The sequence below is a fragment of the Haemorhous mexicanus genome, chromosome 4, assembly GCF_027477595.1.
Source record: "Haemorhous mexicanus isolate bHaeMex1 chromosome 4, bHaeMex1.pri, whole genome shotgun sequence".
Taxonomy (NCBI): domain Eukaryota; kingdom Metazoa; phylum Chordata; class Aves; order Passeriformes; family Fringillidae; genus Haemorhous; species Haemorhous mexicanus.
In genome coordinates, this window is record NC_082344.1 from 34,489,116 (window position 1) to 34,560,681 (window position 71,566).

Below are 71,566 nucleotides of genomic sequence, written 5' to 3' on the forward strand. Positions count from 1 at the left end.
GCATGATTATCTCCTATCTTCTCTCAACTGCATTATTTCTAATCACAATTTGAAAATAGTCCAACTAGAAGTCTCATTTATTTATTTACCCATGAGTACTTATTTATTTTTAACATGGCTACTTTTTACATCAGTAAAACCCCCTCTCATCATCACCACATACTTCGCATTGTCAGTGTTACACCAAACGTTGTATTTTCCATCAGTCTTGCAAAGACTCCCAGTTTTATTATTGTATCATTCGCAAGATCCAATTCAAACCACTTGGATTAGAAGTGTACTTGCTAAGGAAGGCCAAGCTGTTGCTGTGCCAGGGCAGCACGTAAGACTGGTTCAGGCACAGCCTCGTTGATGCCAGACACGGAGGGTCGGCTCTGGGCACCTGCCCCCTGTGGAGATACCCAGAGACAGCGCTCCAGCTCAGACACCAGGAAATCGCTCCTCTTTATACACGAGGGAATTTCCTTGCTTGGTGACGCTTTCCTCACGTCCACAGAGTAGAAATTCAGTCTAGGACCCGAGAAACGCTTTATATCAGAACGGAGATGTGCACTCCCACACAGGAAGTCTTACTCTTTAATAAACATTTTGTATTTAGGCGAGGAGGGAAAAGTTTTGTAAGGACTCCATAACCGGACTATCTGACACGCTTCTGATACTATCCCGAGCCTCATGAAACCCTCACGGGGTTTCCATTGTCGAGGCTTTTCCCCGACACACCGCCACACGCTTCGGAGTGACACGGCTGCTCTCGCCAAGCCCGCAGCTCCTCGGGGATGCGACAGCCCCGCCACCGACCCGTGCCCAGCATGGGGCTGGGCACAGCCCAAGCCGGAGAGAGGCCCCGTTCAGACACGCCTCGGGCCGGACCCATCACTGCCCTACAGCTGCCACAGGCAATACCTACAGCGCGCTGCGGCTACCACTTTCCCCCGCGCTCCCGGGTTTTATAGACTTTCTCCCGCCCCTTTTCCCAATCGCCTCCGCAGGCCCCAGCTCCTCCCCAGCCCCGTGTTTGGCAGTCTCAGCCGGGGCGGTGCCCGCGCTCCCGCTGCCGCTGCCCCCACCATGAGCTGCGCCGCGCTGCTGGCGCTGAGGGGCCCGCGGCTCCTGGGGGCCGCCGCCCGCCCGCCCCGCTGGAGCCGCCGGCGCAGCGCGGGCTGCGAGCCCCCGGCGGGCGCCGCCGTGCGCATCGGCTGCGCCTCGGGCTTCTGGGGGGACACGGCGGTCGCAGGTGGGCGGTGGGGCGGCAGCGGCTGCTCGGGGGGCGGCCGGGAGACGCGGCGGGGCGGCGGGGTTCGGGCGAGCCCGGCGGGCGGCGGCCCCAGCGCCGTAGAGAGCCCTGTTGTGCAAGCGGCCGGGCCGGGGCTGCCGCCGCACGCCCGGGCGGGGCCGGCACCGGGGCTAGGGGCGGGGGTGCCCCGAGCTGATGGTGCCTTCTTGCCTGCCTCGCCAGTGCCGCAGCTGCTGTACGGAGGGAAGCTGGATTTCCTCGTCTTCGATTACCTCTCCGAGATCACCATGTCGCTGCTGACGGCCGCCAAGGCCCGGTCTCCCGTAAGTCGAGCCGGTGTCCGGCCCCAGCGTGCTGGGCTTGGGCCGGGCGGGTGCGCTTCGGTTCTTTGCGACCTCCCGAGCTCTCCTTCAGCCCAGATCGCGCCCGAAACCTGTTTAAGACGTACCTGGTTACGGGGACACGCTTCCTTAAGTGTACTTTTTATTCGCATGTATTTATTTGCATCTGTTCAGTTTCATCTGGTGAAAGTGTTCATGTCGTTTCCCGTCGCATTACCCAAACGATGGTGTTATCTGAGAGGTAGTTGTTCTTCACTGTTTTCTGTGTTAACCAAGGAGAGGGGTTGGGTTGACCTACTGTAAGAAATTGTTACAGCTCTTTATTATTTCAGGTTTTAGGTTACACTCCGGATTTTGTCTCCACTGCCATGGCTCCCTATATAAACGATATTCACAGGAAAGGTATTGCATGAGTTTGTATGTTAATTCAGTACACCTGCTTATGAAAGCAGGCTGACAGAGTTGGGGCTGTTCAGTCTGGAGAAGAGAAGGCTCTGGGAAGATCTTACAGCACCTTGCAGTACCTAAAGGGGTCTTGCAAGAGAATTGGACTTTTTAGTGATAGAAGAAGGGGAATGGCCATAAGCTGGGGTAGATTTAGATTGGATGCTAGGAAGAAGCTCTTTACTGTGAGGGTGGTGAGGCACTGGAACAGGTTGTCCAGAGAAGTTGTGAGTGCCCCATCCCTGGAAGTGTTCAAGGCCCCGATGGATGGAGCCCTGAATAACCTTGCCCATAGCAGGGGACTTGGACCTAGGTCATCTTAATCCAAACTATTCTAGAATTCTATGAAAATTCCCATTGTAATTGATGTGGGGTACAGGTCTGATGGTGAAATTGAGTTGATTTCAGGTATTTGTTACAACTGTAAATACATTCGTATATTTCCATGTATTTCTTACTAAAGCTTCAATCTGTGAATGGTAGATTGCTTTACGGATCTTTTTTTTAAATGTGAGAGCTAGGTGTTTTCAAGGTAACTTAAGTTTTTCAAAATTCCCACATAGTTCTACAATATGATTATATAGTTCTACAATATGATTTTCCACTGGGTTTTTTTTGTTTGTTTGTTTGTTTACATTAGTAAAGCTTCGCTCTATTACTGTTCCTGTTGGAGGTGTTTGATGGTGTCTGTCTGCCTCATTATGTGTGTCTTTCTGGTCAGTTTCTCCTTCCATTTATAAAAAATTTGTACTGGCTTATTCTGATCCTTTCACAGGTTAAATGTGGTTCATATTTTAATGTGGTTTTCTTATTTTGCTTGATTGAATGTCTGTTACCTTGGGAAGGTGATACCTTGCTTGTGCTCCAGCGCACTTTTTAAAGTACAGGCAATTGATTATTGATGCTCCTGAACTTTATTTGCCTTTTTTTTTTTTTTTTTTTCTGTTAGGTGTTCGTGTCATCAGTAATGCTGGTGGAATTAATCCACTTGCTTGTGCAGCTGCCCTTCAGGAGGTGGCAAAGAAAGCGGATGTTGATTTGAAAATAGCTGTTGTTGCTGGAGATGATCTGATGAGTGAGGTATTTCACTTTGTTTTAAGCCTTAGTAGCTCAAGTGTGTAGCATGCAGGTGGCACTTACTGTCCCGTAGGAACCTTCTGTGTCTCAGTGCAGTAGTCTTCTACTGTCAGAAGCATTGTTCTTCATTACCTTTTAGGTTTTTTTATTTTAATTCTTGGCACATCTGCTGTTTGGTATATAGTGGGGGTGAATTTTATAAGCTTCTGGATCTTCTGTTTAGCTTTGTGAAGCGAAATGTGACTCTGCTGTAAGGTCTGCCTGCTCTTCAGGAGAAGCTATTACATGCTGTCATTTACTGCTTCTGTCTAAACTAGATAATCATGCCAGTTAATTCTTCTGAATATGGTGTAGGTACCACACATTCAAAAGTTTATCTTATCTACCTTTTTTTGTGGTTTACAGGCATTTCCTGATGGTACTTTGTTTATAGATAGTTGGTTTTCTGGTTTTAAGTAATTAGTTTACAGACAGTAAGGTAATGGTTAGTGAGAGGATTGAAGTTTAAATATAAAATAAAAATTGAAAGATTAAATACATGGGATTTTTTTTACTTAGAGAATTGCACTTTATCTATGAAATCTGCAAAAAAATGTTGTCCACACCTGAAAAGCTACTAGGAAAAGAGTTTGTACACAAATGTAGTTAAGAGAAGAGAGGTTTGCACTGTGGTTAAATCTCTGCCTGTAACTTGGAAAATTATTTATCTGCATAGGATCTGTTACCTCTTGCATGCTCTTGAATGTGGAAGATTGTCCAGTAAGATCCTTTATTTGCAAGTTATGTGTGGTGCTTGGATTTCCTTTTAAGAGACTTCTGCTCTGCTGAAATTACTGTCTGTGGGCCAGAATTTCATTACTGGTACAACAGTGGTTGTTATTTGAGCTTGTTATGGACATGTCTGATCTGAAATGCATTGTTTTCTATGCTGTTGCCAGTACATAACCTACAGGAACAAAAAGACACAGCTTTTATGGTCTACAGACAACTTCTACTGTTGATACATGAAACATGGTAAATGTTACTTGTGGTTTGGAGGATTTCAGTCATTAATTTAGAATACCAAATTAGTTCAGAGTGGAAGTTTGGTTTTTTTTCCCCACACTACAGAACCCACCTGTAAATTAGTATTTAGAGTTTACATGGATGTTGTGTCTATGCATTCGCTGTCCACTCAATCCACTGGATTGCCAAGCTAATGCCTAATTCATGGTCACAACCACACCCTCCCCTCGCCCCTTCTTTTCTGGAAATGCAGTTTATTCTAAGTACCATATGAAGCTGCAGGATTAACCTTGTTTTCTGGCCATGACACCATTGCAGATGTGGCAGATAGATTTCTGTTTCCAGGGTTTGATTTTAGTCCTACAGCAATTAAAGACTGTTTAAAGCCTAGAAAATACACCAGTTCATTGTTGTTGGTCATATATAAATGAACATTACATTCTTTAAAGGACTACCTTAATTTTCTGCATGCTGGAAAAGTTGTGGTTAAAAGTCTAAGGCTTTTAGCCATTCAACTCATTGGTATTGTTACTTCTTTTAATAATTATACTTGGCTTAGAGTTGCTATGAAGTGGGTCTATTGTTTGATACTAATGAGAGGCTTACAGTAGAAACTTCAAAATACTCATAGCTTATGTCTTCTGCTTGTTTTCTAACAGAAAGAGAACTTAAAAGGAGCTGGTATCACTGGTTTAGAGAGTGGCAGACAATTTCCAGAGAATATTCACAGCATGAATGTGTATCTTGGGTGAGTTATTTTAGCAAGGTGTATTTATTATGAACAACTAATTTTAACACATTGAATACAGGAATTTGTTTTGCTTTGCAGTTAGAACCACTTAGTAGATGAGGTTCACATTTGCATATTTCAGGCAATCAGAAAAAAAATTGTTTATAACTTGTAAGTAAGTTTTAGTTATAACCATGAAAGTTATGACTTCTTAGCAGTACATCATCTGTGAATCATCAGGTTTTAGTTGAAGCCAGAACAGTGTTAGTTCAATTACAACAATTGCAAAAATGCTTTTTCATACGCTGAATATTCTGTTGCAGAATGGAGTAGTTTACTGTGTTGTCACTAGAGAAGTGCAAACAAGGAATTCAAGTACTGGGATGTAGTCAGTGCTGTAGGTTCTGTCACATTGTGCTGAACTCTGTGTCAGGCTTTGTACTCTTGAAATTTTGGAAACCAGTTTTTCAGGATGGTCACTTGTTTGAAAGATCTCCCTTCCCTCCTTTATGATGTTTAAGGTTTCCATAAGTCTGTGAATGCAGGTGTTCTAGCTACCTCTTTGTGAAGTTGCATTTTCATTGCCACCATCCACTTCAGATGAATCAATGTGAATCAGGTCTAGTAAAGGGAGAGGACCGAGAAATGAGACAGTGGTCACGTACATCTCTTCCAGTTGATGATCCTGGTGATCCTATTCTTGCAGAGTGCTCTTGAAGTTGGACAGTATTGTGAGATCTTAAATCACTTAGGTAATTGACCTAAAAGGTTTAAAATTGGAGGGTTAAGTCACCAGGAATTTGTCCCTGAAGAATGTTCATCTTTATACACTCATCTAAAAATTAAATGGTTAATGAAGCTCTGAAAAACACGCTTTTCTGTAATTGATGATGGAAATGTCCCTCTCTGTGCTTTTTTAAGAAGGTTTCTACAGACATTAAGAGAAATGTTCCAGTTATGTTATTTAGGTACCTGAATTTGCTAGTGCCCTGATGACTGCTCTTTGAAATACTCTTGATGTACGTACCTAACGACAAGTTGGTTGTTCAAGTAGATTTTATTGATTTCCCGTGCAGTTTTTAAGTGATTTTTAACCTGTGTGTGTCAGGGAACTTTTTTTTAAATGATGCTTTAAAAGATGAAAGTACTTACTACTATGTTTTGTCATTTTTAGAGCAAGACCAATAAGCAGAGCTCTAGACCTTGGAGCTGATATTGTTGTGACGGGCAGATGTGTTGACAGCGGGATGGTATTGGGACCACTCATTCATTCTGTAAGTACAAGTTAATTTCCAAATGATAATGAATATATGTGAGTGAATATTCAACAGTCATTGTCAGACAATATTTGTCCCTTATGAAAATGTAGATACTAAAATTAAAAATTTCTTACATGCACGAAAAGTGTCAGCTTCCACTTCTCCTAAATTGATAGTAGGCATATTTGTTAACTTGTATACCGTTGAGCTAGAAAGCACGGGTGAAATTTAGGAAGTCTTAGCCTCTTTCACCAGAATTTCACTCTTACCATTTGTTTTGGGTTTTTTTCCCTTGCCTTTTTGCAAAGTTTGGCGTGCAAGTATATTTTTTTTACCACAAAGTGTCGATAATAGAGCTCACTCTGGTTGGGGGGTAGCGTGTGAGGTGGTTTAAAACACTGGGGTTTTTTGTTCAGTGAGTAAGCAGTTTTGTTTAAAATAGTCAAGTTTCAATGCTGCATTTCTGAAATTCCTTGAAATTCAAAAATTATACAGGCATAGTATGTAGCTTAGTTTTCTGAAGTATTTTTAATAGATTTTCATGAATTTTTCTGAAGGATCACACATGGTCAAAAATGGAAGCTTTCTTTTGGTGCATATTTTAAAAAATAGGGTATGTGTCTAATTAAAAACATACTTTCTAAGATGTCATACTCTTTTGACTTCATGCTTGTCAAACATTGCCTAATTAACTTTTCATTTATAATTTCCATTATGACTTCTTATTTTATTCCTATTTGTTTACATTCTCAAAATAACAACTGTCAGTATGTATTACCTACTCCAGAAAGACCTTATTTAATTTATTTAGGAAAGGTTTTAGGAAGATTTCTGCAAAATGCTAAATAAGAAACAATTACTGTGCATGCAGGTTGTAGTCAGGGAAAAGATTCTAGCTAAAATTTCCAATTAAACTGAAAGCATACCTCCAGTTTTTGAGGGTGACTGGTAATACTCTAGGAACTACTGATGATTTTCAGAAGTTGAGGACACATAGTGGTTTGTCCAGGTGACACAAGAGAGGTACTATACTTTTAAACCTGTAGGTTGTGCAGTTTTAAGTAATGTGGATGTTGCACTTCCAGTTTTCTTGAAGAGAGTATGACTTCCAGAGTTTAATTTTTTGGGGGTGTATGAATAGGAGGAAAACTGAAAAGTGTCAGAGATTTTTTGCTGATTTGCTGTATAGGAACTCAGATCCATGTACAGTGCCTGCCAGTTATTGTTATTTAGATTTAAAATATATCCAGTGCATTGTTATTCAAAGCAATGAACATACTGTGTGCAGTTTTTTGTACTGTATGAAAATTCTGTGCATTTAAAATATTTGTGTTTTTTCTTCTAGTTTGGCTGGAATAGGGATGACTATGACTTGCTAGCTGCAGGAAGGTAAATGATATTAGAAGAAATGGAGTAAATCTGTATTTCATATCATAATGTCAAGATACCAACTTTTTCAGCACATACTAATTTTTCATAATATCATTGCATTAATTTATTTGCATGTTTTTGTTAGGTTTTGAGGGTTTTTTTCAAGGCTCACTTACTACTCTCACTTGGAATTGAAATTATAGAAACTTCATTCTGGAACCAGCTTAAAACAAGAAAAGAAAGAAAGGGTTGAAAGATTTTTATTTAACAGCTTAACTTTCTCTTGCTGTTAATTTTGTGTCGAGAGATGAAATCTTATAGTACATGCCCCTGATTCCCAGGTTTTTGTTTGGCTGCCACTGCTGGCAGTTGGGTTGGTCACAGGGCTTACTCTGAAAGATGCACAAAAGCAGGTTGGGTCAGAAGGCAGCATCCTGGTATGGTTTTGTTGAAGCTCAGTGTCAGTGCTCCCATTTACAAATCCTTGTAGTCCTAAGGTCAGGAATCTGATTCAGAAAGGAGTAGAATTATGCCACTTAATTTAATGTTGTGCATAATTTATTTGACTTGAAGTCCTCATTACAGAGTGATTACTTAGCCTGAGTGAACTCTAATGTTAGTGTTCTTGAACCTCTGCATGAGAAAAAAACATGGAGAGAAACTCATTCAGGCTCCACTGAGTTGGGGATGATAGAGATGAAGATTTTCCCCATAATTCTGTTGAATATTTATGGACTATCACAATCAAAAATTGAAAATAGTAATAGGCAGTCATAGTACATTGTGGTGAATACATAATACATGGAGGTTTGATTTTCTGTCTCTTCATTTAAAAATGGTCTTTGTCTAGTTACACAGTGCAGACTACTAAGATACTGAATTTAGATCAAGATTTGAAACGACTAGGAGAACTTGGTTTTAAGTGTGAGGTAATCTTCTAGGTATTCATTTCTTGTAGGAAAATTCTTGCAAAAATTTGTCCTTTAAACACTGTATTAATCTTTCAGGATCCCTTGTAATGTTTAATGTATAATTCATAATTGTATTAGATACTTGTGGAGGAAAATAGCATGTTTTGTTATTTAGCTCTATTTTCATTGTATTTTAGAGCTGGATTTGTAAAAATTGATTTTGCATTTTACTTAGTTACTTTAATGCCATTTTCCCAGTCTTGCAGGTCATCTCATTGAATGTGGTGCTCAGTGTACGGGTGGAATATTCACTGATTGGCACACAGTACCAGACTGGTAGGTAAACTTGATATCAGCATGCATGTTTGTAGTGGACCAAAGATGAGGTTTTCTCCTTATATCCATGTTGTAAAAACTGCTTCTACCTTTCTCTTTTTGGGGACACAATATGGGCCTCTTGATATTTTGCCACCTCAATGTTACTTTTCTACAAGTTCTGTTTTCCCTTTTGAAGTTTTCCTTTTTGGTCAGACAGGGTCTTTCTTTTGTTAACTTCAGCAGATTTTAAAAAACAAATTAGCCCTTTGATTATTTTTTCCCCTTTAAAACTATTTTTCCTGTTTTCTTCAGTATACTCTGCTTTTTGAAAAGATACATTCTTACTTTCATGTATGCTTGTATTGGAAAAGACAATATTGATGTTTTGGATGGTGTTACAATAGTCTTCAATAGTTAGATCAGAGATGCTTCCTGGTCAGTCAAAAATTTCACATAATTTGCTTTGGTAGGTATGAATATATGCTGTAGTTCTGTCCTGCTGAATAACCTGATGAACACAAATGTGTTGGAAGGTCAGTCCTTGGAAAAAGTTCTCTTGTGTATCTTGTGTCCAGAGCTGTTGAATTAGAGTTACACATAGATGTGTCATTCTGCCTGCTGAGGGAGCCTGCTTTCTACCAACCTGTTTTTGAGAGTAGTTTAAAAGTAGTTGGGGAACACATTTTCTGTGTAGTTCTGGCTGCAGTTACTTCTGTATTTATTGGGATGAGAGGGTGGAATCTTGTCCTATTCTGTATCAGGAGAAAGGCAGCTCTTCTTTTATGTGATGGAGGAAAGGGCTGAAGAGCAGCAGGAAGGTGCAGGAGAGAAGAGTGCTTTAATACAGTGTATTCCTGCTCCCAGGCTGACTCTGGTTCAGGTGGGTGACCCAGCAGGACTGTGCCCTGCTGTCTGAAGAGCCATAGGGCCCCTGGATTTTTTCTTCTCCCTGTAGTGATTGCTTCTGATTCAGAGTGTGATCCTAAAAGATGTGTGCTGCTTTTCTGAGTTCCTGAGCTCTGCTGATTAAAGGTGAATGCATGTGTGGCATTGAAACAAACAGGATTGGACATTTCTTCTCACCTACTGGAAGGCTGCTTCTCACTCTTCACTGTTGCATTCTATGGGAAATCAAAGGAGAGAGTTTGGTTTGGAGATTTGTAATTCCTATGCTGATGTCTCTCCCAGTCATTTAATTGTGCTGCATCATGAAACTTCTTAAAATCTTCTGTAACTGTGACTCCAGAAGACCTTGCTTTATAAAAGGTCTATAATTCTTTATAAAAAATTAAAGTGAAAAAAGAGAATAGTAATTTTCTTATTAAAATGTTTGATAGGTCTTTATTTTTAAGGATTTTTCAGTGAGGAGTGTCCATCTGGCTTTAAAAAAGAAAGGAACCTTGAATATATGAAGCTATTGTGAGCTATTGGAGTGGGAATAGCTCATTTTACAAAAGAGTTTTAAGTACATGAATATGCATAGCTAATAGTTCTGTGTCTGTAAAATCACAGAACTTTGTCTAAAATCTTAGTAGACTTGTGGCTTAGAGCTGACTGGTGCTGAATTGAATCTCTGTTAAAGAACATAGAGGTTTAACACCTGATACTGCTGTTACCTTGTCCCCATTGATATGTGTACATACCCTGAAACCATACATGACTGTATTTGTGCTAATATAACAGTTATTTATTTACCTTCAGTTAAGTCTGCTAAAGAATTGGTCATGGTGCCTTAAAACTAGTCAGTTTGTTGGCAGTTTTTGAGTCTTAGACATGTAATTGATGAAATTCTTGAAATAAAATAATGTGGCACATCAGCCTGTATGATAAGCTGCTAAAACCAGTCAAAACCAGAATAATGTGTGAGCTTTGATTTTTAAGTTTTGAGATGTAGAGTAGAGATCCGCATCACTAAATGAAGTGGAACTGTGATCCAGCACATCCACTTAGAATATGGGGAGAAGGAAGGTAGGGAGAAGATTATTTGGATAAATTTTGGCTTCATTATAAATAGTAGTTTGCTGAATTTAGGCCCAAAAGCATGGAGGGCAGATATTATGAACGCTCTTGGGATGCAGAAAAATGTGTTTCCCATTTAACAGTCTAGTAGTAACCTGTTCTCTCCTTATTTTAAAGAAATTGATGGCTTGGGCTTTTCATTGTTTAGACAGTCTGAATCCTGTTTTCAGATAATGCATTCAAAATAATGTACAATAATAATATGGTGTCTCTGTAGTAGTGACCAAAATATGCCATTCCTGCAGCCACTAACTAGCTATATTGCAGATAGGTCACCAGAGCTCTGACAGAGTTTGCAAAGTTACATGACTGTGTCTATTAATGATTTCTCCATCCTTTAGAAAAAATGACATTTTTAACAGTCTCCTGAAAATAAGTGAAAATAATTTAGATCTCAAGAAATCATTGTGTCTTTGGTACCTAATGTTAAATCCAAACCAGCCCAGTTAAATCAGTAAAAAGGAGGGGGAAGAAGCCAAGTTAAATCTGTGTTTATCATTAATGTGCCTTTCACATAGGAGCTTCCCACACCATGAGTGCATTTGTGCAGCCCAAGTAGAAAGCCCATCCCTTGCCCTTACTGGTGTGTGGTGACTGAACACTGGAGGGCAGCCTCTCTCCTCCTCACGCCTTACTGCTCAGGGTGAGCTTCATTAGCCTCCAACCGGGGTCATTTTTTGACTGTCTTTGGGGTTTTTTTCTCTCCAAGAACAGTAATCCACGTGGCTCTTCTGTCTTAAGAAGGACTGATGGGTATGGTTTTCTCTAACTTGCAAACAAAACCCAAAGAATTTGCTGCACTTCAGGTTTATGAATCTTATCTGTCTGTTGTTTATGCATAAGCAGAAATAATTACTCTGTAAACAAGAGTACTTTAGTTAATCTAAATGAAGCCAGGCATGTTAGAGCTTACAATCTGTGCATTTACTATCATGCCTCAGTGAGTATTCAGGCACTGGATTGAATCCACTTCATTCATCCAACATAGTTTAGTTGGCGGGTTTTTGATGTGTATGTGTGTGTGTGGGGGGGGGTTGTTTGTTTTTAATTTTCTTGAAATGTTTGATGCAGATACTTCTGGGAACTCAATTCCACTGCAGAAGGGTGCTTTGAATCTCAGGAATATTTCTGTGGGCATTTAATGGTTAATTATTAAAACATAAGCTGTTCTTTCATTTTCTTTGTTGTCTCCTTAAAGTAAGTTTTTAATGTAAAACAAGTGAAGTGCATGTTCCAGTTTGTGACTCTCCAAGTTACTTTAGTTGATAGAAGCCAAACTTACTTGCTTTCTTTGTGTTCACCTAAGGCACTGGGATTTGTGCTGTGTGTATCTCCTTAGTGCATTTGACTTGAAGGTGGGAATCTTGAAGCTGTCAGGTTTTGTCCAGTTTTCATGAAGACAGATAGACACGTAGAGGGGATAGGTGCTGTTAAGGTGGGTGCTTCACTCTTCTCTTCTGTGGATTCTCTGATGTTTAGCAGAGAAAGTGCAAGAAACCATTAGTTCATAGTCTATAGAAAGAGTAATGTGCATTCTTAAATTCTGATTTTAAGTTAGTGTTATCGAAAATGGCACTTGGCTCCATTTCTGTTATTTGTGTAGTAGTACACATCAGCAGAGGGTCAGCAGAAGTGATAATACATCACTACATCGCTGCTCCCTATTTAATGTCTGTTAGCAGACAGTACATTACATGTCTACAGCTCCCAACAGGGAATTCATGCCATGTGTGAAAATGAACTGTACTGCCAGAACTACATTGATAGTCCACAGAACTCTATTTAATTTCATTTGTCCCCAGACATTGCTGTCTCTTGCTATTATTTAGTGCCAGTGGGTGATTAGTACATTGTTTTGTTTTGTTTTGAAATGCAGGAGAGAATAAACTAAGGCTGATCAGTAGATAATCATTTTGAGGAGATGATAAACACTGACATTTTGCCCTAAGCCAAGAGTGTACATTGGTTGAGACTGCATAATCCTCTGGCCTGGGATGACCAAAAGGGTAAGTCAATAGCTGTAGACTCTTAAGGGCTGGATCCAGATTTCTTAATTTGGGACTAGAACAAAATCCAGCATGCAAGTCCCATTCAGCAGTGTGGAATGTTTTTTTCTCTGTAGCACCATCTATTCCAGGCAGGTGAGAATACCAGGCAGCTGGTCTGTTTAGCCTGAAATTGTCTGGCCATTAGAAATGGAGGTACAAGACATAGTCAGAAATGCCCTAGTCAGAGAGGATAAGTGATGCAATCAGTAAGTCTTGCCTAAAGCAGAATTGCGTGTTAGGAAACATTTTGGTACCTACACGTGAAGAGATGCTTACACCTTTACTCTGTAAGTTTGTGCTGATCTTGCCTGATGTATTATCAATTTTGAACCTGTTGTCAAAACACTGCTAGAAGTGGTAGAAGCTTCTGCTTTTTGCCTAGTAGCATTCTGGTTAAAATACATAGCTAAGGAGTTTGGAAGCTTGGCTCAGAGCTCTCCTTGGTGTGACATTCACTGAGTCACATCCCAGGCAGCTGCATTAGCTGTAAAGCTAAAAGTTCACACCACAGCTTACTTGGATCCTGGTTCACTTCCACCATGCATTGCTGTGGGGTTTTGTTTTCATTCTTGCAGCAGCTTCCCCTGCAAGTAAATGTACTACACTCCCTGTCCCATCTTCTGTTGCCAGTAATCTCCATTGAGCAATAGTGGCTGGAATGAGGTACTTGAGGGATTTGACACTTTTGGGAGGAGAAATACGTGTTCTGTCTCAAGTAATGTCTCTCTCCCTGAGCCAAAGTACTGGTCATGGATTTTACTTTGCTTGTAATGCAAATGGTGTAAGAAGAATGGCAAAACAAGGAGGAAGTTTATCTTGATGGCTCCTCAGAGGCTTCTGAGTAGTGTCCCAGAGTAGACAGGGATCCTTGCTTAGGCAGCTTAATTTATCACCTGTGACATGCCCATAAACTGTAACATTTCTGAGAGCCAAAGCTGAATAAAAAAAAAAAACATTTTACATGGAAAAAATTAATCCAAGAGTAAGTTGTTGGCAGGCAGAGAACTTGACAGAAAATTCAGATTTTTGATTGCTATAAAAGTAGTTTGATGAGATGGAGGCTTCAGCAGCAAAACCAGTTTTATAACTTGGTTATTCCTGTGCTGTAGGTCTTTACTAAGACCTGCTTTAACTGTGAACTCCTATCTAGGCCCAGGTTGGAGGGTTTTCTGAGGTGTAATCTTATTTGGGTCTCATTCAGTGCTCTGGTTTATTAATGTCTATATTATATATACATTTATATACAATATATTTACTTGCTAAGTGGTAAACATGCAACTTGAAATGGACCTTTTGGATTAAAGAATGGTAGTGGTCATCTCCACTCACAAACTGATATGGATTACTTGTGTATATTGACCCTGTGCTAAAAGAACTGCTTAAATATTTTTAAAATATTACTTGATATTTATCTCTAGTACTGTATTTTATTAGTTTATTTAATTTAATTAGAATGAATTGTATTAGTTCCCTTTTGGAATTGTTTCCATTGCTTGCTACTGCCCCATCCTACACAGGGATTTTGTCACTAAACTGATGCAATTCTTTCATTGATGAAGGATGCCACTTTGCCAAGGTACCTTAGGATTCTTTGACCGTAGTTGCTGCCAAAGTTCATAGTTCTGTGGTTACTCCCCTGTTACACTATACAAAAGTACAGCTTGGCTATGGGTTATGGACAGCCTAAAGGTGGCATGTTCCCCACAGAGCAGATGTCATATGGTGTGTAGTCATTCAGCAAAAACTAGTTAATCAGGCAAAGAGTCCCTGTTTTAAAAGTGGTGGTCAGGGTGATGGTGTGACTATACAGCCTGTGGTACACCTGAGCCAGGCAGCTGCTGCTGCTAAAGAGCTTTTTATGCCTGATTTAAGTAGCTGTCATTTGACTGTATCTTAGGAGTGACAGACCAGTTTGTTTACAAAGTGAAAATTAATTTTAAGTAATGTCTTTTAGCAATTTACAAAATACATTTTTGTCTTAAGCATGTGTATGTGGGTTATTAGTGCCATCTGCTAGAAGACAATACTGGGTATTTGTGTTTTCCCAGTCATGCAGTTACAATACAAGTAGAATCCAGGTGCTTCTTACCCAGGTCATTGCATCTCTATGTTGTGAATTGTTAAAAAAGTGAGGGAAGCTTTCAGGTCTGGCATAACCTCGGGGAACACACATCTTCTGCAACTAGCTGGGCATACAGAAAAGTTCCTTGGGTGGTGGTGTGCCCTGAAGGGGGGAACAATATCTGCTGTATTTTGATTATATTAGGGGGTGAAATTTCTCACTTTGTCTCACTATTACATTTGGGTTTTGTTTTTTAATGATTTGGGGGTTTTGAGAGTGCAAGTTGGGCAAAATGAAGTTGAATCAATGTTAGTAGACTTAGTGGTTCAGAGTAGAAAGTTGAGTGTCTACAGTTCACTTCCTTCCAAACAGAGATGGCTGGAGAGTACTGTAAGAGTTGCCTGTGCTGATGACTGAGATCACAGTGGGCTGTCAGTGCAGGGAGGTGGACTGCTCTGGGTGATCTGTCTTCACGTGAGTGGTGTCTCTTCTGGGTACCTGATCTGATCAAGCTGCATTGAGCCTGCTAGCAGGGCACTGGGAGCTGTTGCATTGAGACAGGACAGATAGGTGGTAGGGTCAAGCACACGAACATAGAACTGAGAGGGCAAAAGCTTCTTAATTCTAGTCTTGTTCAGTCACTGATCCTGCTTTGTTACCCTGGCCAAATCGTGATGCTTCCTCTGCGTGTCTCCTTGCATCTAAAATGGGGATAATTACGCATTAGTCTGTTACCATATGTTAATGTTCCATTCCAGAATTGAGGGCTTTTTTGGGTGTTGTTTTTTTTCTATGTCACACTTGAAAATTTTAAATTGTACATACTTCTACTGCCATCTTTTCTCTCTCCTTTTCCCCTCAAAACTCCCCCACCCCACCAGAATAGCCTGTATATGAAATTGTTGATTCCATTAAATTCTTTGCATTCACCAGGACAGGCTTTTTTTGTTTCCTGTATCTTTTTAGTGGTGTAAATAGTTTCAAAGACCAGTCAAATGAAGTATTATTTTAACTGATTTGATGTGTCCACCAGCTACCATACTTTTCAAATTTGTCTGCTATAAGTGTTAAAAGTTGCTGATCTCTGGTAACAGATCTTGTGTCTTAATCCTTTTTTAAAATAATGGAGTTATGTTTGAATATTCTTGATGATAAGAATCTGCTCAAACTCCCATGAACTTTTACAAATGTCCCTTAAGAGTTCGCTGGTACTTTTGCTTACTTTCTTTCAGACTTTGTGGATTTATGTTATACAAACTGTGTTCATGTAACCTTTGCTGATAACCAATTCAGTTGTGTGTTCAGCACATTGTTACCACTACCACCCAATAATAATTAAATTGAGTGATAGGCTGGTTTTAAGTTTGTGTGAAAGACCTGAAGGTCATTGGCTTTAATGAGCTTGGTAAAGTTCACCACCTTTCATTATTAGGACCTTTTTAAGAATGGTTTAGCTTTTGCAAGGGGCTGTATCTCCTTAACTCCTCTTTTTGTATTTATTTTATGTTGTGGGACACTTGTACAAATTTCAGGCTTCCTGTGAGAGGGAAGGGAGCCAGGTAGACTTTCCAGAAGAATCTTTGCACTCTTAATTTTAATTCTCAGGTATTTCTAAAAAATTTGAAGTTCTTAATTTTGCTCAAATTCTCTGTAAATAAATGAAAACCTTTTAGCTAGAAAAGCAGATGTCTGGATCTTGTCCGCATAATCCTGAAAACTCTGCCCTGCTGCTGTAATGACCAGTTTGTGCCTCTTATTATGAGTTATTTGATCACTTTTTTAATATTTTGCTTGTGAGAATATGAGGAGGAAGAAGAATATTTTAATTTATGAACATGTCCATAATTTCACTGCTTTTCTTTTTGCCGTGCCTTGTAATTTTCTGTTAGTTCTGTCTTCTGTGTGCTGAAGATCTTTACTTTCATATGTCTTTCTGTTTTCAGATTATGACTTTCTTGCGTATAATTTTTTATTGACATGTGAAGTTATCCTTTGTAGGTGTGATTATTCCTGTTTCCTGCTTCCCTTCATCTCTGAGGTTCCCAGCACAGTTTGTTCTTCTTGCTTTGGCTGCCTTTTTACGAATCCAGGGTGCAAGGTGTATTTAGATGTCTTCACTGTCATGCTGTGTGTGCTGCTGTAGCCAAATGGGGCTAGAATTAACCATGGTTTATTTAACTGTAAATTTGCATCTTTAATCACAGTCCTCTAATTCTTTCAGCTTCTTTTTACTTGAACTGTTTCTGTTGGTGTCCTCCATTCCTTTCCCTACATCCATGTTTGCAGGTGGGATCTCCTGTTATGTCTATGTTACTTTGCCAGACAGTAGACTGCATCCTCATATTATTTCAGTTGAGCAGTTTGTTCAGGGCTTGTTTTTTAGTGTATATTTCTGTAGAGACAACCAGATAAATTGTAACTCTTGACAGGTTTTACTTGATTGGCCATTTCTGTGAAATTCTGGTGTGTTGTTAATATTTCTTTTCACTTTCCCTTCGTATTTATAAGACTTTTTTCTAAATGTTTTTCATATTCTAGGCACAACATAGGCTTTCCCATTGTAGAATGCTCTTCTGAAGGAGACTTTATTCTTTCCAAACCACCAGACACAGGGGGACTGATCTCTTTTGGCACTGTAGCTGAGCAGCTGGTGTATGAATTGGGCAATCCTCAGCGCTATCTTTTACCAGATGTTACATGTGACTTTTCCCAGGTTTCCATCACTGAAATTCCAGGTTAGTCCTCTTTCATGTAATGATATCTGTGTCAATGAAGTGTGTTATCAAACAGAAGCAGCTACTTTAATTTCCATTTAGTCTCTGCATATTTCTTGTTAAATCAGTTCTTTAGAGTCATGTTTTATTAAACTGATACTTTCAAGGACTTCTGCTAGAAATTCCTTTATAAATTTTGAACGTGATCTTATATATATATTGCTGGCTATTTTATATTTTCAATCACTGCTCCTTTTGCTTTATTTTTTAATGCCTGCCTTGCACCTGTCAAGTCCTTAAACTGTTTATTCAGTGTGAACAACATCAAGACAGCTTCATTATGATTTCAGTATTTTTTTAAACTGCAGCTAAATTTCTTTTCTCAAAAGAAAGTTTTGTACCTGGTTTTACTTAGGGCATTTGAAGTGTTGGTAGCAATGAAAGGCTGTGTATTTCAAAGCACTCCTTGGTAATGGCGTTTTTCTTACACATTAAGGTGGATCATGGTAGAAGAATGTTTAGGTACAGGATCTCCACCAGAGAATCTTGTTCTTAAAAAGTCCATTTGCAATCCTCAAAACACTTAACAGCCAGTAGACTAAAGATGGATATAATGTATGTTCAGAATTTAGCTTCAAAAGGAGAACAAAAAAAAAAACCTCAGGCTTAACAGATTCAAAGAGCTATAATTTGAGTAAGACAGCTTGAAAAAAATTTTATCTGTAGTCATCTAAAGTTTGCCTTCTACTGGATCTGTATTATATTTTTTTCCTTCTAATGAAACTTACTTGTTACAGAATGCCAAGTGTCTTTCTAAAGCTTAGAACAATCGAAATCTCAAAAACTTAGTGCGATAAACCTGAAAATGTGGTAACATTAAAAAAGTTTTGCTTGAGTTAAAAAGAACATAACCTGGTACAGTGAATCTTCTGCTCATGCAACAAATGGCAGTCTGATAAGGCCAGCTTGCTGCTCTTAGCCCCTAGTCTTTCTCTTTTTAAAAAAAGAATCCCTAACCTTCCTATGAACTTTTAGCTTGCAAATGACCTGATATGACATGTTTGAACTTAAAATGAACTTTCACATGAACTTTCAGTTAGTCCTCTTAGAAATATAACAGATGGAAAATGGGCAGATTGCTTAAATATTTTAGTTTGAAGTGCTTTGACACGTACACCAGTAAAAAGAGGCAAGCTATCTAATTTTGCTGTTTATATTGCTAGTTTTATTGTCCTGCTGGATTACTTGCAGGGTTTGAGCTGAGAGGTGCTTGTTTTCTTTTTGTCAATGGATGCTGTGCATTTGGTTTTGTGGTATTTGTTTTCTTGTACTACGCTTTCACCTGGAACATAAAACTCTTCCAGATCTTCACCTTGAAGGGAGGGGGATGTAGCTCTATATTTAGAGAGTTAAATTAACCTCATGTCAGTCTTGAGAGACAGTGATGATGTTGTTTGAGTGGTGTGTAAAATTTGTACTGGTGACATTTACTTTTTTAGATATGTTCTGATCTGATCTTTTCAGAGTATTTGTATAAGGGTATGAACTGCTTCTTAAATATTTGCAAACACAGGTTAGGCACAGGTGAGCTACACTATAATTCTGGCTCTAAAACATGAGGTGCCAATCCTGCACTGCTGATTTTCAAAGAGTAGCACCTACTGATTTTCTCCAGCTCAAGCGTGAACCTGGTGGCATCCCAGCAATTTTCTGCTTTTCTTTTTTTGCATTAATATTCCTAATACTGAACATGGTTGTTGCCCTGGAACATATATTCAGACTGTTTTTGTTATTGATAAGAAAGCTAAAGTTAAGTTACCCTTCACTTACTAAGCTCTCAGCCAATAGCTCTCCCTGGTTTCTCATCTTGCTTTGATTCTTTTCCAAGTGAGGGACTGCAGTCCACTCCAGCCAGCTGCAGTAAATTGTATGCTCTGTGTGTGTGCAATAACTGGATATTAAGACGAATGTAAGTATTGAGTCTAATGTCCTAAGGCTGCTTTCTTTAAGTATTATTTAAGTGTATGGATAAACATTTCAATTGCCCTTTTGAAAGGCTCATGGCAGACATAAATTCAGTCACCAGTTTGCTGCTGTGCTTTCTAAGGACTGTCTTCTAAAGGCTCTCTTCTCTGGCAGTACAGCTATCAATGATTTGCTTTTTAATTAAGTGCATTTGATTAATATGTATCACAAAAGAATGTCTTTGAAGTTATATTGAAGAAGCTGAAATACTGATTTTTAACCACTATAGGTTTTGATGGTGGAGCAGTGAAAGTTTGTGGAGCAAAAGGATTGCCTCCTTCAACATTTTATAAGGTACTACCTCATTTTTTGATGTGAAAGGATTTACAAAATCTTAAATTTTGGAGACACTGCTAAAACTTAGCATTGTCTTCATCTTCTCTGCTCCAAGAGTAAAAGAGGTGGAAAATTTGAAAAGGCCAACCTTATTTTGTATGTAAAAACCTGTTACTTTGTTTAAAAAGTGTGTATTTGTATAGATAATGATTGCCAGAGAGCATTTATAGTCTATCTGTGCTGAATTCCATGTAACTTTATAATTCCTTTATCATTAGGTAAATGCCACTTATCTTGATGGCTTCAGAGCTACTGCTGTCTGTCCAGTGGGAGGCCCAAAGGCAGTACAAAAAGCAAAATGCACTGCAGAAGCTATTCTGCAAAGGTTGGTATTTGAGTCTTGCAAGGGCTTCTGGTTTAATTTTTTTTTCCCCAGATGTGATGAAAATAGAGCAGTGACACATGATGGCAACATTACTAACCTTGTAAGAATCCTAGAAGATGATAGTTTTCTTATTGGGGTGACATTTCAAGACTTAAGTAGCCTTTTCAAGAAACTTGTTTTCAGTATGTAGCTGCACTTCAGTTAGGTTTGGCAGAGTGAGAAAAGTGCCAAAATAGATGGCTGGAGAGAAAACCCAATTTAGTGAGGAGCAAGCTGTGATTGAGATTAAATTTTATTCGATACCAGAGATAAACTCATGGGAAACTAGTTTTCAGCAGCTTCTACAGAACTTATTTATGAAAAGTCTTAGTGATAGGAAATGTAGGAAGTCTACTGAGTTTGTGTTTAAAACACACTTTCTAAAATGTGACTCAGTGATGGTTTTTTGGTTTTTTGCTAGAACAGAGTTACAATTCCAAGACTGAGTGATAAACTTACAATTGTATTGTCATGCCAGTATATTTGGGCAAGGAGGAGTTCCTCTTAAATATAATTTCATATCAGGAATCTCAGCACTTTTTCCAGTACCTCCAGTCTTTTTAATTAAGAGATCTATTTCCTGTGCCATGTTTTGTTTAAAGCTTCCTCCCCATCCTGTTTGTAGACCCATGCAGAAATCCAAGGTTTACTGTGAACTTGGAGTGGTTATTCATGTGCCTCTGTGCAGCACTGTGGTGAAGGAGGAGTTGTCTGATTTCCCTCAAGAGAAATGGCAGACAAGAGCAGGCTGATAGGGGCTGTGAAATTGCAAATGCTGAAAGCTCGTGTCCAAGAGCTATTGAGAAAATCAAATGATAGAAAAACCCATCAGGAAGTGGTAAATACAAAGACTCAGACTCAGAACCTCTGAAAAGCCATCTTTCTGGAACCTAGGTGTTTATTTGAGGAAAAAAATAAAATGGTGTGTTTTCCATTTCATGTTTGCTCTTGGACATTATTTCAGACTGGACTATGTGCGTCTTTGCCTGATTGAAACAGATTGCAGTGCTGCTGCTGTCACTGACATCTAGAAAATTAATTCAGCCTGTATACTGTGCTCACTTGAGTAATCATCAGGAGAGCTGATGTGAGGTACTTGAGGGCTGATTAACTGGTGTGAGAAGTAGCCTCTAGCCCATTAAGCATGCTTGTGTGCTAGTTCTCTGTTTTGAAAATTATGATATACATATTCTGCATCTCAAATGTAGTCTTAAACAGCTTAATATGTATAATTGTTTCTTTGACACATCAAAAGATTGGTAGATGTCAGCCCAGACAGAGAATAAGAATTAAGCTGTTCTGATCCCTCTTAAAGGATGCTCAGCAACTATAACTCTTTCAGAAATGTTGTCATCAGGTTTTTTTACTGATTTCTGTTCATAAAATCATAGAATTGTCAAGATTGGAAGAGACCTTTAAGATCAGCATGTCCAACCAGCAACTCAGCTCCATCATTATAATCCCTAAATCACATCACCCAGTGCCAAATCCAGACATCTCTTAAACACCTCCAGGAGTGGTTACTTCACCACCTCCTTGGGAACCTACTCCAGTGCCTGACAGTTTGAACAGTGGAATTTTTTTTTTCTGATATCTAATATGGATCTCCCCTGTCTCAGCCTAAGGCCATTTCCTCTGGTTCTCTCACTGCAGGCACAGTAGAAGGAGCTGGCCTTGTCCTCAGTATACCCTCCTTTTATGTGTGGCCTTTTTCCAGACGTTTTTCTAGACCTTTCACAAGCCTTATTGCCCTTCTATGGCCATGCTGCAGCCCCTCAACGTTCTTTCTAAAGTGAGGGCCCCGAAACTGGACACGGGATTTGAGGTGTGGCCTCACCAGTGCTGAGTACAGAGGGACAGTCACTGCCCTGGTCCTGCTCTCCACACCATTGCTGATCCAGGCCAGGATGCCACTGGCCTTCTTGGCCACCTGGGCTCACACTGGCTCGTGTTCTTCTGCCTGTCAGCCAGCACCTGAGAGTTTCTGCCAAACAGCTCTCAGGGCACCCTGGCCCAGACTGTGGTGCTGCCTGCGCTTGCTGTGAACCAAGTGCAGAAGCCAGCACTTTGCCTAACTGAGGGAACTTGAGGCACTTGTCTTTAGGCCATTGATCGAGCCTGTCTGGGTCTGTTTCAAGAGAATGTTCTTTCAACTATCCAGCTTCCAGTCTGTTCTAGGTTAAGTTTTGTCCACTAGTCTAGTGGCAGCAAGTGCAGAAAAAGGCACGCAAATTTAATGTGCTTCATTTATACAGGTCCAATTAGTTGTTAGCCTAAGACATTAAACAGCTTTGGCAGCTTGTAAGATGACTTATTTTGCTTCTTTCTTGCGTACTTCTCCTTTACTAGTTTATTCATTATTGAAAGCAGAAGGGATTTAGCAATATGTGTGTGAAGAAGTCTTTTTGAAATAATCTCTGGTGTCCTTTTATTTTCATGATTCTTTGTTACATTACTAACACGTGAAAGGGCTAAAAATGACCTGCAGAATGTATTTTCAACTGTAGAATCTGTAACTGTAATGTTTGTAGATAAATAATTTAAAATAACTTAGTACAGACACAGTTTACAAATTTAGTTACCTTAAATTAGGTTCTGTTTAATTTTTATCTCATAAAAAATAAAGGTGGCTTCATTGGTAATGCATGAACACTTTTGCAGCTCATTTCAGCAACTAAAGAATTGTATTTTGTATTAATGTTCTGTACACTGCTTCACTGTTTCAGGTGCTGTGGTTATATTTATGACAACAATGATACATTAGCAGTGTCTTCCAAATGTCCCACCAAAGCAAAAAATGTTGTTTGTTCTACCAAGCAAAATATATATCCTAACAAAATTCCAGTATTTCAACTGATAAAATCTTTTATACAGCTACTTGACAGAGTTAACTTCTGTGGACCACAGAGGGCTATTTCAGATAATAATTTTGAGACAGTTTACTAATTAAAAAAATAATTTGTTGCAGGACTCGTCTTATTTTCCGTCAGCTTGGGTATGAAGATTACAGTGCAGTTAACATACAGGTTTTAGGGTCTGAAGATACATATGGACCTCATGCTAGAAGGAGTGTAGATGGTGTAAGTATGCAGTGGAGTGTTCTTAAACTTTTACTGACCTCTTTTAATCTTTCCATATTGTTATCTTTTCCACAACTTTAAAGGAAGTCACTATCATCTTGGGAATTTCACCCCTTCATGTTGCAAAGAACTCACTGTCACTACTTAATGTAGAAAATTAACATTGACAAGGTGTTTGCAGTATTGGGTCTTCCAGAAGTGCTGATACAAAATCTTACAAAAATGTTGTTGTACTTTGTTCTGATGGTCTCCGAAAGAAATACCTTATTATAAAAACTTCTGTGGCATAGACTTAAATTGCATTAGATGTAATGCAGAAAGACCACATTATAAAAATTGCAATCAGGAAATCTCAGCATTAACGTTGCCTGCACAACTTCAAAATTATCTGTGAGTACTACTTCAGAAATAATCCTCAACTATGTAATTCTGCACTGTAAGTGCATATGTAAGAATATGAATGATGGCCACAGCCACTGCAGCTGTGATATCCATGGTCTTGTTTTCCTAATCTAGAGAATGAAAGTCCTTTTTAAAGGAAGAAGATTGTAAATCATGTCCTCACTTAGACACAGTTTAAATATTTAGACAGTTCAGTTTGTTCCAAAACAGTAGCATTTAATTCTTCCTTGTCAGTGGCAGTCTTGCAAAACTCTTAAGGTACACGTGGCAAAACTCAACTCTGAGTTTGTTCTTACGAGTGCCGGCATTTTATCCAACAGCTTGTATCTAAAGGAAATGTGAGCATGGTGTAGAGAGGGACAGTGGACTTCTCACTAGTGAAACTGAGTGTTCTTAGAAATTGGTCAAGTTATGTCTACAGCTGTTCATTTCAGTGCTTGAGTTTCAATTTCCTTCAGCAAAGCAGCAAGAGTTGCCTCCTGAAGACTGAGCTTTATAATGTGGTCTCTTTCATTTTAGGACTATAAACCCTGCAATTTTAAGTGTCTTGCTAAGAGTGCAGAATCAAAATTCTGAAACAGAGGAACAGATGTTCCAGATGTTCAACTAGTCTGTGTTCAGTTTGTACCAACTCCTGATCATTACACATTGTAATATATTCTTTAATTGAATTGTTATATAGGAAGTTCTGCAGAAAGTGAGTAATGAGTTGAAGTAGAGCAGTTTCTCCCTCCTGATTGTTCAGTTTCCCTTGCTTATAGTATATTAAAGAAATTTTTTCAATGAAAGAGAGTATTAGTACTTTCTGTATTTCCAGCCTTAGTTCCCAGGTCTTATATTAAAAGTAAACAGAGTGTTATCGCCATTGTATGTGCTTCTCATCCATGCCTGAAACAGGATGTGAGAGCTAAGGCTGAAATACAGGAAATCAGGCTCTATTGCCTTTCATGCTTCCTCCAGCATTTTAGAAGAAACTAGCCAGGGGAGCTTTCATCTGGAAAGCAGCCGTGGTAGTTTGAGAAAAAGGACTGGGGAGTGGAGTTTGCTTTTCCATTTAAAATACAAAGTCATAGAATCCCAAGGAGAACATTTACTCATTGGAGCTTTAGGTAGAGATAGTGTAGTCACTTAAGCACTCTTTCTTATCGTGTCCTATGCAAAATTAGACCTGATTATTTGGGTTACTAATCACAGTACTCAAAACCAGAGCCATACTATGCTAGGCTGTATGTTAACATATAAGAAAAAATAGTTCCTGCTTTGAAAGTTCTACCACCTAAATTTGAAGCAAAGAAGCAAATACGTAACTGACTTTTGCAAGACAGGGTAAGTTGAACAATATTTGGAGCTCGGTGTTGATACGTGGTGTGGCTGGACTACTTCCCATGCACGTCTGTCATACTGGTGCAGTGGTTAACCTTTGCAGCTGTGAAAACACTGTCTCCCAGCCTTAGGTAAGCCTGTAGTCTGAACTGCTGTGTGGACTATTGACTGTTCCTGACAACACAAAATACCCTTGAGAAATAGGAAAGAGTGACAAGCCCTTCTTTTTCTCAGACTTCTCTGCCTGTTGACGTGACTGCTGCCCTCACTCTTGACAGCACTTTGTCAGCACCAGCCCAGCCTGAGCTAGAAGGGGACCTGAATCAGCACTGAGTAATTTTAGTGATGTTTGATTTTTAGTATCCCCTGTTCTGTTGGGGAGGAAGGAGTTATGACAGTGACAATGAGTTTGTGGTTTAGAAATCTGGGATGTGTTTCATGTAAGCTGTTTTTTAATAGTATGTCAGGCATTTAGAGTTTGCTACATAAAAACTGTATATGTTCTGTTAGTTTTTTGCTAACCCTTTATTAATTGCTTTCCAAGACATTGTTCAGACTTTGTTTTTCTGTTTTTTTGTTTTAATTCTGATACTGTAAGAATAATTGTTTCAGCCTATATATATATATACCAGTTTTAATACTAGGTTCATCCACTCCAAAAGGATTCGGCTGATTTTCATAGACCGTTGTACCTTGCATTTGCAGGCAGGGAGGTAAACATGGAACTTTAAATGGAATGTTGATTATATGGTACAGTCTAGAACCAGAAAGCAGATGTGAATGCATGAGGATGTTTTTTTGCAAGAATGATTCCAGTTGATTATTATTTGTAGTAATTTAATGAATCTTGTGATTGCTTTAGGAGTACTGAATGTTAAAATAGTGCATCCATCGGCTGTGTATTTTGTATGGCTGTATAGTTTTGCATGGCTGTGTATTTTTTGTGTATTGATTCCAATGGTAGATCCTTCAGTGGCTGAAAACAGAATTTTTGGAGAAGTAAAATTTGAAATGAGAGACAGTGCTTATCTGCGAGGACAGGTGTTTTGACTAGAGTAGGGAGTACATTTGGTTTATCTTTAGAGGGAGCATCTGCTCTTCTCTCTAAAAACATGGTGTTTTTTAAAAGTTCTGTTCTCACATTTATCTCCCAAGGATTAGGTTTGAATTCTTTTCTGTGGACTGATCTGCTTCCTTATTGATGCTAAGAGACGTGAACCTGGCTCTCTAACTTGGCCCCAGAGTACTCTCAGTGCTCTTAGAATAAGAGCAAAGTTTGTTTGCCCATTCCACTGGCAGTGAAGCCAAGTATTTGGTATTGTTAGTTGCAGTACTTGATTCTTGGAGAATGCTGGAGAACAGGCACAGTGCCCTAGTGACTTGAAATACCCAATAGTTGATTCCATGGTATTCCAAAATAAAGATAATGAAAAGCTAACAACAAATGATGGTGGATAAAAAGTCGTTGAATGATTTAACTCAAATACTCAGCTACAGTTAGTTTTCAGTTTTGTAAGTTTGACCAATGTTCTGCATCTAAGCTAATCTAATTTTAACCTTTTTGAAGCAGGGACCTCGAGAAGCTGTTATTTGGCTTGCTGTACACCATAAACAAAGAGAAGCTGTAGAAATCTTCTCCAAAGAGATTGCACCAGCTGGAACTGGCATGGGTAATTATTCATATCATCTTCTAAGAATTCTAAAGTTACTTTTTATTCTCTGAGCATGACTAGAACCCAAAAACTTAGTCATGTTAAGCTTCCTTACATTGTTCATAGTGGAATAATAATTTTTAAAGGTATATAAGCTTGGTGTAGAAATGCAGCAGACATTAGCAGAATGATAAAATGAAAGTCCTCAAAGTTCAGCTTTGTATTCCTTTTAGATTCTTTATTCTTCCCTTGCTGCTACTGTTCCATCCTGGTTTTTTCCCTTTTCCACATCTGTCTGTTTTTCTACCTGTGACTGCACTGATGTGCAGCAGTGATTTACTTTTTCACCATGTTCCTAAAACTTAGTAATGCTATTAGACTTCGCTGCCAGTAAACACCAAATGTTACTCAACTGGCAAAAATATACTCAGTGTCCACCTATAACACTGCACTTTAGGAAGAGATGTGCAGTTTGAGAGTTTTGAAGGTTCTCTTCTTCATTATCTGGTGTTGCTACAAAGAATTTTTATTGATGCTACTGTACTTCTAACTGTTTAATGTACAGCTGCTTGTGTAAGTAATTACAACATTCATGTATAATTTAAAAAAATTAATACTGCAGTGATGATGCTGACAATCTGCATCTTAATTCACAGTGTGTATTAAGTACCCATCTTAAATTTTCATCCTGCAGTATTAAATCTAACCTCAAATCATTCTGTCCTCAGAATTTGATTTTGTGATGTATTGCAAGATTTATTTTTTTAATTGATGTGTGAGGTAAAATCAAACCACTGGAATTTGGTTAAGTCCATCTTAGTTTTGAGGGTATATTTTTAAGTATTTGCTTGAAGGTCATGTAATGTGAAATTATCTGTGCTTCTATCACTTTCCAAATGTTTGTTTCAAAAAAAGGCACATTTGGTTTTTTGTAAATGTCATTGGTTTCTCTGAATTTTCTGGGGTGATCTACTGTGTGATTATTTTGAGCAAAATTTTTTCTCTTCTACTCTGAAGTCCCTTAGGTGTCACCACTAAAACTCTGTGAGTTCTAAGCTCTTTCATGTGTTTTGTGCGTAAATCACGAGTACTCATCCCACTTCTATTATCCGTTCTAGATGAATTTAAATTTTGACAGCCTAATTTGAGGACCAGAGCCTAGATATTTTGCAGTGGCCTCTGCATATCTTAATGTAGACTATATCTAGGATTTATATAGATCTTCAAAATTAAATTCCATGGGCTTTACCTGAAACTCTAAAGTTTCATAGCAAATCTAAAATACTGATTAATGGAGGAATAGTTAGGTATTGCCTTGCAATTCTGAACTAATTTTTTGCCAGTTGGTTAAAAATTATGTAGAAGTGTGCACATTCTCACAGTCTGTGTTATAGTCTTTACAGTATTTACAGAGAACGGTTTAATGCAGGTTGGGGTTTTCTTTAAAGCTGTCTTTATAGAGACACACAAGGTCAGCACATGGTGGTCCTTTTTTTGTGTGTGTGTCTACAATATAGATATGATCATGTAGAACTAACTGTAAATACTCATTGAGATAATAGTTTAAAATGTTGCCATTCTGAAGGCTGATCAGCAGGTCAGTATTTACCATAGATGTAAGTTGCTTCTAAAGACTTGGAGTTTTCCTTATGAATGAAGGATAGTATTCTATCCTTCAAACCATCCTACCAAATTATCATTTCTGTAACTAGTTAGGGAATCATAACTGAAGTAATTTCTTCTTTTTCGTAGTGTTTTCTCCATAGCAGACTGAGAAAGTAAAAATCTATTCTTACTATTTATTCTCTGTCTGCATAGACAATGCCTTAGAAAACATCCTTTAGAATTAAAGAAAGCTGTGTGGATTTTAAAATCATTACTTATTTGTAAGGTCCAAAGCTAATGGACCTGTACTTGTCTCTCCATTCTTAATCTGTGCTTCTTTTATAAAGCAATTGCTGTGTATTTAAACCTCATTTGAAGTCTGAAAGTGTTGGTTTTATTAAGGGTTCATTTTTTTCCTTTTACCACTGATCTTTCTAGAATGAAAAAGTGAAAAATCTGTCCTATGTGGGTTGGGTGAAATTTGTAGAATTTAAATTGAGTTGCTGTAACATGTGAACATCTGTGCCTTGAGGTGGCTGGCAAACTTTCAGTTCTTGTTATCAGGGCTTTCAGTGATGAAACAAATGGATTCCTGTGTGGAATAGGGTTAGGCAGTCTGTGTGGATAATGGTTGGGGTGCTGAGTTTGTTTCCTAAAGGAACAGTTTAAGCTTTCTAGAACATCCTGTAGAAGTTTTTCTCAGAAAAAAAAAAAAAACCACATTTCAATTCTTAGAGCTGCTGCTAATGAACAGCAATGGGAAAGAGGCTATTTCTGGAATCATCCGAGGCATCTGGTGATAAATAGCACTTTCCCTTGCCAGGTACAGGACTGCAAAAAGTTTTTTGGCCTCCATGACATAAATGACTACTGTCAAAGGCTATCAGGGCTGTTTACTAACATGCTTCCAAGTGCATAGTCATTCTTTTTTTTCTAATTGTGGAAGATATATTGGGACTGCTTCACACAGTCACTTGTTTCAGTTGCTGTTGTGTGGTAAATTTCTGTATTACCTGTGCCCATAAACTCTTATGTAAGCAGAGAAGGGTCAGATTTGGGATCTGAATAAGCTACTTGTTCATGTGGAATATGTTTAAAGCAGTGATTAAGAAGAATGTTTTTAATTTTCTTTCTTCAGTGAGATTTAGAACTTTGCAACACTGCCAAACAGTAATTAGTGGTGTTCTAATAATTGCATCAGCTTAACGATGCTTAATTTCTGACAGTAGAATTCTAGACTTTGCTGTGAAGAGCAGAACAAGGAATTCTTGATGCTTAATTGCCTTAAAATGGGCAGCTCCACAGACAAGACTAGTAGGGATGGGTAAGTGATCTTGGGAACAGAAGCCAGAACTAAGACTCTTGAGGTTGTTTTTGTTCTAGTGAATTCTCTAGTAACAGCGTCTGGTGTTCATTTCCCTCCCCATTTTCCCTGAGCTTTTTCCCCTCCCCTCTATTTCACCAGGACACTTTTGCAAATGATTACAATTCTCCAGAGTGTCACAGCTTCAGGGAGGGGCAGAGCATGCCCATGGCAGTATGGTCACCTTCGTGAGAGGGTCAGACTGTCCACAGGCAGAGAGCCCAGAACTTGAGCCTTGCATGCCCTGTGTAAGTGCTCTGGGCAGTGAGCAGCTGAGGTCCTGTGCTGTACAGCGCTGCACCACTTTTTCTCACTGGACATTGAATAAAAATAGCTGTGGCTGCTGTCTCTTACATGGATAGAGCATGCCTGTCAGATGTGGCTTTGTGCTTTGAACATGGATCTGTGTGATGTAACTGCATGTGGCTTTGTTCTGCCAGAATGGTGGCAGTTGTGGGGATACACACCAAGTGAGATTTTAAGCATGAGTGGCTTTTCCCTATGAAAATCCTTTAAACAGTGAAGTCCTGTGTTTCTAAGATGGCCAGCTTGGTCTCCCAGCTCTCCCATGTTAGCTCACTTCCAGGAGGCGAGATAGGGTTATTTGCAATGACTCTTATTGTCACTTTTTCATTTTCTGCATATCCTTTAAATGAAGAACAGAGGAAAAGCAGAAAAATTACAAATCCTTCCTAATGGACACTAGGGAGGAAGGAGTTGATGATTTGCAGAGTGATGTCACCTGAACTGAAACACTTAGTTCCTTTATTTTTGGACATTTAAGAGTGACCTTTGAAAAACAAAGTACACTTTTAGATCTGTACTGGACAAGAAGGAAAAAAGAAAAAAAAAAGGGGGGAATATTTTCTCTTCTGCTTGGACTGGATTTAGTGGTTGAAGAGTACTGTTTTTAACTATATTCTTCTATCCCATCAGTAGCAGTTTGCTTGTTGCTCCTAAGTGCTGTGTAGGCAGTTGTACAGATAATAGTCTTCATATATAGCACCTTTCATCCAAGAACCTTTAGCAAGCTGTGTAAAGATGATCAGCTAAGCTTTCTAGCATCTAGTAGCACTGGAAAGTATTCTGTCTGCTTTACAGATGGTTTCCTGAGATAGTGAAAGAAAGCATAAGCACAGAAGAATGTGAATCAAGAGTCCTTGGTTCTGCTTTCCCTGTAAGAAATGCTGAAAAACAGCACCACCAATATTTAAGGGGTCGCAGCTGGCTAAAATTTAAGAATGGGGAGTAGAGGAGAAGAGAGATTGAGAAAATAGATTTGATGGTTCAGAATAAGGGTGTAGAGTCACAAGAGCTCCTGCTGCATCTTTTGTAGTGAAATCCAGAAGCACTGTCACTTCTGGTGTTTCATCAGGTGGTTTAAGCCTGCTAGTCACTACTTGTGGAGCTGTCAGCTGGAGTTGGTTGGTAGTTTTGATTTGGCAGTATCATAATATGAAAATTAAAAATTGTATGTAAAATAGGTGTTGATTTCTTTAATAATCAGTACTAAAACCCTGCTTTTGGTGTTTTTCACTTAGGCTGAATTTAAATCACTTGGGTCAAAATGTTTTACCTGTTTGCCTGATAAACTTTGGAGGGAGTTTTCAGTTGCAGTTTTTCAGATTTTGCAGGGAGCAACAGTAAAATTAAAATATCTTCTTTTCCTTCCTCTAGTTGAAAATCACATAATAATTTTGTTGAGGAGTGATCTTCATAATGCTTCACTTCAGAGACTTAAAAATGGATGTTAGGTCTTGAGTATCAGATGTGCTTTTTAGCAAATTTAGAGTCTTAATGTCAGTATTTAATAACTTCTGACTTACTTTGCAGCATATGACTTCTGGATATGATAAAATTTTGGGGAACTGGTATATGTCAAAGATAATAAAACTCAGGCCTTGTAAAAGGAGAGCATTGCATGGCTTCTGATCAATTTAAGAGTGCTTAAATTGTGATTCCTCACCCCTCCCCTCCACACTAGTAGAAGGACAACGATCTAAAGGCATTGTGCCAATCTGAAATTCCCAATTTCTTATGAAATTGCATCCTCTGCATAAAAAGAAGGAATGCTGTCTATATGTTGAAATGGACTGAAACCCGTGTTTGTGCTATGCAATATATACAAGGAGTTAGACCTGCAAGAGGGAATTTGAGATGTTGCATTTATTAAGAAGCTTCTCTAGTCAACAATGAATGACTGAGATTTTCATTGTTATTCCCTGACTTTTTTTCCTAATTCTTTTTAAATTCCCATTGTAAGATCCAGCAGGACACATTAGCATACTTTCACAGAAATTGTTTTTAAGTATTATTAAAACTGCAGAGGAGACTCTTAAGCCCAGAGAAGAATTTGAACTTAGTGTATATAGACATGCCATGTTGGAGAGTGATTTGTTGTTTATTTTCTGTTTGGAATGGAAGACATTTACTGTAAACTTCTGTTGAGTGTGGTATTTAGTTCACAAGTTCAAATGCTTAATCAGTTTTCATTTGGATTGTGCTGCTCTGATGAACTTAAAGGGATACATACTATTTTAAAAAAAAGGCCAAACACACCTTATCCCATCTTTTAATATTTTTTTTTGCAATTAATACTTGAGTTTAACCTTTTAATTGATACAATTATTCTTTCTGTTTAGTCCTCAATAGTCTGAAAGTTGATAATAGCCAGGATTTTTTTTTTATCAGCAAGCAGCAAGTTTGCTTGGCTTTGTGCATGCTGGTCTCCTGAAAAAAAAAAACAACTTCCAATCTGTCTGTACAGTTCAGTCCTAATAGTGGGGTCTTCACTGCTTTTTCCTATTCTGTAAAGTGAGATTCCTAAACACATACACTCAGATTTTTAAATCTGTGGTAAACTATGGGAGTTCAGTGCAGTTCTGCAACATTCAGTCCATAGAAGTTCACCTTCACTTCATGAAAGCTAGCAAACCCATACCTGGTTTGTGTTACTCAGTGAAAATCTCTTTATTATGTACAGTCCAGTCAGCCAAATGGTTAGAAATTTAAATAATTTCTGTTGATTTAATGTCTTTAAGTTGTCTTCTTTAATTCAGATATTTTATTCTGAGTGAAATGCAGTATAGAAGAGGCTCAAGAAGAGCCTTACTGTGGGAATCTGGCATTTATAGTTTAACTGGGGTTCAGTAGCTAAGAAATGTTTTACTAATAGCTGAAATCATGTGCTGACCCTTATTTCACATTAAAATGACCGGAGTTTGACACCAAGATGACAGCTGGTTAATACAACTTGAGATTTTAAAGTGCTTGAGTATATGTAAATATTTTGACTGATGTCCTGAGTGTGTTGGAAGATACTTCTAGAAATGTCCTTGTTGTAGCAGTTTACTGCAGTCCCTGTTTTTTTGAGAATAATAGTGCAGAAGATAGTTTATCTGCTGTTTTCAGAGGACATACATAGAATAATTAAGAACGTAGAATTGACCCCTGTAAAAAAAGGTTGTATGCATTTTATACTGGTGCTCAATCATATTGTAAGAACTGCTGAGTATAAAACCTGAGATTTCAGATTTCTCTGGTGAGATCACTTAAAAAAATGCTTGACAAGTGGACTACTTTGTCTGGTTTTATATATAAAAACGTGCTTCATTCCTTAGAATATGCAGTAAATACAGTAATAACCTATTGGCTCAGCTAATTCAATCACTGGAAGTATTAAGGTCAAAAGCTGGAAGCTGTTCAGCAAGAGACATTGCTGTATCTTGAAATTCTGTGAAACTTTGAAAAAAAGCCCTTAAGTTTTATTAAACTTAAAGTGCTTAAAGCTTTTTAGATTTCAAGTAGTTGGAGCATTTTCATGCTTTTTTACTGCAAAATATTTTACAAAATGCTTCCTGCAGTCTAGCATCCTTTGTATGTTGCATAATGGTTTATTTTGTTGAAAAATATATGGAATTCTACAGAAGCTTTTTTTTTTTTTTTGACAGAAGTAGATTAAAGAATAATAAGTAATTATCCAAAATTAGGTGTGACCATTCAAGTAGGATTGGAATAGGATAGAGGGAATATTAAGGAGGCAAAGCCAGCTCTTCTGCCATTTGTAAATCTAATGGTGAATAATGAGAGCTGGAAGGAATGAGGCTTGTTTTGCTGGAAATTTGCATCTCATAGGTTGATTGCAAGAACCAACCAGGGTTTTTTATGCTGTGGGGCATTTCACAGGGTGTGGTATATATGACATAGATTATAGTGTATTAGAACAGGGTGGTTCTACATATTGAAATAGGTGCTTATTTGAGCTGATTTTATGCATCTTTTATCAGGGCTGGTTATCACTGGATCCATTCCCTGGATTGCCCCAGCTGAGAGCAACATTAGTTTTCCCGAGTACTCTTCAGTTTGCCTGCTACCTCTGCTCATGAAATTTATCAGAAATTTGCTTTCTTTTCCAGCACATCCTATGTGAATTTTAGAAGAATTTGTATTTGCAAGTCCATGCGCAGAAGGGTTTTACAGGGTGAGAAAATAAAAAAGATTAAGAGGCAGCTGGAGAGATAAAACATATATGGGAAACCAGAAATAGTCAAGCTGTTGTGTATCCTGATTGGGCTTTACCTTGTAATACATGGATATCTGTTCCTACATCTCTGCTCACAGGGGAGTGCTAGACATGGGGTGTTAGTATGCTTTGGTATTCTTGAGATTCCTCTTCATCCTTTAGATTTGGATCAAATTTGCTATTGTACCCAAAATGTGGGAGTCCGCAGGTGTGCTGAAAGAATCATGAACAAAGGACAAAGGAAGAAAACCTGACAAATAATTCTTATATGTACGTGTGTACCCAGAGGATGATGGTTTGGTTTTTCGTAAGATAATTGGGCTGAAAATGAGTAAGACATAAAGTAGACTAGAGGAAGGAGTCATAAAATGAAAAGACAGGATAAGACTGTATGGAGAATTGTGCAGATTAATCAAAGAAAAGCACTTTCTAACTAATAATATATTTATTTAATAGATTCAGTGTAGATTTAAACCATTAAACACAGAATCTCAAGGAAGAGACCCATGCCAGAGCTTAGTCACCTAAAAAGGAGTAGGTTTACCATTCTTACTGCCTTAAGTTTTTCCAATTATGTAATATATTTGGGAGTTAATAAAAACAGTGGAATCCCAGTGGTGTAATTCCCAGTACGTATTGGTTTGCCAGCCCCCTGGAGAATTTGTAGTTTTTTAGGCTTGGTCCCCAGCCACTGTGAGAAAATAGAAGGCTTTTGGATCAAACACTTGAATCAAAATAGGTGTTGTGATACTCAGTTTGACCCCAGACACTGTACCTACAGATGAGCAGGATATAGATGCATTGAAAGGAAGGTCTCCATCTGAAGGTCATCATTCCATTTTGCAGGGCATCAGCTTTATGGCATTCTGAGGCACAGAAGCTGTCAGAGAGTGGTAGTGAGTTCATTGGCTTGAAGTATGAAGCAACTTGTTCAAGAGGTTCAGTGATAGCAGAGTACTTTTATCTTCCTTGAGGCACTAAGGGATGGAGCTCTGATGACAAAAAATGGTCATGTGAAGTTTCTGGGAAAGTAAGATCAAGAGCTTCAATTTAGCTGAGAATCTTAGCGATTTGAGACTGCATTTGAGACTGATTGATATTCTCTGCAAGTAGGACAAATTGTTTGTGTCATTGGAGATAAAGATAAGCCTTCCAGAAAGGAGGGAGAGCATCTGTACAGCTATTTAAGCAAGCAATGCAACGTAAGCATGAATTAGAGCATGAGAAGATATTTTTATAAGAAGTTTTCTTGGGACAGAGTTGATCCAAGGAGATCATAATTTAATTAACAGAAGGTAGGTCTGACCACACTGACAAGTTCACTATTACTTGGTTGTACTACACCTTCCATTGCCTTCTTTTGGTTTACTGGAGAAATATAAAAGGAATCCGAGACCTGGGTTGAGGTGAGGTATAGTGCTCTTGTGCTGTTTACAGAATTAACAAACTGGTTGTGGCTTACAATCAGTAATTGAAGATTTGCTTTGACTTCTCTGCTTGAAGCCTAACTAGGAATTTCATATAGATAAAAATTAAATTTGACCTAAAATTGCTTCCATCATATTTATATTTACATGAACAATAATCATAGCATAGAACTTAGTAGCGTTGCACCGGGGGTGTTGGTGTAGCTTTGCTCTGCAGTTGCAGGGATATCTGTAGTACCTCCAAAGACAGATATGCTGTTACAGTAGCTTGTGCTCATGAACTTCTGAAAGACCAACAGAAGAAGGTTATCCTAGCCTCCAGGTGTGAGCAATTGTTGCTTTTACATGGATTGTTTTCTTGTCTGTGTTGAGAACTGTTTTGTTGTAGAAGTCAAGATCCCTTGTGTGAAAGCAAGTGAATGAAGAGCTTTCTTTAAAAGATTTCAGGAAGTTGAAATTGATGTTGGAGCAAAATCTGGTGTCCTTAATGAGCAGTTCAGCTGCCTAGCAGGAAGTGACCCATATGACAATCCACAGATAATTTAACTAGCTTTATGGACCTGCATTTTCAACATGACCTTACCATATCCACCCTCCTTCCCCAGCAACCTAAATAAACAAACTAGGCACATAATTCAATAAAATCTCGGCAGCTGGTTTTGTTGCTGAGTGGCAGTTCTGCTTGAATGATTGCACAGGTAAGATATATAGGGCTGAAACCTCACTGGATCATTTAAAATTGTGTAATACTTACGTAAAGGATTCTTTTGTTTTCTATCCACTGCCACATTTCTTTTTAGCAGTGCGTAGTGAGCAGGGAGGTGGTTATTTGTGATGCTGTTTCTTTTGAAGGCTTTTTTTTTTTTGCGTGTACTATAAAACATCATAGACATTTTTTGGGAAGTTGCTTCTGATGAGCATGAGTATGGCAAGGCTGTGTAATCTCTGCTGCCACTAGTATGTGTCCACATTGACAAGGCACTGAATCCAAGCTAGAGCAGCTTGATGTGGAGTAGAGCTCATTACTGTTAGCTTTAGTATCACAACAGCTCAGTTACCTGGCTTTTAGCTTGCTTGGAGCACTAACTGAGGGCATTCACACATGCAGAAAGTGTGAAGCCCTTTTTAGCCATAATTAATTTGGCCAAATACACCATGTGGGCAGCTTTCCACAGCACTTCTTTTAAAGGGACTGCTTAACATAGTTAATTAATTCCTAGGCTGATGTAATGTATGCATTTTCCTGGTTTTTTCCTCTGCAATACTGTTTGGAGCTCTGATGCATCAGGTGTTCCTGCTGTCCGTGCCAGACAGAAGGGTGAGAAGCTATGCTCAGGATGAGGAGAGCAGAACTGTTTCTTTCAGAAATACTGAGCTGGGCAGATGGATTTAATGATAGAGCCTGGCAACCTGATAATACAGGGCTGACTTACCACAGATCTGGGCTCGTGCTAGTGCCTTAAACCCCTGAATTGCCTCTGTACCACAGAGAGAGAATGGGATCTGCAATACCCAGCACCTTAAAAAAAACAAGTTAGTTTAAAGGCTGGAGAGAGAGATTCAAATTTAACAGTTAATCTGCACAAGCAAAGTCATATTAAATACTAAAAGAAACCATGATCCATCAGAATTGTTTCTCTGTTCTTTTTGAAAGTAAATAAAACAGGAATGACAAAAAAACTAAGGCCAAGTTCTTTTTCTATCAAATGTGTTATGTCACTGGCATTTGTATACTAAGTATTTGGAAGATTCTAAAGATTTAGTTCACACTTTGCACTTTTTTTTGGTTAAAATTGACAGTTACATGTTTTGCCTTTTAACTTGTATAAAATGTTCAGTTTTGTTAATTTATGAGAATGTATGTAATTTTCTAGAGATTTCCCTGCATTTAATAAAAATGGATCAATTCAAGCTATGGTGAGCTGCAATCTCTGATGTTTTGAAGAGGGCTTTAACCATTCTTTTGTGAATTTAATTTCCTTTTTTAGCCCCTGGCCTCACTGGAATTGTTGGAGGGCGCCCCAGAGTGTAAGTTAACTCCTGACCATTAACTTTTTGTAATGTGTGATGATTCCTACCAGTCACTGTCACAAGCTTCCCCAGCTTGGGACAGCAACCACAGAAGCAACTAAATCTTTGTGTCACTGTGCTTAATAACTGATAACAAGATAATAGTGCTATATGATGCATGCAAATAGTAAAAGTCTGAGTTAAATGTGAGTTATGTAGGTTTCTGATCAGCTCATAGCAATGGCTTTGCTTAATGAGCTGTAGGGAAAACTTGAAATGTGACTTTGTGGCAAGGCAGTAGCTCAACCACATTAATACATGCAAATTTCTGGGCCAGTTTTCTCTTGTAGCTGGTAGTTGGGAATATGGGCCTGCCAAATTTACATTTGCATGAGTTCACTTCACCTAGAAAAGAAGGTCAAATGCCAGAACATCCCACAAAATTTTAGCATGAAACCATTTCATGACTGAGCTGAACATAGCAATATTGAGCATGTTTAGAAAGAAAACTTGGCTTGATTCACTTTCTTTCTAGATATGGCTAAAATGTTGTGGTGATTTATATTCTCACCTTTTCATGCTTATTCATCTAAAACTTTCCTGTCATTTAGCCAATACTGCACATGAAGATGGGAGAAGAACTGTGGCTGTATTTCCAGTAGCCCTGTGTAGCTAGCCTAGTACAGTGGGGCTACTGACAGTGTAGTAGACTTCAGTGTCAAGAAGCACATCCTTTGTCAAGAAAATATTTTTGCTGTTTTGGCTACTTCCCCTCAGTAAAATTTTCTTCAGTTTTTTAAACTTAATAATAATAATTATTATTATTATTCCATTATTATTCTTAATAATGGAATTTAAGGAGTTTTTATGCTTCTCAGGCTTCCCAGAGTTGGTTGACAAACCATTGCTAGTCATGGTTGAATGGATTTAATTTCCCATGTGTTTGGTGTATGAATAGTCCAAAGGTGTATGATGTGCAAGTTTCATTAATTTCGAGGTAAATGCATTTGTGCTTGTTGTTTTGTGTGTCTAGGTCTCCGGTTTTGAAGCCATTTTTCTTCTATTATCCCAAAAGCAATGTTCAGGTAAGACCTGCTTAAAGTCTGAGTTCTGTTCTCTTGGAAGTAATTTGAAAAATCCTGCTGATTCTGGTATTTTTTGGTGACTTTCAGTAATAAAACTGCAAAGTAGTCTGGTGACTTTGATTAAAAAATATTTCCTGAGAGACTCATGTTACTCACACAGAATGTTTTGCAACAGTTGAACTTGTCAACCTTCCATTTTAATTATTGCGAATTTTGTAATATCTTACATCAAAACTGAGCTTCTCTTTTCAGGTTCCTGGAATTGTAGGTTTGAATTATTTTTACTGCATTTGCAAAGAGTGCTTAAGAAAATTTTAGACTTCTTTGGAGCTTAGTGGAGTCTCTAATTTAAAGAGTAGTCAGTTGGGTGTTCAGAGAGTGGAACATTATTCTTCTGAACTTGGATACATCTTCTGAGTTTTTGGGGACTGCTGTATTTTGTGTGTACTACTGGAAATTTATACTGAAATCATTGTATTTTCTCTGATTGAACAGGTTAATAACCTATCTGTAAAAATAGAAGTAGTAATTTCTGTTCTTGCCTGTGTTACAAAAATTGTCAAATTATGAAAGGCTGTCCTACTATTGTGCTGTGGTGGAGGAACCTGTGACTCTGTGGCCCTGTTCAGTTCATAGCAATAGTCTCTTTCAGTCCAAGAATTTACAGTTGAGATGTCTAGGCAGCTGTAGGTGAGACATGACTGTAAGATCACATGTTCATCTAGAGCCTGCTTCTTTTCTGTGATGCATGTACCCCTGTCTAGTTCAAAGTTTTCAAGATAAACAAGATAAACTTGAAGAAATTGCTTTTGCTGAAACCCTAAAGTGTTTGGATTTATAAACATTGTCTCTGTTCTTCTGAGTGCTGTCAGGTATTGAGTTTATCCTTTGGAAACTGCAGACAAAACAATATATGCCCTTCTTTTTCAAGTAGCTTGTAAACTATTGTATCCCTGTCATGCCAAGGCATCCTAATACTCAGTAAGAGCCTTCTCAGCCATCCACTGGCAAGAAACTGGCCAAAGGCTGGAATGTTGGTCTGTGTTAGGCCACAGGTATTGTGGCCTAACAGGTCACAGGTGAGCAGGCTTCAGCTTAGGTTGGCTCTGGGAAGCTTTGGGCGCCCAGGCAGCAAGTGAAACAGTCGGCAAGGGGGGACAAATAAAACAACATGATCAGAAAGGGACTCTTATGGTTTCCTTCTTTAACGTTCATACAGTGCTTAGCACAACCAAGCCCTCTTCTTTAAGTAGTATTCTTCATTAAAGGAAAATATCTTAATTTTACAACTTGATACAGAAGATTCCATTTAGTTATTAAATCTAAGTTAATTACAAACTCTTCACAGTGGAAAAACATTAAAAAAAAAACCCACCTTTCTTGTTGTCTAAAGTTGAATTACTTACTTTTATCATCACTTACATTTTGCCTTATACAAATGGCTTGTCTTTGCCAAGTTTAGTGTGAAATTATTATCTTTATGGAAGTTTAGTCTACCAATGTGTTGTTCAAATTCAGTATTAACTTAATTAGCACCATGTTCCAGACTTGGTAAAATGCTGTTGAGATTAAACAGTAACCTAGGAAGGTTACTGTTAACAAGGGAGGAAAGCAGTGTCTCATTTACTCTTTTCAATACAGAAAATCAAAATCCTTGCTCTTTGTAATCTGATAGGGGCACTGCTATGCTGTCAGCAAAATGCAATGTGTCCTATCTATCACTCTTGTCCTGCAGTAATATTGAGGATTATAATGGGGTGTGATTCAAGTCCTTTTTTCAAAATTCTAGCTGTGTTTTAAAAACTATCGTCCAGCAAGAGATTACAGAGTGAGCATGGTATGAATGAACTGATTTTCTAAATTAGAAGTTCAGTTACAAAGAGTCTAGTTACTCTAGATCAGCATTTGACCTAAAACTAAAAAAAAATCCATAAGCAGATTATGAGTTATGTTAACATTGCCACAGTGGGTTCTTTTCTTTTGTGTTAGGTAACACCTTTCTGGGTGTCATTTTGGATTCAACGTCTTGTTTGTTGTTTCCACTGCTTTTATGCAATTGTACTGATTTTACAGTTCAAATAGTAGTTGTTTTCCATGGGTGCTTTGAAAGTAAAACTTTTACATAGGGAGAAATTGCAGCAAACCTACTGAAGGCAAGTCACTATTAGTTATTATTTACGGACAATCTTAAGAAAGAGTGCTGAGTAGAGTTATTTTGCATTTGCTGACAACTGAGCACTAATAACTGCTGCAGCTAAGTTCATTTATATTGTTTTGTTCTGGAAGTTTAACTTGATTATGTCTGAATCTTTCATACCGGGAGTCCTCCAATACAGATGAAATGAATGCCGTTATTCACTTCCATCCCACTTCTTCATGTCCTGTCAGTGGTCCCACGGGTAGAACTGAAGGGTAGCCTGCTGTGTGTGTACTTTATACATCCTTCCTCTTGATCAAAAGGATGGTTCCTGTTAAAAGCTGAGATACTGGTCCATATATATATATATATATCGGGGAGCAAGAATTTTTTTTTTTCCCTGTGTTGTTGGAGGTGTTGAGCCACTTGATCCACGGTTGGGGCCTCTGTGCCTCTCCAGGTCATTGCTGCCAATCACTTGGGATACAGTGATGATGTGCTGCACACAAATTGCTGTCCTGTGGGTCACGGGAATTGGGCTTCAGCTGGATCTCACCTGACTAATCTGCACATTAGTTAGGTCACGATAAATCATTTCTAGCATGGCTAATTCTTTAAAGAACTGGATACTTCCCTGCATTGCAGTGCTCTTATGTGGATGACATACAGCATTTTCCTTGACGGGATACCTTTCCTTTGGATCATCTAGTCCAGACTTCACTGCCATAGCAGGGATACCTCCCACTAGACCAGGTTGTTCAAGGCCTTAACCAGGCTTTGAACACCTCCAGGGATGGAACAACCCTAACTTCCCTGGGCAGTTTGTTCCAGTGTTTCACCACCCCCACAGTGAAAAATTTCCTCCTAATATCTAACCTAAATTTCCCCTTTTTCAATTTGTACCCATTACCCTTGTCCTGTCACTACAGTTCTTGACAAAGAGCTTCCATGTAGGCCCCTTCAGATACTGGTAGGCTGCTATGAGGTCTCCCACAACCTTCTCTTCTCCAGGCTCCCTCAGTCTGTAGGGAAGGTGCTCCTGTCCTTTTATGAAGCTCACGGTCTCCTCTGGACTTGCTCCAGCAGGTCTGTGTCCTTCATATTTTGGGGACACCATCACTGTACACAATGCTCCAGGTGGGGTGTCACAAGAGCAGAGTGGAGGGGGAGAATCACCTCCTGCAGCTGACTGGCCACACTCCTTTTGATGCAGCTCAGTATTTGGTTGACTTTCAGGGCTGTAAACGTACACTGATGGGTTGAGTTTTCCATCAACCATCATCCCCAAGTCTTTCTCTGCAGGACTGATCTCTGAGAAATAGTCTAAACAGCTGTTTAAACAAGACCTGGAACACATTCACAAGATGTGAGGCAACAGTGTGCCCAGGAAGGCCAATGGCATCCTGTCCTGTGTCAACCAGAGTGTGGCCGGCAGGACCAGGGCAGTGGTCATTCCCCTGTATGCAGCACTGGTGAGGCCACATCTCGAGTTATGTGTCCAGTTCTGGGCCCCTCAGTTTAGGAAGGACTTTGAGGTGCTGGAGCACGTTCAGAGAAGCTGGCAAAGCTAGTGAATGATCTCACGAGAAGCAAGCTGAGGGAGCTGTGGTTGTTTAGCCTGGGGAATAGGAGGTTCAGGGGAGACCTTATCACACACCACAACTACCTGAGAGGAGGTGGAGTCACCATACCTGGAGGTGTTTTAAGGAAAGACTTGATGTGGCACTTAGGTTTACTTGACATGGTGGTGTTGGATCATAGGTTGGACTTGATGATCTCAGAGGTCTTTCCCAATCTAATTGATTCTGTGAAGACATAATGATAGGAACATGCTACTTTGAGCATCCCAGGATGTATAAAAATCTCAAGATCTATTGTAATTAGCCTGGAGGATAAGGGGAAGAATAAAGGAAGTGTGTCCCCTCCATGGTCTGAGTTTCCAGAGAAAAAAGGTAAAAGGTATAATTATCAATGGTTGCTGATAGATGACTCCCAAGTACAGGGATGACAGCAATGCTGAGTGCAAATACCAGATTAGATTCACAAACAGTAATTATATCATATAATTAGCCAGTGTTACAAAGTACAGCTTGATAACCTCAGCCCAGTTTCCATGGGTGATAAACCTCCTAACAGAGAGCACATACTGCAAGTAAGGTGGTACATAATTGAACTTAAGGAACAAACACATCAACTTGGTGAGCAAATAAGTCATTGTGGCCAGTGGCTATTAAACTAATACAACGAATGCTTGTAAGAAATTTGTTCTAACATATGCTAGTCAGATCTGTTGTTACCTCAACCCATTAAGCCCCATGCTGGGCATGAAAAAGGCCTGTCAGGGTTTATTCCCAGCTGGCAATTAAGTGCCACTCAGCCACTTTCACTTCCTTCTTCCCCAGTATAATAGGGAGAAGAATTGGGAAAATGGTGAAATTTACACTACGCAAGTTGAGATAAGAACAGTTTAATAATTATAACAAAGCAGTAGTTGTTGGTATTTTTAAAAAAGGGAGGTGGCAAAAAATAAGAGGGGAATAAAACCCAAGAAAGACAAGTGATGCCCTGTAGTGTCCCTCCACCCACCGACCAATGCCCAGCCTGTGCCTCAGCAGAGCTCAGCAGCTCCCAGCCAACTCCCAACTCTTCCCATTTATGTACTGGGCATGATGCTCTTTGGTGTGGAATATCCCTCTGGCCAGTTCCAGTTCAGGTCAGCTGTCCTGGCCATGCTCCCTCCCAGCTCTCTGTGCACCTGCTTGCTGGCAGAGCATGGGAAACAGAAAAGTCCTTGACTTAGAGTCTAGTCTAAGTGTTTCTACTGAGCAACAACCAAGCCCAAAATTCCTGTACTGATGTATTTTTTTAGCAGCTTTTGCAAAATATATTTGAAGATGAACACAGAATGCAGAGAGAAGTTTCCCTACAATACAGACAGTATCATTAAGAAGAGAAGGGGGTTGCATCATGGAAAAGATGGAAACGTTCAAGTTTTGGGATTCAGCTGTCAAGAGTTGTGACACAAAGTTCCATATACTGCAGTGTTGCAGTATATAGAGTGAGATGGAAAGAGATTTGCCTTCCTTTAAAAAATACCAAACTGGATGAATAATTCCTTTGGGGTTTTTAATACCATTTTTTTCTCTAAGCAAAGATTTCTTTTAGGTTTATAATGAATAATTATTGTTTTGTCGCCTTTCAAAAGGGAGCAATGGAGCCTTGTCCGTAAAGCTATTACTAGAAATCTACTAGATCAGTACTTAATTAGGAATATACTTTATTTATTCACATTGTAATGGATTTCTGATTTCACTGTTTGAAAATCTGTGTTCTTTGTACAGATCAACCTATTTTTAAATGGGCAGCATGTTGAGATATTTGAGGAGGATCTCACATTTACATCAGATGAGGTGGTTTCGTTTGATCTACCCAAGATTAGCAGTGAATTGAAAGGTATGTTCATCTTTGTACTTGTGAATTTATCATTTGCTATCTTTGTCCAGGTAAATTGTGTTGGATTTGGTCTGTGAAATAAATTTTGCCTCCTTATGTGATACATTTTTATGGCGGTTGCAAAACAAACTGTTTTCTTGGAAGTGTCATGCATTATTTGAGACTATTAACAAGTATGCAAGTAAATTTTTATTAAAAACCTCTAAGCCTTAAACACAACTGAAGATCATGTAAAGCTGACTTGAAATTGAAATGTGATTTCAAAGTACACTGTAACGTTAGTTTTTGTGAATCCTGGGAATACTTTGGTTTATCTTACATCAAAATAGCGTTGAGAATAGAGGACAGACTAACAGAATGACTTACAGACTCACAGCTCTTAGATAATTAAAATTCCCTCCTGTTCCATATAGCAGCCTTCACAAAATCAACAAGGGTACTGGTGACTTTAAAAGAAACCATACTGGGTTTCTCATAATCCCATGTGATAGTTGCTGTGTTGCTGCTAGACTTGTCTAACCAAATTCTCTGAGAAAGAAAAGAGCCTTGAGAAGGGCTAACCAGTGAGCTGAATGGAGCAGGTCAGGATGTCTGCAATGAAAAGGAAGTGTTAAGTCAGAGTTGCTCATACAAGCAATTATTGAGAGTGCTGGACACCTGAAAATTTTTGTTATTTCTAATGGCTGAACTATATACAGTATTTCTTAAAGTACAGCATGCTCCATCATTCCCTTTTGGTCCGAACAGTTTTCATTATCTTATTTCTGCTCACCGGAGAACTGAGAGAATTAATTTAAAGCTGTGGCTAGGTATTTGAAAATCTCAATCAGGTGACTCTACCTAAAAATTGCAAGTTAGAAAAATTTCTGAAAATAATACTGATGGTGAAAGAGTAATTCAGGTATTAAAGTCTGTGTATACTTAAAAAATTAATGCTCTTAAGGCATTTATATGTTAAGATTTACTCTGGATTCCAGATAAAGGTGGGGCAGTGTTTTCTCAAAGCTAGCAGTAGAACAGTGTAACAACTAATATGAGCTAGTAGGGAATGTTTGTATCACATAGAGAAATTTCGAAATACATACATGACTTTGTGTTTATTGCCATTTGAAAGCCACTGATAGTGGATGCCTGATTGCCGTGCATGTGATTATTTTCCCCACCTATTCAAACATCTCTTCAATAGAATGATTTATGCTGTGTGGAAACAATTTGAAGTCTTAAGTAGGTTTTGGCTCTTACATCTGTTGGAAATCTGATGTCTCACCAGCATCTCTCAGCTCCCTGGGAGTTCTCAGGAGGGAAGCGTGGTCTGATGGTATACACCATCAGACTGTGCAAGTTAAGGAATAGGAAGTCATTGTTTTGTTTAATGAAAGGGTTAGCAAAAGTCCTGGGTTTGGGTTTTTTTTGAGGTGACTATAGTGCTAAATATGGGAGAAGCAAAAAACTGTTGGACTCCCTACTGTCTTTTTATAACTTGGGAAAACTTTCAGAGGTGCCTGACACCAGCAGTTAACTACTGAATTCTTCAGGCTTTCGTTCAGGCAAAACCCCAGAGAGAGACAGCAGAACTTGTCCGGTTGTTTCCCCTGACAAGCATCTCTAAACTTTTGCCCTTGGTTGTTAATATAAACGTTTTCTGCATGTGACTAAATACTTACCTACTTCTGTGGCTTAATGTAGGACAGCATGGATGAGAAAGACAAATGGGTTAGACTGTAAAAGGAATAGCTTCTGCTAAAGCATTTTCTGTAAGCATTTAGAGAGGAAAGTATTTTTCTTAGTTTCATGGTTATCTCAAGGGTGAGGGACTGTTAGTTGTCGTTGAATAGATAAGAGAAATATGTGAAAATGGATTTAAAATATGTGCTAGATGTGCTTCTGGGAGGGTGGAATTTGTATTTACCATTTTCCCTAGCTTTGAAGGGAATTCTTTTGTAGATTTGTTTAAGATGTTTATTAAATGAAAACAATTTTCTGATAAACAGATCATGAAAGATAAATCAATTAGGGTAATAATAAATGAGAATACCAGAAACACTGACTTGAACTGGTTTTGTTTAAAGGGAGATTGTCAGAGACTGTGTAAAACATCTGATGGAGAAAAGATTCTGTAGCTTATGCAATTTAGATATTGTCGAATTTCAGCCTTTAATAAAGCACCATATTTTGTCTTGAATTGTATATTGAATGAAATTACTAAAATGAATGTGATTTCTCTAGCGTATGAAGTGTGGTAGTCTTGTCCAAAACGAGCAATGAGCTTTAGGTGGACTTTCAGATCCGCTCTCAATGGAGATGTTTAATCACAAATAATATTCCCCAATTAAATAAATACACCCTTAAATATTTTCTGCCACATTTCATGGCACATTTCTGCTTGCAGGTGAATGTGGAAAAGACTGTGAGCTTCAAGCTCAAAACAAACCTGCTGTGTTCCTCTTTTTCACCGTATGCTTTAACTTCTTCAAATTTCATTTTACTGTGAGTTTCTACCACTGAGGAGCTGATGTGCCAGACCAAACTGTAATCACTCTTTCAGCTCACCTTTTACAGTGACCCAGTATATATTATAAAACTCTAGGTTTTAATAAAAGCAGTTCAGTGCTGGTAAGTTGTTTGGGCAGATTGTGGGAAGATTTTCTGATGCAAGTGTGCCAGTAGGAGAGGTTGCTGTGGAGAGCCCCTAGTTCTTCATTATATTTTCCTTGTTATTGCCACTCACATGTGCCAGCAGGGCTCCTCTTGTGAATGCTGACTGATCTCCTTCAACCAAACACAGATACACTGTACAAATTATGTGTCATGTCATGCTAAGGCATTTTTGTTATCCAGTATATCTCCAAATGGACTTGGGGGATCTGTCAGTTGCCACTGCCACAGACAGGGTCAGTGAAAACTGCAGCCAGTAGTTGGACATAGCTTCTCTCCTACCCAGGTCAGCCTGGCTCACCTGGCTCAGTCTTTCTCAGCAATTTAGCAATTTTCTGTGGGCAGGAAGGAGTTGAAGGTAAGGATAATTAGGCTAGGGCTGGGTTTACCTGATCACCTGATGCAGTTCACAGACTACATATCTACTCGTGCCTGTGTAGTAGGTGCACTGTGCTCTAAGTGATGCCTCAGGCCAGCATTTGGAGCATAAGATCTTTAATACTTGGTCTCCTACTCCCTAAAATTAAAACAAAATTTAAAAAGGAAAAATAAAAATCAACCCAAATAGTTTGGTATTCTCAGCAGAAGCAATAATAGTACAAATAGGACAGACTGGTGTATTTTCACATTGCACTGTGCCTTGCAACTTGAAGTTAGTTAAGCATAATTGAATTACAAGACCTTGTTTTAATTCTTTTAAATTCAGGACATTTGTGACTTGCTGCTTCTGGCTGCCATCAGCAGTTGCACCAGAAGCTGCCACAACACAGGAAGGCTGTCACTTCCCTGCCCTCCATATTCCCCCTGCTGGTGTCCAAGGAGCAGAGAGAGGGGGAAAACTGCCACTTGTGTCCAGAAGGATGGAAAAAAAGACAGGAAGGGGACAGAGGAGAGAAGGACTGAGGGATGAGTTTACTGTGAGTCAGGAATGGAGGTCAGTCTGTTGTTGATGGTGAGGTTGAAAAGCCAAGGAGTCCAGGAGAGTTCATACGGCCATAGGAAAGTTGGATCAGAAGCAAAACTGACTGAAAATTACTTGATTTTTTTCTGCCTAAAGCTTGGATATAGCCCATGCTTCAAGTTTCAGTGTTATGCTGTGATCAATGAATACCTCAAACTCATTAGCAAAGCGGGTACATCATCTCTCACTTTAGAGAACAGGAGGTAGATGGTGACAGCCTACTACTCATCATCAACAATTGCAAGAGTTCTGTGCTATGTAACCTCAGGTGTATACTGTGTGAATCTCACAATAGTAAATTTCTGGATTTGGACAGGACTGGGTTCGCTTTTTTTTGATACATAGATGGATAAAATATTTCATATCAGCTTCATTCAGTGAAGTGCAACAACCTCCATGTTCTTGAACATCCAATACTCAGACATCGACAAGTTAGAAAATCAAGACTGGCTTCCTAGAAAGCATACATTTTTAAATCTAATACTAAGATATTTACAAAACTAGTAACTTGAAAAAGAAATCTTCGATTTCTTCTGTACAGCTGGATAAGAAGCTGTATAGTGTAAATGCAAGTGAGAGATGCGTTGTCTTGAAAAGGAATTTGTTACTCTTTTCTACAGGCATTAGCAGATAATTCTGTAAATCTGATCAATCAGGCCAGGAGCAACTGCAGGTATTTTCCTCCTGCACTGGAGGCAGGGATCTGTGTCTTAAGGGGACAAAAGTTACTGGCTAGTCAGGAAAAGACAAGCAGCTGCTATCTTTCTTTCAGAGGTCCTGCATTGCTAAGGCCAAGATAGAAGTCATATTGAGGGGTCATGGAAGAGGGCATGCCTGGTACAGCATTTGGCTGTAAAAAAGTAAAAGGGATTTGGGAGATGGAGCAGGAGGGATCAGCTTCCTAATGTTGGCCCCCCTGTCTTGTCTCTTTTTCTGTAGGTGCTCCTGTGAGAAGGAGGATTGGAAATGTTTTCAGAGTACTGCAAACAGTGCAAAAGACGTGCACTTCAACTGACAGTTATTCCTTCAAAATGTACAATTATTTGTAGCACCATTAAAATGAATTCATTTTTATGTTGTACAGATCTGCCAAGTGGTCCACATACTTACCGCTTAGAAGATCTTGCCTATACTAGAAGTGGAGACAAAGGCAATTCTGCAAACATAGGTATTTTTCTTTCTTTTGCTTTCTGAAGTGATGTAACATTTTCACATAGGAGTTACATATCAAGTGCTAGTCCTAATTTGTTTAAACATCACCTGACCTTTTTTTAATTGTGCTGAAACAAATGAGAATATGTATTGAATATGGATTTACTAATGAAATATCTGTAGTCTTCTGATAAGCAGCTGTTGTGATCTGAGGTACTAAGAAAAAATACTAGCATGTCATACTAAAAAGAGAGGTTTTTGTTTAGGGTTGGAAAGTTGAGCTCCCAGAAGTTAAGAAATGCCTTTTTAAAGTTTCTTTTACACATCAGTTGCTGGTCCTTCATGTAGGTATGTTACCAATAATATAATTTCTTGGTTGTCTGATCTTGTATATTATTTTCATACATTAATTTTGTAACATGTCTGTGGCTAAAACATTGACAGTATTAGGAAATACTAAAGTTGTTCTCATATGTACAAGAATGTTTTTATTATATTGCTAATGCAAATGGTATATTTCAGTGTGCAGTCTCTTTGCATTTATTGTGCTGCTTCTTGCATTGTTTAATAATTCCTTCTATTCCTTACTTCTGCATGCAACAATTGGCTCTCTTACTTGTTGGAAGATGAGAGCGTGTGGTGTTCAAAGCTCAGTATGAATTAAAGGTGCGTTTGGGATTTGATTTGCTATTAGCTGTCATGCTAAAACTGATGAATTTTCTTCATTTGTATTCAGGAATATAGTTTTCTTGTCCTTGTTTGTGAAACTATTTTTTTTGGGTTCAAGAATGAAGCAATGTTGATTTTTTTTTTTCTTTTTCCTATTTTTTCTTTTTCTTTCTCCATGATTGACCACTGTTGCAGTGTAGCATTGCCAAGTCATGAATGATGTATATATAATAGACTGCTTCAGATACAAAGACACTGCTACTTTTCTAAGGAACAACACTAACAACAACAAACTTAACCTCTAATTTAAGTCCAGATAGAAAGGTCACAGTGATACAAAGCTGTTTTCCTGATCCTGCTCTGGAACCTCAGCTTCAGCATAAAATTAGCTGAAGCTTATCAAGCATATTTACAGCAGTAAAAATGTAATTGCAATTTGTCATACTTACATCAAGATCCCGTGCAAGAGGTGGGGCAAGGACCAAACCTTTGGTCACTGATCATTCCTTGTTGTGGTTAATTGTGATTACTTGAATATCTAAGTCTTGCAAACCATTTAAGGGAAGAGAATTGCCTGTGGGTTGTTTGTTGTGATGTTGTTGTTCTTTAGGTGTCTTTTTGGTGGCAGGGACTGTTCGCAGCAGAAAAAAGCCCAGTGGTCACTTAGTGGTAACTTAGCATTCTTTGGTGTCATGCTCCACCCTACATCTCTACTGACAGAGGGAGAGCTGTCATACTGTTGTGTTTTTTATTCAGGAGCTCATTAAAGGGGATCCATACGTACAGTTTCAGTTAAGCGGAGGACCTCAGATTGGTTTTGAAAGGATAAATACAAATTGGTTTTAACAGTTCCTATGTCATCTAATGCCAGTTAATGCCTAACAGGTGTGATAGCACGGCATCCCCTCTACTATCCATACCTAAAGAAAACTTTAACTGCTCAAGCCCTGGAGAATTACTTTCAACACCTTCTAGAGCATGAGAAACCAGAAGAAGAACTGGTAACAAGGTGAGTAGCTTGCTGCGCAGCCCACAGTTGTATGGTAGATACATGATGGTATCAGAAATTATCTTAAAATATGTTAATATAAATATTGTGAGATGATATTTATTTTCTTTGCGTTTTTTAAGGTATCTTCCTTTGCCTTTTTAAATAACAATTTGAGCATAGTCACTGAGAAAGAACATGAACTTTGGCCTCTCTCAAAGCTGGACAAAGGCTGTGAATCCGTTTAGTGAAGGCATTTAAATTCTCAGAATTATCATAGTAGTGTTGGGGCTGTTCCTTTGTTTTGTTCCAGTACAGAATGTCTTTACCAACTAGAAATAGCTTCCAGTGCCCTTTGAGAAATTTATCTTTCCACTGGTTTTGCACCATTTGGGAACTGCAGGAGCCTTAGTAACTGAAGCTTCCCAAGCCTTTGAGCCAGTGCTGAACTGAGAGTTAGAAATCTGTAAAACACTACCTGAAATACATTCACACAGCCACTGTAGTCTGCAGCCCAAACTTACCTGATGATCCATCAGAAATGGGCCTCATACTGTCCCTGTTTCTGCAAAGCATTTTAATATTTATGAAGTTCATTCACTTTAGATGAAGTCCCTCTAGTACTTCACTCTCTCCCACTTTTGTGCCATATATACCAAGCCAGAATTTAAAGAAAAAACATAGCTAATTTCTCTTAAAATCTGAAAGAGAATACATCCTAAACAGGACACTTTTATGTGATACTCACCCACTAAAGAATATTCTCTGCCAGCAGATAAGATATGTAATATTCTATTTTTGTGGTATGGCTGATGCTCAGGGCCCTTCCTGGGGACTGAATGAAACATACACTGCTCTTGTTGTAGCATGAGGTGATGAAGCTCACTCTCCTAAGGATGTCCAGTAAAACAGTCAACAGATTTTTAAACCTTTTTATCTCTTTGAAAATAAGTAAAAGCTGAATACTGCCACAAAACATTCAGTCTTCTAAAACAGGTTTTGATACAAAGTCAGTTATGCTGCACATAAGGAGATTTTGCTAAAATCCTTTATGTATTTCCATGGGTAGTGGATAAACTATTGGCTGTCTTTTTGTTTGTTCAGAAAGCTTGAGTCAGAAAGGTACAGCTAAAAGCTCAGACAGAGCTTGGAGTTATTTTAACCCCTGATCTTTGAATTTTTAGTGCTGGTTTTGTCTTCGTAAGCATCTCAGTGCAGATCTCACTCGTGTTTCATAGGTGCTAACAAATCTATGTATCTAATAAATTGTGATATTAAGAATTGTAATTGAATTTCCTCAGAAACAGAGCAGAGACAAGAAGAAATAAACAATGTCATTCCTCCTAATGATAGCTCTAGAAATGGATTCATTGCCATTCCTTAATGCTGTTCATGTTCATAAATAGAAGTAGAAATTTGCTCTCTTTGGATGTTGCCAAATTAGTTTGATTAATTAGATTATCTGTTTGTGGTTTTGGCTTCCTTTAATGATAATGGAGCTCTGTGAGTGAATTGGAAAGCTACTGGGGAAAAAGAATAAAACCTTTTGTGGAAATATTTAGGATTATAAGGATTATGCTCATGTGCTTCAGATTGTGTAGTTTCTTTTTTAATTACTTGTTTATTTTTTAGTTTTAACTGTCATTAAAAAAAGAGTTGTCTTACTGTCTGATTTTTCCTTCATTTCCTTTATTTAAATGGTAAGTAGTTAAAAATTATGTATTAGTTTTGCTGCTATAAACATACCAACTATGGCTCTTACTCACTACAGAACAGTCTGTTAACCAGCTGCCTTTCGTGCTTTCTCACTAGAGGCATTAAATAGGTGTACTAAACAGAGAAAAGATGGGATTATTTTGGTAGAGGACGCTGAAAACTCATGAATTTCCAGATCTGCAGGTAAAATAATAGAAAAAAGATGGTCTTTCAATCCTCAGGTGATTGCTCCCCACAGTAGAGTGCTGGAGTACATTCTTAACAGATCCAAGTATCTGAAGATGCAGAAAAGGAAACTTTCTGTGCAGTGGTACTAGGTCAGTCATTTAAGAAGGACAGTAAAACTATCCTGTAAGATTTTGCTATTTTCATCTTCTAAAATGTGGTATATGTAATGTTTTGAGAACATTTCAATGCCCAGAAATATTAAAAAATTGATGGCTGATTTCTTCCTATGCAATATTTTCACCAACAGCTGAAGAACAAGGAATGTGGATGCTGATCCTTCTAGATGGCTTTTTCTTATATACATTTGTTAGGAAAAATAACTATTTCTCTACAGTATCTCTCATATGCCAACATTTCTTTAAGCCTGTGGACTTAGCTTCTGCTTTCCTGTGATGAAAAGAATCAGGTCTTTTCTTTGATTTAAATGCAATAAATAATTTTATGTCATTATTATTTCCATGCTTTTTAATGGGAGATTCACCAGAAGACCTTACTTCTCTGATACTATGGACAGCACTTTAAAGAAAGTAGTTAAGCAGGCACTCCATTGTGCATAAGCATAGGAATTCAGCTAGAAAAGTGAATATTCCTTGTCTTACTGGTTTTTGTCACAGATACAGTATTCTTTGAAAGGTTTATTTGTTTTCTGTGGTTTTAAAAGCAGCTCTTAATTAAATGTTTTAAGTTGTACAATTAGTTTTTTTTTTTCCTTTAGATCTCAGTTAATTAAGCTTAAATTGTTTAATTATGCTGAGTGAATGCCTGCCAGCATTTTGGTCAATGTATTGTTGCTGCTTAAGACTATTCTAATTGTTATAGTGGTTTTTCTTCCTTTTATTGTGCACTTTATATTCTTTGTGGAAATATTTTGGATGCTCAGATGCTACAGACAAGCCTTAAAATAGTGAAGATGGTGGCCATCATACATTATTTTGTAATTCTCATTTTAGCTAGATTACCCCACTGTAAATCTTTTCTCAAAGTAAATAGAATGAATAAGCCATGTGATAGTGTTCCAAATTAAGATTTGTTACTTGTATTACGTATTTCCTCTGCCAAAATTCCTGCAGAAAGTGAAATTAAGTTCTTCCACTTATTTGTTTCTGCATTTATATGCTCTTCAGTTTTTCTCCTGATTTGTTTTTCCTGATTGATTTTCATGACACTTCATTTGAGAGAAGAGATATTAGGAATCAAAATTCCATCAGTCTAGTTCTTGAGAAGACCTCTTCCAGTTGGGAAATTCTTTGCTTCCTGGAAATCTTTGCCAGCTTTTCAGATTAAAATTCATAGTGTAGTGCTTTGCTTTGGTAGATCTCCGGCTTTCGTGGTATGTGGTGATTGGCAATTTTTATTTAGTTTTTCAGAAAATTTGGTGGGCTTGTGCTATATAGTTGATTATGGTATTAAATTTAGTAAATTAGGTAGGTAACTTATTGTAGAATTGCTTTAGTATTCATATTTTCGTTGTCTTTCCTGACTTCCCAGTGGATTTGTCTTTAAGCATGATAATGGTGCCTGTCAACTAGTTTTTGAGAAAGGGTAACAGAACACTGACACCAATTTTTTTTCTTAATAACAACTAGTAATACTAACACTTAAGAAGAGTGTGGTAATGAAAAAGTTGAAGGAACTCATTAAAACTTTTTGCCTGGGAGACAGACATGGACACTCCAATGACTTCTTGCTTTCTAGAACAAGAACTGAAGTGTTTGCCAGACTGCTCAGCAGAATCATCTCTTTCCACAAGAGGTTTAGGTCATCTGCCCAAGATAAAAGGGCAGACAGGGCTGTGAGCACCTGCAACAGCCATGGTTTTCACAGTGCTCAAAAGGAGCTGAAAGAGATAAACATCAAAGTGACAAAATCAGCAGTGTAAGAGCGCTGCAAGAAATTGCACCTATATTAGGGGAAAGATATAAAGAATCTGTCCCAAACAAATGAAGAGCGGGTAGGTGACTAAAGCAAAATAAGTGATGTTGGAGGAAGCAGGATTTAAATTGGATATCATCTTTCTCTGTTAATTCCTCATGGCTTGATGATACTCTGATTTAAATTCTTTTCTATGGAATTAAGGCAAAGCTATCAGGTACTTGGATGAAGAAAATATTGGAGGAAAGCAAAACCAAAGAAAACCAACAATAGAAAGAAGATGACAAAACACTGCAAGGAGAGGCAAATGGAAATATACTGTAGACCTATTTATGGAATTTGAAACAATAGGAAACCACAGAGCCATTTGCCAAACTTCTACTGAAGTTTCCAAATTGGAACTGCACCAGTCAAAAGCAAGGATGGAAAAATGCTTACAGTGGCGATGGAACAGAAACGTAGGTCTGTCACACTAAAATAAAGTTTTATCTGAACAAAGTACATGGCTCCAGGAAAGCTCTGATTTGAATTTGCCATTAAGTTATCTGTTCGTCGTAAGAGTTGTTGTAGTGACTCACAGAGGTTTCTCAGGAATGAAGAGGGTGTCTTTCCAATTAGCTGGCAGCATTTGTTAGCAAAAGTGAGTTCCAGGAATTAAGTGATTGTACTTTTCAGTATCACAACTAGGAGCTAATACAAATACTTTCTTTTGCCCATCGTGTTGTCCGAGTTCATACTGGATCTTCAACCTGTGGCTTGCAGATACCAACTTTAACTCACAGAAAGAACTCTAGAAACAGCCCTATTAGAAATTGGTGATTTTTGAATAGAGGAGAATGATTACCTTATGGTCCCGCTTTAAAACTGTTAAGGGCTGGTAATTTGGAGTAAGAGGAAGGAACAAGAAGGTAGGTAAGGCCTTGTGTTACTCTTGTTACCTTTTGGACTTGACTTGGCAGTGGGTTACGATCAAAAGGATGAAAATTTTGCATGCAGGTTTTTGTTTGATGTTTTCTACATGTGTTTCTTCCAAAATCTGCTGAGAAATGATGTGCAGTTTTTATTTTACAGATACGAGTTGCCAGGAATCCATGGATTAAATTTTGTTCTGAAGAATTCTCTTGGTGGTGGTGGTTTAGCATCCCTAAGAAGTGACCCACAGGCATGTATCAAAGCAATCATTTTAATGTAGTCATCTTTTATGGGTCTCTTCATAAGCAGCTTTTGGGCTGAAACTGTGAGGTTTGGGGTTTGACTCCACTTCCTTTTAATTTTCTGTTAATAGATACTGTCTGTTTAATTTTGTAAGGTTTGAAAACAACATAGGAAGGTAGAAGGTGGATTTGGAATATATGGTGAAAAAGCTGTGTACTAATGAGAGAGCACATCATAAAGAGCATTACTGATTTGAAGACTAGCAGTTTTTTGATGCATCAGCAAAATTAGTTTATCGGAAACTAATTTCAGAATTTAATATCAGAAACTTTTTTCTCATTTTGAAAAATGCAGATTTACTAGACAGTTCTGATTGTTCCCTAGTATTTACAGGAACCATGCTATAGGACAATTCCTCATTTAGCCTATGCCTTCTGTAGTTAAAATACTGATAAATAATGTATATAAACATCGAAAGCAGATGGATATGAGGTCTTCTGTGTTGATGATTTTATGTGAATCTGAAAGTAAGATTTTTTTTTTGCAAATTTATTAAATATTTAAAACACCTAAACCTGAAGATTGGCTCTTGAGCAATGCTATGGCTTACATAGCTGTGCTCATAGGCTCAGAAATACTCAGAAATGCTCATGTGCATGTAATCTCAGCATAGTCAAGACTGCTCACAAAGTGAGGTGATGCTATGTATGAATAGATAGAATTGAACCCCAAATGAATTTATTTTAGCACTAGGTACCAAATAAATGGAAGAAACTGTTCAATCTATTCAGATTTGGATACTTATAAACTCAAGAAATTTAGAATAAATTCTCACCCTGATTATAGGAAAAATACTCATATGAAACCATTAAAAAACCAACTTTTTTTAAAAAGATGGTATATTTAGATAGCAAAATAAAATGTTGGTTTGTATCTTTTTCTTGCAGGGTAAAGCACTTGGACAGATGCTGTTGGATTTCCAGATTAAAAATGTTCCTGATTTAAAATCACTGATAGAATAACAGGTGTTTCATTATATATATGCTTTTAGCACTAAGTGGTATAAAAACATGTTATAAACAAGAACTGGCTTCTTGAATGAGATTTTTATTTTTTTTTAAGGTTAAAGAGTAGAAATTTGACAGTTATTTCTAACAGGTTTAGCTATATGGCACAGAGTGGCAAATGTTTTGAGTAATACCAGACTAATAGCTTTGTCTGTGCCTGATAACATTTCCTGTCTAGATAATACAGTGGATGAAGAATCAGTTTATTTACTGAAAAATAGAATTAATCAAATTGCAACATAACATTTAATTATGAGACAAGATAATCTTTATTTCAAGATGGAAATTACCTCCTGTTCCGTCCATCTCTCTTTTCCTTCTCTCATCTTTTATTTGAAAACCGCTGGGACTGCTGTCCTGTCAGCTGTGCCTGTCCTGTGCAGTGAGTGAGGCTGGGTAACCTGCTCTGCACTGCTGGGGAGGCAGCACTGTCTGGTACTGGGGAACAGTTTTCCCTGCTGGGCAATAAAGAAAAGTAATAATTGGTACTGTTATACAGTGACTGGTCATAAATGCTGACCTTTGGTGGTGATCCACCAAACTTCCAGCACTTTGTCTGGTTAATGACAGACTTTTTTATTGCATTTTCCAATATCTTTTACTAATTAATCCTTCAGTTGAAAGCACTGAGTAGTAGTAAATTGCAGATATTAGTGTGGTAATAAATTTGAAGAGGAGGAAAGGGGAGTCTGCTTCCTCACTCCTTCTTCTGGTGGTGCAATCCTGGCAGGGGTTAAGCAGGGCTGGGTGGTTTTGTTCCAGGGCTATTAAATCCTTGATTTGTGCAGCAGAGTCATGCCTGGATTAAGTTTATTTGATGGTCATTTGCATTGCCCTTCCCACAAAAAGGTGTCTTCTGCTGTGAAGGAAAACCATGTTGAATGCAGTGTACTCTTTCTTCTGACTTCCAGTTATCACCTCTGCATGTACCTTCCTGCACAATATGATTAACATGTTCAAATTGGGATACTTCTGAACCTCTTCATCTCATTAAGAAGAGATTTAAAAATCTGTATCAAATTACTGGCACAATAGCAAGGTGGAAATTCTGATAACTGTATTTTCTCTGCAGAAGCCGTAAAAATATTATTTCACGTGTTCAGGCATTTTATATTCAGAATTAATCTTTTTGTTTATTTTGGGGAGATTGTATTAATTGTTTAGTGCTGACAAAATGAGGCATTACAAATAGACAAAATTATGGAAATAAGTACTTTTTTAATTGTCACCAAATCTATCTGTTATTTCCTAAATTTCCAGTGCTATCACTCTTACTAATTTCCTAGCCTCTTGCTTACTAATGAGGACTATGCAGTGAATTGTTCCCACATTTTCTGTGGTTTTGTTCATTTAAATTGAAGGCATCATAAATGAATGCCTTATCCATCTAAACACTTACTGCCTGAGCAAGTCATAGGTACTGTCCATGTGTACAACATGATTGTCAGGTTGTAAAAAGTTATTACCTCATTGCAGAAAAATAGCCAAATTAATAACTTCAAAGGGGAAAAGGCATGCAGGTTTTATTATGTTTACAGTCATTGTTTGTTAGAAAACTCTCCTTAATAATTTGGAAGCCTACTGAGAGAAGTAAAAAAGAAAAAGTGGTAGACCTCAGTAGCAAACCTAGAAGTTTAAAAAGACTACAGTAAATTTTTGCCGTTCACCCAATATGCTGCTTAAGTGACTCTGGAAATGTGTACGCAATGTGTTTCTGAATAAAAGTGAACATTTATCAAGTATAAATTTGTTTTAGTTGTTTATGTGGTTTCTTCTATTGGGAGAGAGTCATACTTAGCTCAGAGGTTCTTTGTTTGGAGTTGTTTCACTTGCCTGCAATTTCATGCAGTGTCTTGCATGGTTCCCTTCCTTGTTCAGATTTTTCTGTTCTGTCCCTAGTCTTTGTTTATACAAAAACCAAAAAAGTAAATGATACTGTTTGCTGGAGAGCTGATCACTTACAGCTCTGTAATGGAAGCTGTAATTTGCTGAAAGGAATGGTGTGATGTTCAAATGGATTGGATATGGGAATACAAAGGTGTTTATTTTTTATTTCTGGAGTAGCCCTTTTGGATGTTATTAAACTATCTTTCACAAGCATGTTTTCTGTCCATTATTTCTTTCAGCACACCAGCTTAAACCAAATGGCTTTGCTTTTCAGATACTTTTCTTGCAAATTATATCCTCCAAAACCCCCTATCCAAAGATATTACACTTCCTGAATATCTTAACATGTTTTGAATTCATGAAACTTTGCTTATTTCAGCAGTCCCCAATGATCTGAAAGTAAAGCTTGGCTAATTGAGAGAGGTTTATTAAAATACACACAAAGGTGAGCATGTATGCAGTCAGCATTGGTTTAACTTCAGTCAGTTAAAAAATTCATTTTGCCTGCTCGTTAAACCAGGTCTGTTCCTCATATAGGCAAGATCATATCCTTCCAACTCCCCGCCTTTCCTGCCTTTTCCCTACTGTGTTAGCTGTGAGAGCAGGATGGAAATAGTAATGTCTAGTGCATAAAATAAGGTTCCTTCTAATACAGGAGTTTCAGTGTAATGGAAACTGGCTTACACCTCTTACTTAAGTTTTTGTACTTTGGCTCATCTGCACTACTAAACAAAGGCTGCATTCTTCCCTCTCACAGCTCCCTTACTGCATCTCAGCCTAACTCTCAAAAATAAAGCATGGGCTTTATAATTAAATTATTCCACAACACTTAACCCAAAAACACTGAGGAAGTATTTGTTTGGACTGTTTATATTTAATATTCCAGAGTGATTTTCCCACTTAAATTTGTGTACGAAAGCTACAAAAGCTATTATACAAGTCACCCAAGATGATGTGCCAGTGTTTGATGCACAATGTATATTTTTAGTTTTGCCATCTCCAGTAGAGATGTTTTTCCATTAAAGTACATGTTTTCTTCCCCCTTCCAGATGCAAAATTATGGTAAGTATACCTTACATTGCACTGTAGAAGTTTGACAGTAATAGAAGTGCAGCTCCTTGGGTTTGAAAGCAAAAAATGTTGGGTTGCAGGTTGCTTTTCAAGAATCTGAATGGTTTCATTCAGGAATTACTTTGATGTGTTGTATTAAGAGCTTTGCACACAGTAATGCTCACAACACTTGCATGGTAGTGGCGAAGCATTCATTACCTGGGTGGATTCCACGGACCTGTCTGTTCTGTAATGCCTTTTGGGCTTGTTCGCTGGGGTTTCTGGGCTTCTGAGTGAGTGAGTGAGTGTTGGGGGGGAGGGAGAGAGGAAGCTCTTCTGTCCCTGAGGTATGAGGAAATTACACAGCAGAAGTGTCACACCTTACACCTTACTACTTTGAAACCCTCCCATGCAGTAGTAAGGCTTTGAGTCTCCTTCTCATGGCAATTCCTCTTCTTCAGTTTCATCCTGGTTTCCTTTCTGGATTTACTTGAAATGGACCCTGGTGATTTTGGGATTAAAGCTAATTGGCATGAAGAAAGCAAACAAAGGTTGCCTCCGTGTGAAAAATCCCATTGGGGAAGTGTCTGTATCGGCCAGGGAGTTTGTTGAATTCCTCTGCCTACCTTTGGACAGGGAAGAGAAACCTGATCTGTAGGACTGAAGCATCTCTATTTCAGCAAAGTCCATCCAGACACTCCCTAGACAGCTTTAGGGAAGGGGAGAGAGGGGGAGTCTTGAGACAGCAGTGCAGGGCAGGAATGGTGCTTATCCACACAGGAGGGAAACGGCAACATTGCTGCGCTAGGACTTTTTGTGGAGTCTGACAACCTTCTGTGCCTCCAGTTCTGGAGCACCTGCTGTGACCGTCACCAAATGGGTGAGACCCTTTATGAGAATGAGATGTTTAAATTTCTTTTCCTCTCATCCATTAACAAAATACTCCTTGATGGAAATGCAAGTAACAAAATGTACTAGTTAAAAATGAGAAGTTCCTCCTTCTCCTCCCGCTACTTTTATTTGCTAGTAGCAAAAGCCTCAAACCTTCCAAATAATGTTTTTTAACAGCTGGATTTGAAAATACTCTGGTTTAATTATATAATTGTGTGTCTGGTGGCTAATCCACAGGGTTCCTGTACAAGCATCATAAGCTACATCTAAAAGGTATTTTCTCTTTTGTAAGTGATGTGATTTGAAGTAGAGGTCTTGAGAGGGGTAAGCCTCTGTTGCATAAAAATTTGGCTGAGACTCCAGAGAAAATCCCAAAGGCCTGATCACTTAGTTAGTAGTGCTGGGGCTCTGGCCTGGAATCAGCAAGCGAACAAGAGTTTATGGAGGGCCTCTTTCTTTGCAGATGAACCAAGGGGAGGATAGTCTTAGCTTCCCAGGAAGCTGCTCTCTGCTCCAAGCAGGAGGAAATGGAAGGGTACCAGCCATTGTCTTTTGTTGACAAGTAGTAAGGTAACCCCCTCCCCTGAAATATTTTCTTTACTGAGGAAGTGAGAAAATTTGCTTTTGGTTTATCAGTAAGCTTTCATGTTTACAAGATCCTGAACCTGGGTTCAGAATCTGTGAAGGTAGAAGGCTCTCACCTGCTGGGTCATTTGCATCCCCTTTGCCTCCTGAATCATACCGGAGTTGTTTGCTAATGGAAAGAAAAGGGATAGTGAACATTTTCTCTTTTTTGCTGGTGTGACCAAAGGGATTCTACAGCTCTGGGGTGGTCTAGAGGTCTCACTCGTGTTCCATAGAGTTTAAAGTGACTGAGGAGAGAAAAATAACCTACTGTTTCAACGCGGTTTGCCTGTGGGAGAGCTGCCAAGCTGTTACACACCATCGCTCCTCTTCCCGCTTCCCCGTTTCGCATTTGGCATCCTGAGATTGCAGTATTTGCCCGAGTTTAAAGGAAGGTGCTCCACCAAACTTCTCCAGCATTCTTACACGCATATCCTCTTTCCCCCTCCCTCCACTCGTTCCGCGTTTCTCAGAGGCGGAGGCTCCCCCCTGCAGCCGGAGCGGCAGCTCCGGGCCGGAGCGGCTGCGGCACGAACAAAGATCCATGGCAGCGGGCCGAGGCGCGGCGGCGGGGACTCAGTGAAAGGCTGCAGCCACGGCCACCTCCCCTGCCACTCTCCGAGCCCTGTCATCTTCCAGGTAAAATGAATGTCTGCCCCATCCATCATCCCGCCATCCCCGAGGGGGCGGGAACCTGCTTGGTTACTGAAACTTCCGAGCCCCGATCGGGCGGCATTGTTGACCTGACAGGGCTGCTCTTTTGTGCGCTCCGTTGCCAGGATTTAGCCATTTGCATAATGGATTAGCATGAAACTGAACGCACGGGAATGCCGCTCCGCCGTTTCCCACTCTTTCTTAGCTGGCGGACCTTTGGGACGAGTTAATTTATAAATGTGACTTGCCGCTATCCCTCGGAGACCTGTTTCCTTTCAGGGAAGACAGACGCTCCCTCCCTTGTCCCGCCGCCGTGCGAGCACCGTGGCAGCTCGCCGGCCCCCCCGATCCGATCCGGTCGCCGCTTGCCCCCCGCCACGGCCGGGGCGGGCACCCGGAGCCCCTCAGGTCCCGCCGGCTAGGGAAGGTGCACGGAGCGGCTGTGGCCCCGGGAGTCCCTCGCTGCTCTCCCCGGGGCGGGTGAAAGGCTTTGCCCGTACTTTTCGTGCACTTCTACCTGGGCAGCGCGGGCGGTAGACGGGGCGGAGCTGCGGGTGGCTCCAGGCTGCGGGCACCGCGCCATCCCCAGGGCCGAGCCGCCGCCGCGGCCGGAGCGAGGGACGCCGGGCCGGCCGAGGGTGCCCGCCGCGCCTCCCAGTAAAGCCCGGCCGGTCCTCGGGGCGGGCGCTCCCCGCACGCCCCTCACCCGGTGGGCCGGCCCGGGTGCCCGCCCCGCCCCGCCGGTAGCCTAGAAAAGCGGTGCCGGGGGCCAGGAGCTGCTCGGAGGCACCGAGGGTTTTCCCACCGACATGAAGAACGCGGTGCCACAGGCGGCCTCGCTGCTGCTGGAGAAGCTGATGCTCCTCGTCCACATCCGGCCATTGCCCGCGGGCTCCGGCGGAGAAACGCCACCGCCTGCTCCCAGCTACTACGATACCAGCTGCTTCAAGCGAGGAGACCTGCTGGAGGTGCCCCGCACCCTGTTCATCCACTTCGGCATTTACCTGGGCGAGAACCGCGTCGCCCACTTGATGCCCGACATCCTGCCCTCCATCACTGGCGACCGTCGGCAGATCCAGCAGGTGGTGACCAACAAGCGGCTTATCCTGGGCGTCATCGCCAGGACGGCCAGCGTCCGGGTGGACACGGTGGAGGACTTCGCTTACGGCGGCAGCATCCTAGTCAACCACATGGACCGGCTCTTCGAGGACCAGGTGCTGGGCAGCGAGGAGGCGGCCCGCCGGGCGGAGAAGCTGGTGGGCGCCACGGCCTACAGCCTGCTCTGGAACAACTGCGAGCACTTCGTCACCTACTGCCGATACGGAGCCCCCGTCAGCTTCCAGACCGACAAGGTACGGCCCGGCCAGCGGCGGCGCTGCCCTTCCCTCGGCGGTCCCGCTCCCCGGAGCTGGGCCGGCTGCCGCCGCGGGCCCCGGTACCGCCCGCCGGCCCGGCCGCCGCTGATGTCGCTCTTCCCGCAGCGGGCAGTGCCGCCGGCGCGGAGCTGCTCGGGACGGCGGCGAGCCTGGCCTCAGCTGCCTTCAAGCTGCGAGGAAAGAGAAGCTGAATTAGTTGAACAATTAATACGCTTCTAAAATGCTCTGAAGCTCCAGGTTCTAGCCGGAGCCACAGGCAGTACCGGGGCTGATGCTGGGGGTGATGCGGTGCCAGTCCAGCTCTTCCCTCTTTCCCTCCCTCCGGGGAGCCTGTGTGAGAGCTGAGGCAGCAACCGCTGCTCTGTCCCGAGAGAGTGGGCATCGACAGCTCTGCAGCCAAAGCTTTCCTCTTTCAATCTCATCTCTTGCAATTTCTTTTTTTTTCCAGTTCTGTGAGACTGTGAAGATGATTATTCGGGACCAGAGGAGTGTCCTCGCATCGGTGCTTGTGGGACTAGCGTCAATAGTCTGCCTAGGTGTGGCACCCTCCACCACACTCCCCACCATCTTCATTCCCTTCTTTCTGTGGATGGCTGGCTAACAGCCTTCCTGGAGTGTCCATTCCAGCGTCTGTATATAGGATGTATACTACTGTATTTATGAAAGCACACATTACTCACTGGCATCATGTAAAGTTTCTTAACTTTGTGCACCATTTTAAAATGCAACTTTGTCTAGAACACAGTGCACAAGGCATAGCTTACTGTGTAAGCCAAATAACAGATTTCCTGAAAATCTTGGTATATTTTAACACACCTTTAAATCACGGAAAAAGTAGGGTTGCGATGCAGTTCTGCTCCTTGTCTTTAGCCAAAAATTATTCTAATAACATACTTCATGTTCTTCAGTTGTTTAGCTGCAAATCTGGGTGCCATAACTATTAATAAAAATGGATGATGGAGTTCTACAAAGTGATGGAAATGGAGAACAAACTGCCTCTTCCTTTTATAGATATAGTGTATATTCAGAAATTACTGTCTTCATTCCTAAAATACTCCTTGGTGGAAATGCAAGTAAATTGACTCTTTTCTGAGAGCAAAGAAGAAAAACCAACCCTGAGCTGGGTGCTGTGGGAGCACATCTGGCCTGACCAGTTAAAGTCGTTTCCCTTTTGGGAAATGTTCAGAAATCTGTCATTTGCATTAATTGTATAAACACTTGCTACCTTATTGAACAACTTTTTAATTGAGTTAGTGATAAGGAAACATGGCAATTCCTCACCAGTTTCCTTGCCAGTGATAGTGGCTAATATGGCTAATATAAATGGTTACAGAGGGGTTTAGGAGCTATAGGAAGAAATTTGCTTGATTTATGTCAACAAGTGATATACAGATGTTGGGACATTTCCACATTCCAGGGCACATGGCAGAGAGGAGGACGACAGGCACCAATTTAGTGGAACCTGTGTAGGTGCTGTAAAGTATCAGGGATCATTGGAGCAGTTTCTATGGTGGCTGTATTGTCATTTTGGATATTGCCTTAAAACACTTTCTCAGTGAAAGAATACATGTCTCCCGAGACAGTAGCTGGTGCTAGAAATGTTTTATCTTCAATGCTGAGGCCTTTCAGTTTATCAAGAATGTGTAAAGTTGGATTTGAAATCAAGTTCATGTAGGCAATTATTTAAATGCTAAAATCTTTTGCTATTTTTTTTCTTAGCAAGGTCTTTTATGTATGCAGAGAAATAGTTCAGCTCCTGGAATGCCTTGTGTGCATATGTGTGCTTGTTCACATGCTGTGCTTGCCTTCCTTTCTAGTTAAAGGCCAATAGGATGGTGTCTTCACTAAAGACTCAACCTCAGATTTACTTCTACTAATGGTGTGCAGTGTCCTGCCATCAGCTCTGTTGCTGAAATGGCCACTTGCCCATTTTTAGAGAGACTCCTTTTAACTGTGCTATAAACCCCCTCCTCCTTCCGCTAGACCTTACAGATGCTTGAAGGTTGGATTTTTAGAACTGAGAGTCTACTTAGCTACTCTCTAATCGTCATCTTCTGGCTGCTCCACCATAGCTGACGAAGAATGTAAAGACTGGGGTGAAATTCCAGAGCTCATAGGAAAGAGCAGCATGACTCCTGCTGCCATCAAATAGGGGATTTCAGCCTAGCTTTCACATGTTCAGTCGGCAGCCCAGCTCCGAGCAGCTGGATATCAATTACTGCTGGATCCTTGTAAACAACTTCTATTCTGCTTTGAAAGATTGCAATGTTCAGTGTAACTGTTTCTGGTAAACTTTTGAAATTAAGGTGTTTTTTAATTAACCTGAGTTACTTTTTCATAGCATATGCATTAGGAATATTTACATAAACTCCAATGTGTTTTTTTTACTTACTGTGAATAAGTCATGAGCTGTAGTCATAACTGTAATTATATAAATTTTATTCATTTAAAAATGTCTACTGACCTCTTCAAATTAAGTATAGTGCTGTAGCATTACTCTAAGATATCCCAGTAGGGCCCCGAACAAGCCATTAACATGCAGTTACATGGTGTCTGATTACAGGTGGGCTTTTCTTTTACCTTTTATTTAATTGGGATTTATAGGAATTCCAGTAATTCTTACAATCCACATATACAATAAACAACGGGGTCATGACCAGTAACCAAATCACACATGGGACTCTTGGAAGGCAGAGAAATGTTCCTGCTCTAGCTTCGATATCAAAGGATCTGTGCTTCTGCACTGCTAACAGTGTGGAGCAGAAAGCATACAGATTGACTAAATTGGGATTTTCATAGGTGTCTACGAAAGAAATGAAAGCAGTTCCTTGCAGGCTTTCAGATGTATTAGCAGAGAATTTTCCTTCAGAATACAAAGTTTTAAACTTATGAAATGGTCTAGAATGTCTTGCTGCATCCTTTCATCAAACCCAAGTAATAATGACATAGGAGCAGAAATTCAGCTGCATGTTTAGGCATTTTTCCTACCAACTGTAGTTCCAGCAAAGATCTGGAAATTTTGTTAAAGTCAGGCATGAGTCAAATCAGTCATACTCTGAGGAGAAAAACAAGACTAGCAGGCATGAATTTTCCTGTTCAGCTCAGCGGGTGGTGTTTGTGCTCTGATATATTTTGGTAAATGTCAGTGTCAACTTTTTTCTTCTGTAATTACTTGAGTAAAAATAAGCACTAGCTGGAGCACTGCATTTCAGACTTGAGCTCAACTGTGATGCCATTGAAATGAAGGAGCTAGTTATAATAAGAAAAACACAGAAAAATGTGGAGCGGTTCAGCTGTTGGGGAAATGTGTGTGCTTAGAAGTGAAATTGTTCATCTGTAACTGTAAGTGATGGTGATGGGGAGTGTAAATCCAGAGCCACAGCTCATTATAGTGGGGACTGTTTTGAAAAGCTGTGTGGTTAAACCAGAATACGTAATGAAGGAGTATAAGGAGTGAAGGAGTATTTCCGTGCCACTGGAAAAGGCAAGTAGTGAAGACATCAGGTTTAAAGGATAGATGTTTCACTTCAGGCTTTCCAAGGAAAACAAAAATAAAATGAGTAAGGTTCAAAATGTTTTTAGAAAACCCTTGTTTAAAAGAAATGAACAAAAAGGTAAGTTACTAAATGAAGGCATTAGAACCATGTGCTTTCTGGTTTTCTGTTTGTATTTATTTTAGCTTGGAACATAAATGATTACTCATTCTGTGGTGAACAGTCATCTGCTGCTTGATTTCACTCTGCATTCTCCTGTGCTGGAGGAGAATGCTACATATAAATACCGTTGAGTGTTTTAATGAAAACAAAATCATAGTAATACTTGTTAAAGGCTGAGGGGGTAGGGAAGAAGGAATTAAACTTGTGTGTGACTTGACATCGTCCAGACAGGTTTTAGAATGCAAAATGCAGCAACAAGAAACATTAGAACTGTGATCTCTAGAAATTATATGGTACTGTATTATTTGTTGCATGTTCTCACATTAAATAAAGCATCACACACCAGGGGATGATACAGAGCCGTGTTAGACTGTCATTAGTTAGCATCTCCATTATCCACTGAAATTAAAGTTCTCGGGTGACTCGGAGCATTTCCTCATTATGCTTTGTGATAGCTTTGGACTTGATTCACCTGAGTACTTAACTGTCATGAATGAACTTTCCAATGAGAAGTGAAGACAGAAATGCTTAGTAGTTTTGAAGCTCTTTGCTGCAGTGCATTCCAGTTTCTTGTCAACCTTACAAAAATCTTTCAGAGCATTGTGCGGGTAGAATAAACAACCTCTTCTCCTGCAGGAATGGAACGCTACAAGTATTTGAAGGCTTTTTAAGGCATAATTTCTTTTAAAAAAATTATTCTGGTGTGTTCTGTGATGTAGCTTCAGTTCTGAAGTCAAGAAAATATTTAGGACATGGTCCTGAATGCTCAGAGACTGTGGGAGAAGGGGGGCAAGTTGGGAGACCTTTAGGAGGCTTACGTCAAAATTACATTGATTCCAGTACCACATTTCTGTCCGTCACAAAACTGGGGATTTGGAGTTACTGTTTCTGTGTCTCACAGGGTAGAAAACTTTCCATAAGACTTTCTGTAGTGTTTCTAGGTTTTCCCTTTTTATAAGAGGAAATTCTCCCTTTGTTTAGCCATGTAGCTTTGTTTCAGAAGTTGCCTCTTCTGTATTGTGTGTCTGTAAACTGCAATACTGTTGGTGACTGCTCTGTGCTAGTGTGATTCAGAGCAAATCAGCTGCACAGTCCCCTACAACTATATCACAACACCTGCAACTTGGTGCTTGGTCTGAACAAAGCCGTGGGAATGTGACAGGCAGATAATGCAGGTTTATTTTCCTTGCAAGAGCAGGGCATATTAAGTGTGGTGAATGCAGAAATGTGTGCCTGAAGACTCAGATGCAGGGCACAGTGTTGTGTCTGCCTTCCTGTGCCCAGCCAGAGTTTATGAGGCTTGCAGTGGGGTTGCATGGTAGCACAGAAATTAAAAGGATTAACTTTCCTTCCCTTAAATTGAAGATTGCCATCAATGCCACAGGCTATAATCTAACCTAGTAAATAAAATCTTCTGACTGTGTGGTGGTACACTGTGACTCGTGTGTGTAGCTGAGCTACTCCACTGTCTCACCTCTACTGGTTGTGAGTAGCCCTCCCTTGCCTGCCTTGAGCAGCTCTCCCTTGACCATGCCTTGGCATGCTCCAAGAGAGTACCTGTTGCCAGGTCTGCAACTGGAATCATGCAAACATGGGTGACCATGTACAGATGTGAAAACCTATTTTGCAACCTTGTTTAGCTGATAACCCTGGCCAGAATTTCAAGGTAGGCATCCCCATTTGTTACCCTAAACCTTGAGCCCCTGAGCAGCACTTTAAATGGAAACAGCAATACCAATTTACAAAGAGTGGAAAAAAGTGTGATGGTTACAGCATTTCTGGGGATTTGGGAGACTTGTTTCTAGGTCCTTCTCAGTCCATCCTGCAGGAGTTCACAAGACTTTGGATTAGGCTATGGAGTGGCTACCCTTCACTTTTATTTTTAGTCTCTTCGTTAGAAGAGTGATTATTGATATTTTTCTTTTTTAAATCAACTCAGGCAACACTTGTGACTTTGAGTTAGAAGGGCAAAATGGTTCTCTGTCCACTCTGTGTTGGAACAGGCTCCTTTGGGATCTCCAAAGAAGGGTGTCACTTCTCATGGTCTATTGGCCCCTGTGACATTCAGAATGGGAAACATATCTCTAGATGCAGTCAGAAACTGCTAAGACAGGAACATTTCTGGAAGTCATTCATAAAATTTTCAGGTAAAAATAAGGGGGAGACTAATATGTTACATCAGAGGTCTGCTTCTTTACTGCACTGTTGCTTTCATTGTAACAAATTCTGTTAATTAAAGAAGATACCTGCTGTACCTCCCAAACTATTGGCTACAGTGTCTTTTTTTAAACTCTTTCCTTTTTCTATAACCATGACAATAATCATCTCTGATTTCTGGCTGCTTCCAGGACTTGGTTAAATTTTCATAAGGGTGTAGGTTTTTTTTTGCATTGGACATACCCAATAAATAAAATGCATGGTTCCTCCCCAGAAGGCATTTTCTCTGCTTGTGAAACCAGGGTTTTGTGAGGCTAAGAAGGCATACTACAGTATGGAATTAAGAATACATTCAAATGAAAGGTAATGCTCTGCTTAACTTGCCAAGCCACCTTATGTTCTGTTTGTGCATAGGCTGAGATTTGCACCCACGTTCCCTGTAATTTTGCAGAAAGTACCTGCACGATGCCATTTAGTACTGCACAGAGGGAGTTTGTGTGCAGTACTAAATTCTGGGTCTGCTACTCCTACATGGAAGGAAAAAAATCAGTAATTAGTTCTAATCAAAAGTGAAGAAATGTGGATGCGAAGGTAATGAGGAGTTTCCTGCACTCCTGCTGGAAATATTAGGGTTAGATATTAAATAGAGTAACTTGCCATTTATATTTGCAGACTGGATTGTAGGTAGCTCCAAGTGAATATGAAGGAGAAGGGAGGCACCTGGTTTCAGTGGCTTCATTTAGTGTCTAAATGACATGATAATGCACTTTGTAAGTAGCCTGGAGCCAAGGATGACTTGGTTGCCTCCAGAACCAGAAACAGCATGGCTGTGAAAAAAGGAGCAATGCATGTAGCCCAAGGCGGGGGAGGCAACTGTTCAGTACAGCACCATCTACCCCAGCTCTGTCTCTTTTGGAGCCTGACCAGATAACATTTCATGACCCTGTCCTGTATTGCAGTCATACCTGCTCACCTGAAGCAAGAGCTCTGAATCATGCAGATACACTTCAGACTGTTTCAATTTCATCCCAAGCCTCATTTTATTCCTGGGTGAGTTACACAGGTTGCAGCTCTAATGGTATCTCAGGAGTCCCTTTCAAAATATTTCAGATTTTGGAAGAGGAGCCTGAAGGTCTCACTTAGGGCTGCAGATCATCTCAGACTGTCAAGTGTGTACGGTTGCAGTGGCATGAAGTACACATGAAGATGGAGCCTGTCTTATCCACAGTCATGTTACTGCATCCCATTACTCATCTTTTCATCAGCCTTGGGATGTAGACAAACCTCAGCTCCTCTGGAAATCCAAATGTGTAATAAACTAGGACACGGCCTTGACAAATAGGTAAAAAAACCATTTCTTCATCAAGTACATCAGCCATTTATCACGAATGACTGCGTGGTAAAGACAGCTGTTTGTATTCTTTTAGTTACTACTCCCAATTTCTGGCAGCAAGTAGGTTTGGTTGCATGGTACGCAAGAAAGAACCACTCCGGTGTACGAGTTACTATTTTAGAATGACAATTTCATCATGTATTGACAGACAGGGTGTAGACATGGTATAATGTCTATTCAAAAACTTGCCTGGAGAAAGCAGTAATTCTGCTTTGCTGATAAATTCCAGCAAGGAACAGAGTATTTCTATTTCTGATGTCTTTGAGCAATTCCAGTAACTAATACTGTTAAAGCATTGAGAACTGCACAGGCAGTAGAGCTGATACATAGTCATGAAATGTGTTTCAAAATTGTAATGAGGTTTTTATGACTTGCAAAGAGATTTTTACTAGCAAGCTGAAAAATCCACCCAAACCAGTTATAGAAGTTACTTTCCCTCAGTAATTTTCTAGTTTGCATTTTTCATTTTGTGGAATGTTTGCATTGAAAGTTCTCTAACAGACAGTACTTAATGCTGCAATTAAATACAAATCTGAGCTTGCAACGGTCTGTTCTTATGGGAAAGACAGTGGATTTGTGACATTATTTGTGAGCTCAGTATATAACTGAGCAGGAAAGGAACATGGGGTGTGAGCAAGATACCTATTTATAAAAAATATTTCACCCTAATTAAAAAAAATCCTAAGAGTAATTCCTTAAAAAAAGTTGCATAATTAGGACTGCACAGTTAAAAGTTTTAGCATTACATTTATAATTAAGTAGTACTACAGGTTTATTACAACAGCATCACTGGGTTATGTTTCTTCCAGCTAAAACAAACAGGAGCTTTGTTACTGTCTTCATAGAGAGCAAAATTAAATATGAAATGTTGCAAATTCCCTAACTACTTCAAAATCTTGTATCTGTGAAAATTTACTATTGATAGTCAGAAATGAACCCCCAGTAATAATGAACATTACACAGAATTATGCTTCAAAGAATCCTACACATCAAAATCTTTGCAGCTTTTTTTTTTGTCTTTGTAGCTTTTTGAATCTTTACAGGCAGCTGTCTACAGATGGTTTTGCACTGCCACCATAGTTTCTACCAAATTTTCTG

The 71,566-nt window shown here is 39.4% G+C and overlaps 2 protein-coding genes across 4 annotated transcripts; both read left to right on the top strand.

Annotated features, from left to right (window-relative positions):
- The first annotated feature begins 1,053 nt into the window (after positions 1 to 1,053).
- Positions 1,054 to 58,526, top strand: LOC132326371 (uncharacterized). 3 transcript variants are annotated; one of them, XM_059844428.1, is made up of 20 exons: positions 1,054 to 1,234; positions 1,457 to 1,557; positions 1,908 to 1,977; positions 2,969 to 3,099; positions 4,761 to 4,849; positions 6,006 to 6,105; positions 7,436 to 7,479; positions 8,631 to 8,708; positions 17,358 to 17,554; positions 19,788 to 19,852; positions 20,113 to 20,219; positions 23,227 to 23,338; positions 26,631 to 26,733; positions 37,621 to 37,660; positions 38,676 to 38,727; positions 44,206 to 44,317; positions 49,018 to 49,101; positions 50,640 to 50,763; positions 55,630 to 55,720; positions 56,661 to 58,526. In XM_059844428.1, exons 1-20 carry the CDS (start codon positions 1,069 to 1,071, stop codon positions 56,733 to 56,735), a joined length of 1,941 nt encoding a protein of 646 aa, XP_059700411.1. In that variant the 5' UTR covers positions 1,054 to 1,068; the 3' UTR covers positions 56,736 to 58,526. The 3 variants fall into 3 exon arrangements, with proteins under 3 accessions (XP_059700411.1, XP_059700412.1, XP_059700413.1); XM_059844429.1 differs by having other exon boundaries at positions 26,634 to 26,733; XM_059844430.1 differs by lacking the exons at positions 55,630 to 55,720; positions 56,661 to 58,526 and adding an exon at positions 49,712 to 49,751 and having other exon boundaries at positions 50,640 to 50,769.
- Positions 58,527 to 62,635: 4,109 nt separating this feature from the next.
- On the top strand, positions 62,636 to 67,273 carry LRAT (lecithin retinol acyltransferase). Its single transcript, XM_059844431.1, has 2 exons — positions 62,636 to 63,238; positions 63,711 to 67,273. Exons 1-2 carry the CDS (start codon positions 62,696 to 62,698, stop codon positions 63,861 to 63,863), a joined length of 696 nt encoding a protein of 231 aa, XP_059700414.1. The 5' UTR covers positions 62,636 to 62,695; the 3' UTR covers positions 63,864 to 67,273.
- The last annotated feature ends 4,293 nt before the right edge of the window (positions 67,274 to 71,566 follow it).

Coding starts and splice junctions, on each gene's coding strand:
- LOC132326371 (XM_059844428.1), top strand. CDS start 1,069: ATGAGCTGCGCCGCGCTGCTGGCGCTGAGGGGCCCGCGGCTCCTGGGG. Junction 19,853..20,112: donor CTCCTTCAACATTTTATAAG/GTACTACCTCAT, acceptor CTTTATCATTAG/GTAAATGCCACTTATCTTGA. Junction 44,318..49,017: donor GATTAGCAGTGAATTGAAAG/GTATGTTCATCT, acceptor TATGTTGTACAG/ATCTGCCAAGTGGTCCACAT.
- LRAT (XM_059844431.1), top strand. CDS start 62,696: ATGAAGAACGCGGTGCCACAGGCGGCCTCGCTGCTGCTGGAGAAGCTG. Junction 63,239..63,710: donor TCAGCTTCCAGACCGACAAG/GTACGGCCCGGC, acceptor TTTTTTTTCCAG/TTCTGTGAGACTGTGAAGAT.